The 72,089-nt window shown below is 33.4% G+C and overlaps 1 long non-coding RNA gene across 1 annotated transcript; it reads right to left on the bottom strand.

The window, feature by feature from the left end:
* Positions 1–45,384: 45,384 nt before the first annotated feature.
* Positions 45,385–49,682, bottom strand: LOC139487053 (uncharacterized). The gene is made up of 5 exons (XR_011655726.1): positions 49,502–49,682; positions 48,217–48,274; positions 46,932–47,110; positions 46,071–46,086; positions 45,385–45,482 (listed from the first exon to the last, which is right to left on the bottom strand). It is a non-coding gene; the product is annotated as an uncharacterized lncRNA (long non-coding RNA).
* Positions 49,683–72,089: the final 22,407 nt, after the last annotated feature.

The following is a 72,089-nucleotide window of genomic DNA, read 5'->3' as shown; positions in this document are numbered from 1 at the left end:
CAAAAACAATTTGCGAAAGCAAATGTGCAAATCTAACATTGTTGGGCTGGTGAATATATATAATAAATTCATGTAGTTTTTAAAGACTACAGTAATGTACTTGATTCCTCTAACGACATTAAAGAAAGGACGAATCACAATAAGCAAAGTTTTATGTAAGACATGTAAACATTCGAATACAAAGTATCAGCATAGATTATTATCAAATATATATTATCACCCTCACTTCAGCGCGTGATTTTGATCAGTATTCTGTATAAGTAGATTCTGCATAGTTTGTACGCATTACTAATATCTTTGTTTTTATTTTTACCCATTTTACCGAAGTCCGATATCATATCCAGAAATGCTTGTATATGCAGTGGGAACTTTCCTGATTCTCCATATTTCACTTTCAAAATTTCCTTGCAAATTTGACGATGAATTTTTTCAACTGTATCAATGTTTTCAAAGAAATATTTATCTGATACATTAAGATATACAACATGATCAATCAATTTAAACTGTAAATACAAATTTCTTATATCTGTATACACTGCAAAACATTTTTTCTGAAATTGTGACCAATGATTATTTAACCGTGTTAACAGAGGGTCTGTAAAGTTACCTACAATATGAAGAGTAAAATAAATAGGTTAAATTCAAACTCTATTTTTAACATTTCTCTCTCTAAAAATTACCACTTTATTTTTACCAACTTAAATATTCGCTTTATATTTCCACATGGTACAATAAATACCGCATGCAACAAACCATAAATCTGTACAAAGATATAGATATAAGAAGATGTGGTATACGTGTCAATGAGACAACTCTCCATCCAGGTACCAATTTATAAAAGTTAACCATTTTAGGTCAAGGTACGGCCTTTAACACGGAACCTTGGCTCACACAGAACAGCAAGCCATAAAGCCCCCCCCCCCCCCCCCCCCCCCCCAAAAAAAAAAATGCTAGTGTAAAACAATTCAAATAATAATTGATATGTATTTTATATTCTTTTCATTTTGTGTTTAGATGGTCGTTGTTTCATTGCCAATTATACCATATTCTTTAAGTTTTAGTAAATAGTCAATATATCAAAAGAATAAGAATTTCATTAGTTTGGTCATCTTACTCGAAGCTACAAGGGATGAACCGACAAATTGCATTAAAAATGTATGACCAACATGACCGTATAAACCGCCATCACCGTTACATGTGAAAATGATAGTCATTTTAAAACAATCTCATAACATGATAAGCGGGGCCTTTTTTGAATATTGTGATGACCTTCAATGACTGTTAGCTTGTTCAAAGCAATTATAACAACTTATTTTAAAAATATGTATCTAAAACTAACATATTTTAAATCAGTACAAATCCAACATCCTATGGATTTAGTGTACTATGTCTTTAATAGTCAGAGAAAAGCATGACCTTGATTACAAAATTGATATCAAGAAAAGATAATTACCAACGACCGAATTACAATGTTAAATTTGTAACCTTCCAGAAAAATATTATGTAAAGGATCGATAAGTTGTACCTTCCTTTTTTTCTACTGCCGTTTTATTAAAAAGGATGACTTTAGTATTATATGAAAATAAGAAGATGTGGCACATGTTTATTCGATGATTGCCAAATCTGAGACAACTCTCCACAAGATACCAAATGACTCAGAAACAAATACAGTTTACCGTACGGCCTTCAACAGTGAGCAAAGCCCTTAAAGCATAGTCAGCCATAAAAAGCCCTGAAAAGATGGTCCACTACCTTTCAGGTAACAAATGTATTACTAAGAGAATTATACAAAACATAGCAAATACCATATCGAGTCAACTTTTTCAGCAAATGAACAGGGATAAAACAAGTACTGACGCCACCTTGTCATGTAAATAAAAACATGAATTTTATAAAATCGGCATATTCCTTTTAGTTTCTTTGTTTTTGTAGTGATTAAAATAATAACACAATTTTGACTGCTGTACCCCTATTTTTGTCATTTTTACCTATTATGTCTGTTCATTTTGTTCACACATCGTTGTCAATATAATGGAATATGATGCAACTGTCATACAAGTGAGATGTTTAGCTAGCTATAAAACCTTGTTTAATCCATTATTTTACTACATAAGAAAATGCCTGTACCAAGTCAGGAATATGACAGTTGTTATTCATTTGTTTGATGTGTTTGAGCTTTTTATTTTGACGTTTGATTAGGTACTTTCTGTTTTGAATTTTCGCCGGAGTTCAGAATGTTTGTGATTTTTATTTTTGCAACGTCAAATGGTTTGTAGAAATAACTTGTTGACTGCTTCAAAAATATATGGATACATGTATACATATTCCGTACTCTCTGGACTTATGGACGATTGCAAATATGTTTAATGTAAGATCCCATAGTTCAAAGTTGTACATAAGTAATTTCATAAGGTTCATACCTGTTCGAAAGTAATTGAGAACCATTAGTCCCAAGTACACATCCGACTGGGAAAATAACATACTTAAACAAATGTACAGCCTGTAACGAAACATAAAATGTGATCCAGTGCATTTAAGGCAGAGTTCAATAGTGTAAAATATTATAAAAAAAGAAGTTTTCTTTGTATAAAGTTTATATATTTGAGTGGAGTGACCAAGCCAACAATTTTTCAACATTAATGGACCACCCTACCTGCAGGCTAAATTACGACTTTTTGGAAAGAGAAATGTTTATTCTTTAATTTTTGCCTGGTCGTGGAATTGAAATATGATGCAATATTTTTTAAAATAAGGTCAAAGGTTAGTAATTGAGTTTTTCACTATTGTCAATTTATTTCACAAGAGGTAATAAAAGTCTCCAAAAATATCAGAATTGTTACTAAACAAGAAATTCATAATGAAATAAACTTTTGCCTTACAAAAGCTCACATGTACCCCTTAGAAAGAGTGGTTGAATGAGGTATTTGAACAAACGAAGGGCATGACAACTTTCGAAAACCTGAAATCAGTCATCGTTTTCATCGTCGTCTTCTTCGGATATTGCTCGTTGAGTTAAAAAAATTCTACTACCTTCCACATGAACAAATATTAGTATACGCGGAATGCTGTTGGTTACATAAACAGTTATTATTGCAAGCTGTTTTCCCTTGTCCATATACCTACAAACAAGGTCTTGAAGGAAATCTACTGACATAGGTCCCTCAAAGAAAACCGGTAGCAAACCGTTTTTACACTCTTACCAACCAGAGTCTTTGGAAAGTATGATCACTGGTTTAGCAATATGAGAGTTTATCCAAACTTGCGTTTGAAGCATTGCAAGTGGGATGTGTTGTACACACGTGTTTTTACATGGAGGAATTTTCAAAAGACTGGCATCCTTTGTGGCGGCAAACGCAACCCTTAGCTTGTTTAGATCATCATGAAGATACATGAACTGTCCCTTCGGATCATACAATGAGGCGATAAATGCACTTCCAATGTTAACGGCGATTTCTAATCTCCCGTTTGAAAACTTATCGGATTTGGCAGAACTTTTTGCAATTTTTGTCCTTAAAATTCTTCAACTTTATACTTGTTTGACTTTCTAACTATTTTGATCTGAGCGTCACTGATGAGTCTTATATAGACGAAGCTCGCGTTTGGCGTATCAAGTTATAAGCCTGTTACCTTTGATAAATATTATCATAACTTGGAAGATTGAAAGAAGAGCAAATTCCCTCTTCAAGGAGATGAATTATATCACATTTACAACATTTCCACATAGTACCATCATCATGGAACAGAGCTAAAGGTATGGGACCAATAGGATATGCCACTATCCTGACCACAGTCTCATTCTCACGAACATTAACAAGAACTAAAGCACGAAGAACTATTTTTACTGGATTTATATGTGCCTTTAAAAAGTCACCTGATTTACACTTAATTAATTTTGAGGTCTTGGTTGTATCATCGAAAGAACTGAGAGGAGATCTCGACATACGACTGTAGAAGACATGGGTTTAAAACTCATTAGAGCAGCCTTCCACAAAAGATTAAAGCATCTGGTTACAACGTTCAAGAGATTGAAAAAGAGAATCATAAACATTTATTGAGGCTTTGATTTCTGTAGAAATACAAGTATTTATGAATGGCTAAGGATGATCGGCAACGTTAAATGGATCAGTCATATTTGAATGCATATACCCTATATTGTTTCCTTCGTGTTCAATTGCTGCATCTGTGGCTTATCCCGATCTTGATCTCATTTCAGAACTAAAAAGCGCAAGGATGTGTCTTGTAAGCATCCATCGAAGTACAGCGTTTTTTCCCTTATCAGTCCTATATATATATAGATGCCTGTACAACCTTTATAATCTTTAATAATAGTGTTCTCTGTACCCATATCACTCCAGATACTGTTTAAGGCTCCATGTTTATGTCTGATGGAAATCTCACCTGACATAAAGACAGATTTTACCGTTTCAGACAGATTCAACATATCCAATATGTAGGCTAGTGTCCATCTAGCATAGTTCGTCCGATTGGTAATGATAAAGCATCGCAACATTGCAGCTACCATTTTCAAATGTAAAAGCCACTACTCATTCCGTTCAGCCCTTATGTTCTGTAACAATATCTCAACTGCACGAACAAAACATGTCCCAAAATGCGAAGGTTGGTGATAGTTTACAAGAGTGTATCCTGAATTCTTCAAACAATAGCAACTTATGTTCTTTAAAATTAGAAAAAAAAACCTGTGCAATACCTTCAGTGCTTTTGGGTGTTTTAGGAAATGAACTGTGACATACATTTGGTTCAATATCAACTAACGATTTTAGTCTTAACACCAATTGAAGAATGCTTTTAAATTAAAGAAAAGAGCCATTAGACCTAGTCTCATATACCAAAGTTCATTCTCGAAAACGTCTGGAATAGAACATTTTACATTTGGGCAACAGCATACAATTAATTGTCAAATGTTTGCACAGCATATTGTTGACCAGCACGTTTTGACATACATGTATCTAAACATTGTTAGTTGTAAATACTATTGCCATGTCGAGGCTTGGCATCTATAACCGGAGCCAAGGCTACAGACGAAATATCAGATTTAGCCTTTGGTAAGATCTGGTCCAAAATGGAGCAATTTGTTCAGTGCTTTCTGCAGAAAAAGGAAGGGATTCTAAGTTTTCTCTGGAAAATAAGTCGCAGAAATACCAAAGACAGGACAGATACATCTCGGTTTTCGATGAAACAAGACATACTCTTCCCATAAACCTTAGAATAACGAGGAGGTCTATACCGTTCTGTTAGCTTGTCGAAAGGTAAACATGCCATAAGATTGGTATTCGAATCATTCAACGTCAAAGATCTTTATAGTTCTGGTTAAATCTTTATGGAACTCATGTGGGCGTTTGATGATTCGTTTGGATACTGAAATACAACTCTAGCCATGGAGTAAAATGAATTTTTACCATCGATTGTTTCAGCATTTAAGTCAATATTTTCTGCTCCCTCCTGTATAATACGAACACCTTTTCTGAATACAGTAATACCATTAGGTACATAGGACATGTTTTGGATTCTGTCTATTTCCACATTTGCTAAACTAGTCCGATATCTACGTACTTCAGAATAGGATGCACAAAAATCATGAGAGTTTGGATTTTCAATAAAAAAAATTGAGAGCCAAACTCATGGTGAAATTGAAATGCCAAAACAAGATGGAACGGGGTTAACAGGTTTATGTTTAAAGCAAGTATGCATTCTGTTATTGCCAGGACTTTTCGGAGTTTGTAGACAGGAAGATTAGAAACATTACTACAATCTTTCAATGAACATCAGGAAAACGAGGAGGTCCATATCATATTCATTGAACTATAATGCAAAGTTGAAAATTCTCATTAAAATTAATTTATAAGAAATAATGACTTGAAATGGCTTCCAAACTTTACAATAGGAAGTTTAAAACATTTTAATTCGGAAAATCGTGAAATTATCAATGTAATCTAAATTTACAAATGTTGTAACAACTTCTTTAAAATAAAACAGACTGTGTTTTCGCTAAACTGAGTGAAAATGGAAAAAATTAGAAAAAAAAGGAATTTTAATTTTACATTATGAATAAACGATTAAACTCTGTATAAAATGCAAAATAATGTGTCAAAAGAAAGAAAAAAAGTAACAAAATTCATTTTTTTTTCCATCTCGAAATTTGAAAAAAAATCGGAATGTCTTTTTTCTTTCCATTTTATAAAAAACTGCACCGCATGAAATGTTTACGACCGGGCAAAAAAGTTAGCTTAATGTATTGGCTTTGCAAAAAAAAAATGTTTGTAGCCTGCAGGTATGCCGGTCCATTACAGTCTTAAAATAAGCTTCTTTTTGTTGATCTGTCACTCCATTATTAGTGTTGCTCATAAGATAATAGACGGAACAATTCAAAGTTGATTAAAACAATGTCATATGCTAAAATACTAATCCCAATAAGGAGTCAATTGATGGATCATTTTTGTAGATCTTGTTGTGCTGTTTGGTTTTGCATTTTTAATGTATAGTATATTTATTATATATTATAGAGTTTTTTAAAAGATAATAGACAAACTTGGAAAAATTAAAAATAATTTATAAGTTATCAAATTTCTCTGTACTTCACTATTCATTATTCAACGTTTAGTAATGAGTAATGAAATAGTATACATTTCAGTATTCAGGTTGAAAGTGGATAATGAGCTTTATATGATTATTTAAATCTGTCATGTACTTCTTAATTAGCCTTCCTGATTGATCAAATTTCCTCGACCAAGCGTAACCGAAGTCTTGATCGAGTCCTTTAACGACTTCTATCCGACCACTTCTAGACAGTCAACGACTCCAACCAGACCATTTTCGACTACTTAACATCGTCCTCACGATTTCAATCCGACATCTAAAGATAGGTTCACACTACCGATCAGATCAACTCAATAATCCTGATTGATCAAATTTCCACGACCAAGCGTAACCAATTCTCTTAAACGGGTCTGTTAATGATTTCTACACGACCGCTATTAGACCGTGCACGTCTCAAACTCGACAATTTATGACTCCTAATGTGGCGTTCACACAGTGTTGATTATGGCTCCCGTTTGAGATCAGACAGCACTAGGACACGTTAAGTGAAAAAGTCGGATATCCTGAATGATCTGGAATGTCTTATCATTGTCTGAACACAACGAATACATTCGTAACAGATTCCTTCGGATCTTGAGTGGTCTGTAGCGGACGGCAAAACACACCTAAAAATTCGGGAAAACTCAGCCGATTTTGTCTAGTCGGATCGAAATCGTGCCAGTGCTGTATTTTAAAGCCGATTGAGTCCAGATTGCATCAAGATCTTACCGAATGCGAACCGTCTTTGCCGAAACCGCTCCGGAACAGTTTCGCTATTAATACGAATTAGGCAATGATACCAATTCATTCTCAACAATTACCATACACAATACGATTGAGTGCAGACCAAGCCATTTGCAATGCGGTACAACATACTTTAATGGGATTGCATTACGATAGAACCTGATATCCAGAAATTGGCGACAGTTTTCAAACTGATATATTCCGTCTGCATCAGTTCATTGTCTGGTCACTGTGTGATCTCTGTCGGATCACATTCGGTTGATTCGGGAATCATGCAAAGGATACAATGCAAAGCATCAATAATCAGCTGTTTCCATCCTAATTTGTTCCGACAATACCGCTTTCAATCCGATTATTATCCTATTTGTATCTTTCACATTTATAAAAAACGATCAAATTTGTCTGGTCAGCGTCCCAATTCTACCGAATGCGATTCGATAGAGTTCAGACAGTGACAAAAGACAAATGAACCCCCCCCCCCCCCCCAAAAAAAAAAAAAAAAAAAAAACAGAATGAAAAATTATAGGAAATAGAAGATTTAATTTATTGTTTTAATGAGCTATTAATGGTACTTCATGTAATCTGTTCACACAAGCATCATACAATACCTGGTCTGATATTTTCCAACCATATCGGCACCAGTTGGCAAAATGTTCACAATTATTCCACAATATATTGTATCCGACAGGACCTATCTGGCTGCGTGCTCTTTGTACGATTTTATAGCCAGGAAACCTGTTAAACCATCTAAAATAAATTTATTCGTATTCTTAACATATCGTTTTCCTATATTAAATATCAATACTATAGTGTTATTAACTGGCTGTTTCTGTAGTTGCACTGGAATAGATTCAAGGATTGCTGTATTAGCCTCGAGACCCTTAGGAGACCAGTGCCAATACAGAAATAGCCAGTTCATAATACTTTTATTAAAAAATCCAACTTTTTCAATACAGAATGTTATGAATGCTGTATTACATACATCAAATGTGACTATAGGGCCAATATTTCCAATACGGACTGGCAATGATGTGAATATAGGGTATATCATATATTTCCAATACGGACTGGCAATGAATCCTGAATTACATGCACAATGTATGTTGACATGTGATTCGGGATTCATTGCCAGTCTGTATTAGAAATATTAGACTGGACCGAAAAGCAATATAGATCACATGATTTATATAACCAGGACGACGTCACCAGTATAACACATGCCGGAATGTAAGGGCCATTATGTCCCTTTTGTGAATTTCTCCTCAAGTCAGATTCCTTTTTTTTTTATTAATAATTATTCTACCCTACTGGAGGCTTGAACATTTATGACCTTACAAAATATAAGTTGTTATGGTGTCAGACCACCAATTACTCCCCCCAGTTTAGAACGTATGTTAAAGTAGCCCTACTCTGACACAAGATAGTGCTTTTGATGTCATTGTTTACTTAAACTAACCAACAAATGTGCAGAAATGAAACTTTTCGTGAAAGAAAAATATATTTAAACCAGTTTGAGCAAAAAATGACTTGTCTCTAAGTTCGTATTAAAAATTGACGAACAATGCGCTCTATAGTATACTAGTTTAATATTTCCAGAAAAATCCTGAGTTAGCGTTGGAGTACCTCTTTTTGAAGGTCATTTGTTTCTTGGAAGGCTTTAAAGGCATGTTAAAACTTGGTATGCAGAAAGCTGATACATGTAAAATTCGTGATATACCTGGTTTCTATGAAGTTAAACTTAATGCGGGGTTCACACATTGCCAATTATAGCTCCTATTTGAGATCAGACAGCGATAAGACACGAAAAGAGAAAAAGTCGGATTACTGTCCTAAAATTATCTGGAATGTCCTATCATTGTCTGAACACAGTCGTTTAAGTTCGTAACAGATTCCTACGGATCGGGAATGGTCCTAATAGTTCGGCGAAGTGCCCCGACATTTTGGTGCGTCCCGTAACATTCGGGAAAACTCAGCCGAATTTGTCTAGTCGGAATACAAGCGTGACTATATTGTGACAGATTTAGCTGCATCGGATCAAAATCCTTACATTGTTCTGTGTTTTTCTGGGCGGTGTCCTGTGGAACGGGATTGATCTGGAGAAATTTTTATTTGCTGTTTTTCTGTTGATTGAGTCCAGATTGCATCCAGATCTTGTCGATTGCGAACCGTCTTTCCCGAAACTGTTTCGGACCAGTTCCGTTATCAATACGAAATTCGTCAATGATACCCACATCAGAGTCCCGACAATTACAGAATACAATACGACTGCGACCAGACAAAGACGTTTGCAATGCGATAGAGCGGACTGTGAAAGGATTACGTTCCGACAGTACCTGATCATCCCGAGTATGCCGACAGTTTTCGAACGGATAACTTCCGTCAGCGTCGGTTCACTGTCTTGTCACTGTCTGGTCTCTGTGACATACTCGGACGATTTTTACCATGCGAAAGAAGCGGATTGAGAACGGTTTTATCGGGACAAATTTGCTTGGAAACGGTTGAATATCGTCTCTTCCTGAACAATATCTGATTGTTGTCGTGATTAAAAATTGTTTTTTTTTTTAAATTTTAATTAAAGTTTGAATTTCCATAGACGATTCACAGGATCTTAATCAGACTTTTGACAAATTTTAATCGGGAATGGTCCTGTCAAGGACGGCAGTCAAAATTTTGAATGTAAAAGCTTAAGGTAAAATATTTTGAAAGCTGTGAAAATTGCAAAAACAGATACGGATATTTAATTGGTGGTCTAACACCTAGTCTACGGAAGTTGTTTACATGTGTATTGTATGCAGTTCAAAGTTAAAACAAGGAACTAATGATTGTTATTCAGAAATAACGATTATTGAGTCAGTGTTCTGGTTAACGATATATTTACGTAAAATAAGATGTAACATTTAGGACACAAAAAAATGAGCTGCGAAGTTGGAAGTTAATATTTGTATAAAGATAATAATAAAAAAAAAAACAAAAAAACAACGTAAACCAATACCTCAAAAACAAGTCCTTTCCATTGTTTTTCTTAGCCATAATGTAATCTTCAATACTAGAAAGCGGTTCTTCAATAACGACTGCCTTTTCGAAAGGAGCGCCGCATACATAAAACAAGTGACTTGCATTTGAATCAGAATTAGATGGCCCCGCAATCCCAGTTAAATGAATCACATTTCCATTTCCTGTAGAAAAGAGATACATTTGTTTTGTAAAGATAGTAGTCGTGGTTAAATAGTTTTTACTTACAAATTTATGTATATAGGATCATGTTTTAAAAATACCTTTTGATCTGATGACTATGTCTTTTCTTTAGAGGTATGTGCTTACTAAATGAGTATTTGGGTTGTTCTTGCTAAAATGGTGTGTTGCTGTTCATTGAACATAAATCTGGACTGTAATTACATGATAATTTCAGTATCCCTAAATTTAAATTCTGTATAAAGGAATTATTAAACTCCAAAATCGAAAATGAACTGACAATGCAACGACAATAAATACAAATATCTATGAAACAAATATTAAAGTATAAAAATACGCAAAATGAACAGTATCTGTTGTATCCTAATTCAAGTTCGATGGGAATGTTGTCATCAATATTGTTATCAAATTTAGATCATATAATGAGACGACAATATCTGATGGCGGACATATATGAGTTACCCCGGCCCTCACACAATAACCAAACACGTCGATAAGACGAGAAGCACAGTTGCTTCCAATTGAATGTCGATTGATATATAGAAATAAAGATTTGGTGTGATTGCCAAAAAGAAACACTTCACTAAAAACGAAATGAAACAGACATTAATTCTTTAGTTCATTTGCAAACATGTCTTTTAAACAAAACACATAATGCAGTCAATAAAAAAAATCAAGCATTATAATTTGATATATCCCCTAACGTTTAGCAAACTGTCTCGAAAGCTTTGGTTTGAGAAGTCTTGATTGAGGTAAATGTAGCAAGGTGTTACGAACGTTTTTATTTCATTAACAAGCAATATGTCGATACGGCTTATGGTGGAATGTAGCCCCTTCGCTTGGTTAACATAAGCCAACTTAAGTTCTTTGACACTGACATGATTTGTAACAATCACTTTTTGAAAATTGAGATAATATCAAGAAACTAATGTTTTACCTTCGTTAACCGAGGTTGAGAGTATTGACAGGTGTCTATTCTGTTTAGGTCCTTTTTGTTATATAACGGGCAACATTATATCTTGATAACCAGAAAATCAATAATTTTATTTATTAGTTTAGATTTAGAGAAATATTTCTCTAAATCTAAACTAATAAATAAAATTGAGAATGGAAATGGGGAATGTGCCAAAGAGACAACAACCCGACCATAGAGCAGACAACAGCAGAAGGTCACTTAAACGTGGCTTTCGACTTATAAGTCACGATTCCCATTAAAAACAAATGGACATTGAATTCTATCATGACAGTCCTTTTGACTCCTTAAAAAGAATAACTCCGCTTATTCTATTACGATACGGCCCAACTGATACATGTATGTATGCATATTTTGTGTTATGTGTATTAGGTGAAAAAAAAGTATACGCTTAATTGATGAAGAATTGAAATACAATCGTTTCACATCGTCCGTTTAAAGGGTCACTAGCTACGAGATGTATAAAAGTATCAAAAGTATGATTTTTTTTGGTTCAATCATTAATGAAAGTGAAATAATGAAATACTAATTTGCTTTAATCAGCTAAATTGGTACAATTTTGTCAAATTAAGCTAATAAACATTGATAATGACTTATTCATTTGCAAGTGAATAATTCGACCTCATTAAATCCGAATTCATGTGAACTAAATTTTTCTCCGTAGAAAGAGATAGAATAACGCATGCATTGTCCGTGTACGGGTATTTAAAGGAAAAGAATCTAAACATTGAAAGTGAAGCTAGGTAAATAATTAGATTAACTGATTTGATCCACACAAAATCATTCTTATAACGGTAAAAACGACGATAAACATACATTTTTAATCTACAATACAACATTTAACGTACCTATAAAAAATACACTTGCAAGAGTTGCTTAATCTATTTATATCTATATATGTTTATGTTTACATCGCTTATATGGTCATAGAAGGTCAATTCGATAGTAAATCAGATGGCGTCTTGGCTAAAATTCACACGAAACGAAGCTACATCTTATTGAAACCATGTCCTGTGAATTGTTTATTTTATACGTTTGATAGTTTTGAATTTTTTTTTTACATTGTTATGAATTAAATATAAGAATTAGAGTCTAATCGGTGAACATGAATTTGGCAGCTATTGCCCTTTAAAGGTATTTCCATAATTGTACTAAACATGTAGTACAGACGTGAGGATTAGCAACGTGACTGTCATTTTCCCCTTTTAAAGATGACTCTCCTTTGGTTAAGTTGAAAGTTCAATCTTGTTCATATTTGTTCTCTTCTATGGCGTCTTACTGACGATAACCTATTAATTTCAAGACCTTATACATTTTATAATTATTGCGAAAACTCGTACAACGTTTTTCGAACGGATAAAAAAATAGAATAACAAATATTATTGGTGCAAAAGTCTGACAGAAATCATTAATTATGAGGTTTCTAATATACTGTTAATATTTTTCAGTGCGCTGAAGTACGTCCATTATTCATAGTTCATTATTCATTATTCAATAATGAATAATGAAATAGTTCACTATTCACTATTCAATATTAAAAAATGAATAATGAATAATGAAATAGTTTATGTTTCATTATTCAAATTGAAGCGGTGAATAGTGAAATAAATATAAAAAAAAATTGACTGTTGACACTAAAGCTATATTTTGATTCGCAATGACCATAAGAGGGTTTACGGAGGACCTAAATGCCACAACATGCGTAAAACTGAGGAAATATAAAAAAGAAGATGTGGTATGATTGTCAATGAAACAACTATCCACAAAAGACCAAAATGACACAGACCAACTATATGTCACCGTACGGCCTTCAACAATGAGCAAAGCCCATACCACATAGTCAGCTATAAAAGGCCCCAATAAGACAATGTAAAACAATTCAAACAAGAAACCTAACGGCCTTATTTATGTAAAAAAAATGAACGAAAAACAAATATGTAACACATAAACAAAATAAACAAACTACAACCACTAAGTTACAGGCTCCTGACTTGGGACAGACACATACATAAATAATGTGGCGGGGTTAAACATGTTAGCCAATTTTGAATAATGAAATGGATATTTTGAATAATGGCATGGACTGGCAGGACCCTTCAGCCTCTAATTACAGATATATATTATACATCGATCGAAAGCTTATTTAGGGAAGAACAAAAGGTATATAGTCAATATGTTCCGCGACGCATATTAGAGGAATAACGAAGGACTTAGATATCGAAATACGCCTGAACATTGAGAAATAGCCAATTTTGAATAATGAAATGGATATTTTGAATAATGGAATAGACTGTCAGGACCTTTCAGCCCCTAATTTCAGATATATATTTTACCTCGATCGAAAGTTTATTAAGAGAGGAACAAAAGGTATACAGTCAATATGTTCCGTAACGGATATTACAGGAGAAACGAAGGACTTAAATATCGAATTAATATTACGCGTGAACATTGAGAAATAGCCAATTTTGAATAATGAAATGGATATTTTGATTAATGGAATGGACTGCTGCGACCCTTTAATCCCTCATTATAGATAAACCTTATACCTCATTCGAAAGCTGATTACAAGAGGAACAAAATTTATATAGTCAACATGTTCTGCAACGAATATTAGAAGACCTAAAGGCCAAAATACGCGTGAAAATTAAGAAATAGCCAATTTTGAATAATGAAATGGATATTTTGAATAATGGAATGGACTGCTGCGACCCTTTAGCCCTAATTATAGATAAACCTTATACCTCTTCGAAAGCTGACTACAAGAGGAACAAAATGGATATAGTCAACATGTTCTGCAACGAATATTAGAAGACTTAAATGCCAAAATACGCGTGAAAATAAAGAAATAGTCAATTTTGAATAATGAAATGGATGTTTTGAATAATGGAATGGACTGCGGCGACCATTTAGCCCCTAATTATAGATAAACCTTTAACCTCATTCGAAAGCTGGTTACAAGAGGAACAAAATGTATATAGTCAATATGTTCCGCAACGAATATTAGAAGACCTAAATGCCAAAATACGCGTGAAAATAAAAAAATAACCAATTTTGAATAATGAAATGGATATTTTGAATAATGAAATGGACTGCGACGACCCTTTAGCCCCTAATTATAGATAAACCTAATACCTCATTCGAAAGCCGATTACAAGACGAACAAAATGTATATAGTCAATATGTTCCGAAACGAATATTAGAAGACCTAAAGGCCAAAATACGCGTGAAAATTAAGAAATAGCCAATTTTGAATAATGAAATAGATATTTTGAATAATGGAATGGACTGCGGCGACCCTTTAGCCCCTAATAATAGATAAACTTTATACCTCATTCGAAAGCTGATTACAAGAGGAACAAAATGTATATAGTCAATATGTTCCGCAACGAGTATTAGAAGACTTAAATGCCAAAAGACGCGTGAAAATTAAGAAATAGCCAATTTTGAATAATGAAATGGATATTTTGAATAATGGAATGGACTGCTGCGACACTTTAGCCCCTAATTATAGATAAACCTAATACCTCATTCGAAAGCCGATTACAAGACGAACAAAATGTATATAGTCAATATGTTCCGAAACGAATATTAGAAGACCTAAAGGCCAAAATACGCGTGAAAATTAAGAAATAGCCAATTTTGAATAATGAAATAGATATTTTGAATAATGGAATTGACTGCGGCGACCCTTTAGCCCCTAATAATAGATAAACTTTATACCTCATTCGAAAGCTGATTACAAGAGGAACAAAATGTATATTGTCAATATGTTCTGCAACGAATATTAGAAGACCTAAATGCCAAAATACGCGTGAAAATTAAGAAATAGCCAATTTTGAATAATGAAATGGATATTTCGAATAATGGAATGGACTGCTGCGACCCTTTAGCCCCCTAATAATAGATAAACCGTATACATCATTCGAAAGCTGATTACAAGAGGAACAAAATGTATATTGTCAATATGTTCCGCAACGAATATTAGAAGACCTAAAGGCCAAAATACGCGTGAAAATTAAGAAATAGCCAATTTTGAATAATGAAATAGATATTTTGAATAATGGAATGGACTGCGGCGACCGCTTAGCCCCTAATAATAGATAAACCTTATACCTCATTCGAAAGCTGATTACAAGAGGAACAAAATAAATATTGTCAATATGTTCCGCAATGAATATTAGAAGACCTAAATGCCAAAATACGCGTGAAAATTAAGAAATAGCCAATTTTGAATAATATAATGGATATTTTGAATAATGGAATGGACTGCTGCGAACCTTTAGCCCCTAATTGTAGATAAACCTTCTACCTCATTCAAAAGCTGATTACAAGAGGAACAAAATGTATATAGTCAATATGTTCCGCAACGAATATTAGTAGACCTAAATGCCAAAATACGCGTGAAAATAAAGAAATAGCCAATTTTGAATAATGAAATGGATATTTTGAATAATGGAATGGACTGCTGCGACCCTTTAGCCCCTAATTATAGATAAACCTTTAACCTCATTCGAAAGCTGATTACAAGAGGAACAAAATGTATATTGAAAATATGTTCCGCAACGAATATTAGAAGACCTAAATGCCAAAATACGCGTGAAAATTAGGAAATAGCCATACCTGTTGGTGACCCTCTGCTGTTGTTTTTTATTTGGGCGGGTTGTTGTCTCTTTGACACATTCCCCATTTCCATTCTCAATTTTATTGAATAATGAGTGAATAATGGAATGGACTGCGGCGACCCTTTAGCCCCTAATTATAGATAAACCTTATACCTCATTCGAAAGCTGATTACAAGAGAAACAAAATGTATATAGTCAATATGTTCTGAAACGAATATTAGAAGACCTAAATGCCAAAATATGCGTGAAAATTAAGAAATAGACAATTTTGAATAATGAAATGGATATTTTGAATAATGGAATGGACTGCGGTGACCCTTTAGCCCCTAATTATAGATAAACTTTATACCTCATTCGAAGGCTGATTACAAGAGTGACAAAATGTATATAGTCAATATGTTCCTCAACGAATATTAGAAGACCTAAATGCCAAAATACTCGTGAAAATTAAGAAATAGCCAATTTTAAATAATGAAATGGATATTTTGAATAATGGAATGAACTGCGGCGACCGTTAAGCCCATAATTATAGATAAACCTTATACCTCATTCGAAAGCTGATTACAAGAGGAACAAAATGTATATTGTCAATATGTTCCGCAACGATTATTAGTAGACCTAAATGCCAAAATACGGGAGAAAATTAAGAAATAGCCAATTTTGAATAATGAAATGGATATTTTGAATAATGGAATGGACTGCGGCGACCCTTTAGCCCGTAGTTATAGATAAATCTTATACCTCATTCGAAAGCTGATTACAAGAGGAACACACAGTATATTGTCAATGTGTTCCGCAACGAATATTAGAAGACGTAAATGCCAAAATACGCGTGAAAATTAAGAAATAGCCAATTTTGAATAATATAATGGATATTTTGAATAATGGAATGGACTGCTGCGACCCTTTAGCCCCTAATTATAGATAAACCTTATGCCTCATTCGAAAGCCTATTACGAGAGGAACAAAATGTATATAGTCAACAAGTTTTGCAACGCATATTAGAGAAGTAACGAACGACCTAAATATCGAAATACGCTTGAACATTAAGAAATAGCATATTTTGAATAATGGAATGGACTACTACAGCCCTTCAGTCCCTAATAAAGGCAAATTTTATACACCAAATTAAAGCTTATATTGATAGAGGAATAAACTGAGTATAAACGATATGTGCTGCAATGACCATTAGAGGGGTTACGGAGGACCTAAATGCCAAAATATGCATGAAAATCAAGAAATAGCCAATTTTGAATACTAGTAATGCAATGGATATTTAGAATAATCGAATGGACTGCTGCGACCCTTTAGCCCCTTATTATAGATAAACCTTATACCTCATTCGAAAGCTTATTTCGAGAGGAACAAAATGTTTATAGTTAACAAGTTTCGGAACGCATATTAGAGAAGTAACGAACGACCTAAATATCGACACCTTACTACCACCACGACACCGGAGTATCGACACTTTTTTCTTCGAGCAAGGAAGCGATGTACTAGACCCCCAAGAACTTGACCCCAGCCGCAAGAACCTCATGGTGAACCTCATGATGTTCGACGATGTTGAAAACAGAACACGTGTGAAGACAACGACGATTGTTTCTACCTGTGCCAGAACTACTTAACACTGCCCAGCCAGTCGATCCGGGAGAATACCTACTTCTCCTGCCTCATCCAGCAGAACGCTAAGAATATCGACCACATCCGACGCAATCACTGCAACGATCTCACCAAGAAACAGTTTGAAGCTCTGTGTAAGCATTGCTGGTCCAAGGCAAATGGGAAATATCGATGCAAATTAAATGAGTTCTTTGCGGTATAAGATAAAGAATGGATCAGCTCGAATATTTCTATAAGTATGATGAATATCTGGACACAGAGGAACCCAGCCCTGCAAGTTCGAATGGCCCTGCAAATGCAATTGTGAGTGGATTCCAGTCGATATGAGGAGCATATGTTGAAAATGCAGTTGCGTGATCCCTCACCCGATCTAAAGCGGTCGAGGTGATTTCAACGCATGGACCTCCACCATTATGGTAAGGAGGAGCAATTTTCTCAATCTCAATGCCCTGCCAAGACGATTTGAGGCCACCAGTACACAAACCCATGACACGTGAATCTATCGAAGAAAGGGGATCCGTATCAGCTGTGTAATACCTTCATGTGCAACTCATAAATTAGGGCGTTCACACAAACGCTTAGGGGCGTGCAACAGCATTCGATCTATCAGATAAATGACGTAAGTTGCAAGACACCAAACGGAAGATTCAAGCCAGTTATATGCAGCATCGTCTCGACAAGACTGAACTAAGCCGGGACCTTTAAAAGGTGTTCAAGCCTGTGGTTGAGGCTCAGCGAGAGGCAGCTTCACAGATCACCGAAAATATGGCAGACCTTCCTGCAACAGTGCTAGCCAGCCATCCCTTCACCACCGCCAGAGTTTGCCGACCCACTACTCATTGCACCACCTACAGACACCGTCCTCGGAGCTCGAGCACAGCAGCGTTTGCAGCTCAGTATCACTTTTTCCGCCGACCACGCCTTTGGATTGCGATCTGCAAACGTTGGTATCTTCATCGGAAGCTCACTAGTTGACTTTTGACGGCGATAATGTTTTTATGGATAGAGTGAAGTACAAAGGAACCCTTGGCTTCTGGGAAGTCATGGTGAAAAGAAACCATAATCGTTCGAGGTCGACGACCCTTACGACTATGCAGAGATTCTTAAAAGTTCCGGTACTATGTATAAAGGCAATTCCATCCTTTCAAGAACCCCGAAGGCGAATAAGAATTACAAGTGGAAGGGAATCGTGTCCCACATCTACCAAAAGTATAAGTTTGGCATTGAGCTCCAAACGCTGCTTTTTTTCAACTTCAAGCAGCTTCTCGATCGCTTGGAACTATGTGCTGCAGCTTACCGAGCAGGAAATAATGGTGTGAGCAACGAAATTGTATCGATTTTCCATGCTATGAAAAAGGGTAGACATATCAGCATCGAAGAATATATGGCGCTTCATCATAGCATCCTATAAGTAAATGTTGCAAATCAAGAAAGGTTACGCCTGAAAGTACGCATACGGTGGTAGAGGACTGTTTGAAACAATCGCCAGTTTGGCTGGATACATGTTTACTTCATCTGCCACCAAAACCACAGGAAATAAGGCCGTGAGTGCAAACACCAATGCAGCCATGAAAGGTGTTGCAAAAGGGGCACCAAAGCCGTCGACTATGTGGTTGATAAAGTTACCCGCCCCCTAAACCGCAGAATGTTCACTCAACAGTCCAGTGTTCAACGCAGAAAACAGCAGCAAACCAAGTTGAACAACCTGATCTCCGGTTCTGGCATTGGTACCATCCACTTCGTGCAGCGCTTTAAATAAATACATAATGTCCAACATCCTTATAACCACCGAAGGGTTGGCCCTCGACGAAAGTCTCCAAGAATATCAGGTTCACGAATACAAACCTCAAGCTGGTGCCAACCTGAATAATCCAGGTGAGATCCGAATCAACATCGAAACCCAAGACTTGTTCCTCCATCCGGCTTAAAATTATCTCTTGGTAGAGGGGTGACTGTACAATAACGACGGTAGTGCATCTGCTTATGCAGATCTAGTGTCTCTCATTCTTAATGGGATCATGTATCTCTTCAAGACCATCAGTTACAATTAATGCAAGCTCTCAAGCTAGCTGATCGAACATCCCAGTCGTTGCCGTCATCGTAATGGGAATGTTGATTTATCCCAACAATTTCTCCAAATTCCAAGGATTCAACTAGCTGTGGTACAAAGAACCAACTACCGAAGCCGAGGCCGAAAACAGAGGGTTTTCAGCAGGTCATGGGTATATTAATTATTATCACCAAGCCCGCCAACAAAGGATCGTTTTCATTCACCATACCTCCGAGACACATTTTCGGCTTTGCAGACGATTACAACAAGATTGTGTATGGATCAAGCACGAATTGTCACTCGTACGCGACTCGGACGACAATGCCATGCTGCTACAGCCGTCAACGACGTGGCAAAAATCAACCTGTGGACGTGGCGAATATCAACCTGAGTAAGATCTCTTGGTTTGTTCCTCACGTCCTTCCTTCCGTCCGATGAAAAAAAACTGCGGTTGCACAAGACCATCCAGAGCAAGAGTAATATCGATTGTGGTTTCCGAATACGACAGTGTGATTCTACAAGTGTTACCCCAAACTTACAGTTCCACTGGCGTTTGTCTGCCAAGAGCGGTCGGGAGAAACCGAGATACATCATCGTAGTACGATCAGACTCAAAATGCAATCGTGTTCGACCACTGCCAGTTGCGAACTATCTACGTCACTCTCATGGCAGAACGCTACCCGGCGGAAGACTTCAATGCGAGTTTCACACAAACAAAAATAGCCAGAGTGTACAAGAAAGTCGCACAAAAAACTACTTCAACATTAACCTCTTCGATTCGTCGAACTGTACCCACTTCTTGTCATTGATGTGAGTCACCAGTACGAGCGGTTGAAAGAGTCAAGCGTTGACATTCAGATCCTGATCGAGTTCGATAGCCAAATCCTTACCCGATTCAACCCCACTGCAACTCAAGGAATCCAAGACCTACGAGATGGCATTGGTGAACCTGGAAACCAATAACTCCATCCCTAACATTCATATGCATACAGGTAACAATTCCTTCTGCTACTCTCCCGGCGATGGTACCAACTGGTTTTCCATCGCACTGAGCACATGTTACTATGACATTAAAGACATCAACAATGAAATCCAGCGGAAGCTACGGCTCAACAAACACAAAATGAAGATCATCATCGATGCCAACTGGGCGACGCTAAGAGCAACGCTGACTCTCGCCAGACTCTATCAACGTTGTCAATAGCATCAACACCGTCTTGGAATTCAAGTGGCAGATTTACACGTTCGGTTTGATCACAAACGGCTATACAAGAAGGGGAGCACATCAGAATCAACAGCATTTATGTGAATAGTGATATTAGTGCGGCGGCTACACGTATATTTCAGACGATTTGTACACATCCTGCTACAAGCATGACATGTGGCATAGACCTTCCACAACTATTACTCTTTCATTTCAGAAACGGACACATCTGCAAAAAATGTCTCACTTCCGGTAAAATCCAAATGGCGGTTATCATACTTAAATCAGCCCTATATCGAAGGCTAATATGTGAAAAGGTGTTATTATCATGCTACTAGCATAATATTAAGTACCAACCTTTGTTATCTATTACCTTTAGCTATATGATAGAGATTAATTGTCTTCAAAAACCCTACTTCCGGTATAGTCCAACATGGCGCACAAACTACTAGAATAAGCTTATTTTTGGGGAGGGTAAATGGAATGTGTTTTAATGTATTGCTACTATCATTACATTGTGCAGCAAACCTTTCTTTTGTGCTTCTCGTGGATACAATGTATAAGAAATATCTCTTTAAAAACATTACTTCCGGTAATATCCAAAATGGCGGACATAGAAATATCTATTTTCTATTTTAATATTCACTTTTTTCAAAATAAAAAGAAAATGCTTTTGTTGTGGGTTTTGTTGCTTGTCATTAAACTTTGTTTTCTAGTTGTCCTCAAAACCACTTAATTATTCTGATCTAAATTTTAAAATAACACTTGCGGTAAAAAAAACATATGATGTAGATTTAGGAAATGAGTCCTCAATCCACATCTTTGATTTAGAGTTTTAGATAGATTGATTAAAACAAAATAAAATTACTAAAACACTTAAAAAAAAATCAAATTACTACTATTTTGGCTAAAAAAAACATAGTCATTCATTGTCACCACCACATGAAAACAAAGCAGTGCAGGGGAGACCCGATTTTCCACATTAACAACGACCGCGACATCCTCTGTATCTGTATAAAATTAAAGAAAGGAAATGGGGAATGTGTCAAAGAGACAACAACCCGACCGAAAAAAAACAACAACAGAAGGTCACCAACAAGTCTCCAATGTAGCGAGAAATTCCCGCACCCGGAGGCGTCCTTCAGCTGGCCCCTAAACAAATATATACTAGTACTAGTTCAGTGATAATGAACGCCATACTAATTTCCAAATTGTACACAAGAAACTAAAATTAAAATAATACAAGCCTAACAAAGGCCAGAGGCTCCTGCCTTGGGACAGGCGCAAAAATGCGGCGGGGTTAAACATGTTTGTGAGATCCCAACCCTCCACCTATACCTCGAGCCAATGTAGAAAAGTAAACGCATAACAATACGCACATTTAAATTCAGTTCAAGAGAAATTCGAGTCTGATATCAGAAGATGTAACCAAAGAACAAAATGACAATAATACATAAATAACAACAGACTACTAGCAGTTAACTGACATGCCAGCTCCAATCTTCAATTAAACTGACTGAAAGATTATGATTTCATAATATGAACATCAGGCAAAATCCTTCCCGTTAGGGGTTTAGTATCATACCATCATAACATATATGAGAAGAACATAACCCGTGTCATGCCAACAACTGTTTTTTGATAAATGTGTTTAGTTCCGATGCAAAGACCCTATAAGTGAATCAATATCAACGCCAAAATATGCATCTTTAATGACCTGACAACAGTATCGTAACTATTTCCCTTCTTAATAAGTCTATTGAAGGGTTTTGTTAGTTTCTGAGGTGAAAACTGACACCTTTGTGCTTTATAAAGAATATTTCGAAAAAAATGAATACATTGTCGATACCAATTCTGGATTTAATATAACGGTTTGAGAGAGCGCGCAGATATATTGACGAGCATTAAGAGCAGATCTGACGCTCTCTACGCTTGATGCGCGCACTTAGTCTACAGTGTTGTGTAGCTGATTCGACGCGATCACTGTCTTTTCAAAGAGTGAGTTTGAGTATTGTGGTGTTTTGCTTAGTGGAATGTCAAAACACTTAGAGTGATTCTAACTTGTTTTCCACCATATTTGTTGCGTGGTTTTCTTCGAACTTCTTGGCAGTTATGTTTCTCTTAGGACGTGCTTTTGTTTTTAGAAATTCGTCTGGTTCAATAACGGGAATCAGCCCCTGAACCACTTTGTACATAAACTTCAACTTCTAGCTTGTTCGTCTTGCAATTTTAAAGAGGTCTTGTAGTTCCAGTTTGGCAATCATATTGGAGACACAACCGTCCTCTCTTGACTTATAATAGATGGTGATGAATCTTGGCGCTTGATGTTGTATTCTTTCTAGCTTATTTGTGTTTGTTACCGTGTATGGGTGTCATACTATGTTCCATATTCCATCGTTGATCTGACGAGCGAAATGTTAGCTGTTTTTCTTTTTGTTTTTTGCAATCTTGTTGGCAGTATTACAAGTTTCTTCTTTGAAAGCCTAACGTTGAATTGAATTTCCTTTCTTTGCCACGTTTAATATGTGGGTGGTCCATTTGAGGTCTTCCGAATTATTTAGGCCTAGGTACGGGTCATGCTTGACTTGTTGAGGTATGTGTCCACTTAAACTGTAGATTGTATGGCTTTTGTTTCTGATGCGTAGGATGTAGAATCTTTTGCATTGAACCGCATTCCCCAGTACATCCACAATGTACAAGCTTCTGCCAAAATGATGAGGCCTTAGAAAGAGTTATTAATAAGTGATCCTCTTTGTCCCTTCGCCATCCATTAGCGCCTGAACTGGGTAGCATAAGAGCCAATTCCAAGCTCGTCCCCCTAAATACCTGCCTTAGTATATTGTACGTTTTACATGCTGGAAAAGTCTAGACCAAGTTGAGGGAATACCCTCAATTAGTCTTCCCTTTTGCGCAAATAGTTAGTTTCTTGAATCGTTAACCATGTTAATCTCATCTGATATGTTTGTGTGATCTTACAGTTAAACATCGGTGATTTATGCTGATCAATCATCATTCTTTATGTTAAATTCACATCTTCAAATTGCCATCAATGTCGCCCACATTTTGTTCCTTTTCAAGCAATCAGAAAACTATATCACAACCGGTAAAGACATGGATCACAATAAGTGTTTGTAATCACTCATTGCCAGGTGCATTTGAAAGGTCATTGATATATATTTATCAAAAGCTTTTTGCCCTCCAAACCACAACCCATAGTTCGTCTATCCCTGTCACGGAATATCGAAACAGTAATGACAGCATCATCAGCAACGACTATTCGAATCATGACTCGTGCAAGTTCGTGTTTCATCACATCAGACACATGCAACATGATTCAATCGCAGCCTCTTAATGTGAACATGGTGATAAACTTGAAATACATCACGAGGTAGATAAAATATTATATCAGGAGCATTTTTTTATAAGAAGCAAGAGCTACATTTAGGGGAAGGGGAATACACAGACGAACCAAGAGTCCTAACAAAATCCTCAAAATTGGCAAAGTGTTCTGATAAATGTCGACAATAAGAAAGAACTTTTAAGTTTTTATTCGCAACAGATTGCTCAAACGATTTTGAGGAAAAGGTAGTTGTAGCAACACTTACTCAGGATGTTTTGTGTTATCTACCACATTATGATGTTTCAAGCTTAGCACCATGTTCACACGAAGAGGCTGACACTTGAATCAAGATGCATGTGTCTGATGCAGTGAAACACAGACTTTAACTGAGTCATGGCTCCAACAGTCAATACTGATGTTGCTGTCATTGCTGTTTCGCTATTCAGTGAAGTATGGGGCAGACGAACTTTGGCTTGAATTTGGAAGTGAGAAAAGCTTCAGATAAATATCTATCCATGACCTTTCAAATACACTAGGCATTGAGAGATTACAGTTTGCTGGAGAAGGAACTGCGTTTGGGACATGGATGATTTTTGAAGATGTGACTCTCTCATTTAAAATGATGACTTATACCCAACATCTCCAGATATGGATTTAACAATGTCGTTGATAGAACGATCCGTGGTTTTGTTGTAAGATCGAACAAACTTATTAGATGGTGTTAACGAAGCAAGAAAACATTTGTTTTTGGAATAGGAAATACTTATGGAGGCTATTCCCACGACTTGGTCTAGTCTTTTTCACCAAGTATAAAACGTACATTATACCATGGCGGGTGCGAATGAGTAACAAACTTTGTATTTGTTTCTATGCTAACTAGTCAAGACGCTTATGAATGGCGAAAGGGAAAATATGATCCATGGGAACCCTTTTGGACAACTCTTTGTGAGGTCTCTTCATCTGATCAGGAGCTTGTACATTATAGATGTAAAAAAAAATACCACGATCTTTGTAAATTTGGAAAATAAGTTCTCCGATTGTGAATAAATATGTATTTGCGGCCATAAAATAGTCATTTTTAAGATGTTTAAGAACTTTAGTGATTTTATTCTGTTTTAATCAATCTATCCAAAACTCTTCATCGAAGATATGGATAGAGTACTCATCTTTGTCATTTACGCCATATTGGGGTTTTTTCCCGGAAGTGTTAACGTTTTATTTAAACATATAATGCTGAATAAAATTAGTGGTTTTGAGGATGACTTAAAGCCAAAAATTTAGTGACCAGCTAAAAAAACATTTTCTTTACATTTGGAAAAAAAGTTAAATATTAAAATGAAATACTATCAATATTTCTATGTCCGCCATATTGGATATATCCGGAAGTAGGGTTTTAAAGAAATATGTCCTATACATTGTATCCATGACAAGCAGCAAAGAAAAGTTCCTGCACAATATATTGATAGTAGCAATAGTTTAAAATACATTTAAATTACCATCCCTAAAAGTAAGCTTATTTTAGTACAATGTCCACCATGTTGGATTTTACGGGAAGTAGGGTTTTGAAGACGTCTAATCTATATCATATATCCAAAGGAGTACACAACAAAGGTTTGTACCACATTTCATGATAGTAGCATGTTCATAACGTCTTTTCACATACTAGCCTTCGGTATTGGGCTAATTAAAGTATGATGTCCGCCATTTTGGATTTTACCGGAAGTGAGACATTTTTTTCAAATACCTCACTATCTGAAAGAAAAGAAAAATAGTTTAGGAAGGTCTGTGCCAAATTTCATGCTTGTAGCAGGATGTGCCCAATTTTTAACAAAGCCGCCGTACTATATCAACCATGGAAGTTATGTGAATGGTATTACAGCAGTCTTCCATCTACAGCTTTTTTTTCCCGCAGGCGGTCCTGGTATGAAAATCATTCAAACCCCCAAGAACCTAGTATACTTGTCAGTGATCTTGCGAACCAGCAATCGCATGCAAACATACCTCAACGACTAAGACGGTAGGCAAATCGATCGAGAGGTATGAATAAATGACTTATCACGAACATGGTTTGAACTTGACAAAAGGTCAACATAATAAACTACAACGGGCTGCCAAGTCTTCATTCGTTTGTCCCACGCAAAGCTGGCTCACCTCTCTAAAGGTTCAAAAGACTACCAAGCCTCTCCCAAAAAGGTACTGGTGGAATTAATCGGAAGCTGAGTACCACCCAAATGAAGGTAAAAGCAACAAGTAGGTGGATATCTACCCATGTTGGCAGGGCTGGCAATGAGGGCACTCCCCATGATAGCAAAAGACCATTCTACCAGCCTTAGGTGTTGGAGCCTTGAGCGGTTTGGATGGTGAAGCCGTCAACAAGGCCTTAAGGTCTGGATTGTACCTGGAGCGTGGTGGCTGCGTTTTCGCAGTGAATCCCAGTGTCAACGGTCTCTACCTCAAATCCTCTAACCCCCGGATAACCTATGGGTATGGACTCTACTTGAAGCGTGGTCAGCAATTCCACGACGGAGCTGGTCTGATCTTATATTTGGATGCTAATAGCCTCTTCAAAAACATTCCCCTCCTCGGTATGCTCCTATAAAATAAATGAACGATTTAGATTCTGGGTACCGGCGACTATAGTCGAATGTGTGTAGAATCAACTCGATACAGAAATTGAAGGTATCAAACTACCTTTAACGCCTATGTACGTCTGGACAAAGCTGTATCTGTAACACTGGGCGCTTGTTCTGTGGGTAGTTTGGTGTTAACCAGCAGTACCCTGGATTCAGCTTTGACCGGCACAGGTGTTATAGCCACCCTTCCTCTGGGATTTCTATCTTGCTTGAATGCTACCACCGTAATGGATCTCACACTAATTTCTAGGCATGTAACCAAAAAGAAAAAGAAGCACCACGATACTTTGCGATTGGCCCAGTCCAAAAATTCCTTGGTTGAACAATGTGTCAGCTTTGCTTTAGTTGATGATGAACAGATCGATGATGCCAAGTTTGCCTCAAAAACTACTACGACCATAAAGATCAAATGCAGCAGCCCATGTCCAGTTTCAGCGAGGATCTGTCAAAATGTTCCATTTAGGTTTTTCCCACCATCCCCAATTCAATGGTTTAAATAAACTCATCATAGATACCAGGACTTAATTTAGTATATACGCCAGACGCGCGTTTCGTCTACAAAAGACTCATCAGTGACGCTCGAATCCAAAAAGTTAAAAAAAGGCCAAATAAGTACGAAGTTGAAGAGCATTTAGGACAAAAATTCCTAAAAGTTTTGCCAAATACCCGATTTTCAGGCCTAAACAACATATTCTCACACTTTTAATCATACCATTTTTATCAAAAATATAAAAGTCGTGGTAATCATAGTTTTTACCCTGTGCGCCTGTTTTTTTTTTCATCTCATAGCTCACGATTTGCACAGCTCCATCGGTCTCTCTCTTTGTCCAGACGGTGGTCAGCTGCTTGATTAGTCTTTCACATCCCGAGTGCGGATATTTTTCTCTTTACAGCACAAGGTTAACACTTTTGAGAACCAACACTTCATGTCAACATTTTAAATGTCTTTGACAGTCCAGGGTGAGTCCTGACCTACTTCTCGCCATTTGAGGGTTTCCTCGTCAGTATTTTCCGAAATGTCTACCTCTTGCGCCATTAACTCTCTGATCAGACATATTTGTAATATTACAATCCATTGTGTTTATTCTATCTGTGGATTTGTATTGGTGTATTTTCTTTTTTCCACAAAATTACATTTTCCCACGACCCCAACCCCGACTTTTTCCCTTCAAACCCAACCAACAACGTTTTGCCCTCTTAACCTCGTCAACGAGCGTGCAGGATTTTCGGATTTTTAGGTGCGGTCCCAGCAGAAATTACCCTCAAAATGTTCACTCGTATTTCGATTTTTAGTCCCTTGTTACTGCGCGGAATAAAATGACTATATACCATTTGTTCCTCTTTTTATAAGCTTCCGAATGAGGTAAAAGGTAGGTCTGTAATTAAGGGCTGAAGGGTCCCAGCAGTCCATTCAATTATTCAAAATATCCATTTCATTATTCAAAATTGACTGTTTCTTATTTTTCACGCGGATTTTGACATTTACGTCCCCCGTAACCCCTCTAATGGTCATTGTGGCACATATTGTTTATACTCAGTTTATTCCTCTATCAATAAGCTTAAATTTGGCTATTTCTTAATTTTCACGCGTATTTTGGCAATTAGGTCTTCTAATATTCGTTGCGGAACATATTGACGATATACATTTTGTTCCTCTTGTAATCAGCTTTCAAATGAGGTATAAGGTTTATCTATAATTAGGGTCTTATGGGTCGCCGCAGTCCATTCCATTATTCAAAATATCCATTTCATTATTCAAAATTGGCTATTTCTTATTTTTCACGCGAATTTTGAAATTTACGTCCCCCGTAACCCCTCTAATGGTCATTGCGGCACATATTGTTTATACTCAGTTTATTCCTCTATCAATAAGCTTAAATTTGGAATATATAATTTGCCTTTATTAGGAACTGAAGGGTTGTAGTATTCCATTCCATTATTCAAAATAAGCTATTTCTTAATGTTCAAGCGTATTTCGATATTAAGGTCGTTCGTTACTTCTCTAATATGCGTTGCGGAACATATTGACTTTATACATTTCGTTCCTTTTGTAATAAGATTTCGAATGAGGTATAATGCTTATCTATAATTAAGGGCTAAAGGGTCGCAGCAGTCCATTCCATTATTCAAAATATCCATTTCATTATGCAAAATTGGCTATTTCTTAATTTTCATGCGTATTTTGGCATTTAGGTACTCCGTAACCCCTCTAATGGTCATTTCGGCACATATTGTTTATACTCAGTTTATTCCTCTTTTAATAAGCGTTAATTTGAAATACAAAATTTGCCTTTATTAGGGACTAAATGGTTGAAGTAGTCCATTCCATTATTCAAAATACGTAAGCTATTTCTTAATGTTCAAGCGTATTTCGATATTCAGGTCGTTCGTTACTTCTCTAATTTGCGTTGCTGAACTTGTTGACTATAAACATTTTGTTCCTCTCGAAATAAGCTTTCGAATGAGGTACAAGGTTTACCTGTAATTAGGGGCTAAAGGGTCGCAGCAGTTCATTCCATTATTCAAAATAACCATTTCATTATTCTAATTTGGCTATTTCATAATTTTCACGCGTATTTTGGCAATTTGGTCTCTAATATTCGTTGCGGAACATATTGACGATATACATTTTGTTCCTCTTGTAATCAGCTTTCGAATGAGGTATAAAGTTTATCTATTATTAGGGGCTAAAGGGTCGCCGCAGTCCATTCCATTATTCAAAATATCTATTTCATTATTCAAAATTGGCTATTTCTTAATTTTCACGCGTATTTTGGCCTTTAGGTCTTCTAATATTCATTGCGGAACATATTGACAATATACATTTTGTTCGTCTTGTAATCGGCTTTCGAATGAGGTATAAGGTTTATCTATAATTAGGGACTAAAGGGTCGCCGCAGTCCATTCCATTATTCAAAATATCTATTTCATTATTCAAAATTGGCTGTTTCTTAATTTTCACGCGTATTTTGGCAATTAGGTCTTCTAATATTCGTTGCGGAACATATTGTCAATATACATTTTGTTCCTCTTGTAATCAGCTTTCGAATGAGGTTAAAGGTTTATCTATAATTAGGGGCTAAAGGGTCGCAGCAGTCCATTCTATTATTCAAAATATCCATTTCATTATTCAAAATTGGCTATTTTTTTATTTTCACGCGTATTTTGGCATTTAGGTCTACTAATATTCGTTGCGGAACATATTGACTATATACATTTTGTTCCTCTTGTAATCAGCTTTCGAATGAGGTATAAGGTTTATCTATAATTAGCGGCTAAAGGGTAGCAGCAGTCCATTCCATTATTCAAAATATCTATTTCATTATTCAAAATTGGCTATTTCTTAATTTTCACGCGTATTTTGGCATTTAGATCTTCTAATATTCGTTGCGGAACATATTGACAATATACATTTTGTTCCTCTTGTAATCAGCTTTCGAATGAGGTTGAAGGTTTATCTATTATTAGGGGCTAAGCGGTCGCCGCAGTCCATTCCATTATTCAAAATATCCATTTCATTATTCAAAATTGGCTATTTCTTAATTTTCACGCGTATTTTGGCATTTAGGTCTTGTAATATTCGTTGCGGACCATATTGACAATATACATTTTGTTCCTCTTGTAATCAGCTTTCGAATGAGGTATAAAGTTTATCTATTTTTAGGGGCTAAAGGGTCGCCGCAGTCCATTTCATTATTCAAAATATCTATTTCATTATTCAAAATTGGCTATTTCTTAATTTTCACGCGTATTTTGGCCTTTAGGTCTTCTAATATTCGTTTCGGAGCATATTGACAATATACATTTTGTTCGTCTTGTAATCGGCTTTCGAATGAGGTATAAGGTTTATCTATAATTAGGGGCTAAAGGGTCGCAGCATTCCATTCCATTATTCAAAATATCCATTTCATTATTCAAAATTGGTTATTTTTTTATTTTCACGCGTATTTTGGCATTTAGGTCTTCTAATACATATTGACTATATACATTTTGTTCCTCTTGTAATCAGCTTTCGAATGAGGTTAAAGGTTTATCTATAATTAGGGGCTAAAGGGTCGCCGCAGTCCATTCCATTATTCAAAATATCCATTTCATTATTCAAAATTGACTATTTCTTTATTTTCACGCGTATTTTGGCATTTAAGTCTTCTAATATTCGTTGCAGAACATGTTGACTATATACATTTTGTTCCTCTTGTAATCAGATTTCGAATGAGGTATAAGGTTTATCTATAATTAGCGGCTAAAGGGTCGCAGCAGTCCATTCCATTATTCAAAATATCCATTTCATTATTCAAAATTGGCTATTTCTTAATTTTCACGCGTATTTTGGCCTTTAGGACTTCTAATATTCGTTGCAGAACATGTTGACTATATACATTTTGTTCCTCTTGTAATCAGCTTTCGAATGAGGTATAAGGTTTATCTATAATTAGGGATTAAAGGGTCGCAGCAGTCCATTCCATTATTCAAAATATCCATTTCATTATTCAAAATTGGCTATTTCTCAATGTTCACGCGTAATATTAATTCGATATTTAAGTCCTTCGTTTCTCCTGTAATATCCGTTGCGGAACATATTGACTGTATACCTTTTGTTCCTCTCTTAATAAGCTTTCGATCGAGGTAAAATATATATCTGAAATTAGGGGCTGAAAGGTCCTGACAGTCTATTCCATTATTCAAAATATCCATTTCATTATTCAAAATTGGCTATTTCTCAATGTTCAGGCGTATTTCGATATTTAAGTCCTTTGTTATTCCTCTAATATGCGTTGCGGAACATATTGACTATATACCTTTTGTTCTTCTCTTAATAAGCTTTCGATCGATGTATAATATATATCTGTAATTAGAGGCTGAAGGGTCCTGCCAGTCCATGCCATTATTCAAAATATCCATTTCATTATTCATAATTGGCTAACATGTTTAACCCCGCCACATTATTTATGTATGTGTCTGTCCCAAGTCAAGAGCTTGTAACTTAGTGGTTGTAGTTTGTTTATGTTGTTTATGTGTTACATATTTGTTTTTCGTTCATTTTTTTTTTACATAAATAAGGCCGTTAGGTTTCTTGTTTGAATTGTTTTACATTGTCCTATTGGGGCCTTTTATAGCTGACTATGTGGTATGGGCTTTGCTCATTGTTGAAGGCCGTACGGTGACCTATAGTTGGTCTGTGTCATTTTGGTCTTTTGTGGATAGTTGTTTCATTGGCAATCATACCACATCTTTTTTTATATTTCCTCATTTTTACGCATGTTGTGGCATTTAGGTCCTCCGTAAAACCTCTTATGGTCATTGCGAATCAAAATATAGCTTTAGTGTCAACAGTCAATTTTTTTTATATTTATTTCACTATTCACCGCTTCAATTTGAATAATGAAACATAAACTATTTCATTATTCATTATTCATTTTTTAATATTGAATAGTGAATAGTGAACTATTTCATTATTCGTTATTGAATAATGAATAATGAACTATGAATAATGGACGTACTTCAGCGCGGTATATTTTTCTTCGTTATGTAGACGAAACGCGCGTCTGGCGTATATACAAAATTTTGTCCTGGTATCTATGATGAGTTTATTTACAACCACTTGGTCGATGCCACTGCTGGTGGAGATTAATTTCCTCGAGGGTATCACAAGCCTAGTAGTTAGCACTGTTTGTGCTGACATGAATTTTTTCCCTGCCTAAGAAGAGACTTAGACTAACTGAAGGGGTACTGATAATTATAAATAATTGAACAAATTGATAAATAAATAAGTATTATGACCTGTATTTTCCCTAAAATATTATTGATTGAATTCTTTCAAAATGTACCTTAGGAGACTTAGACTAACGGAAGGGGTACTGATACTTGTAAATAATTGAACAAATTAATAAATAATAAAGTATTATGACCTGTATACCTGAGTTCACCTGTCAAAAAAATGCGCGCAAATGTAAGCAAAAGCTGCGCGCAAACGTAATGATTTTTGCGCGCAAATGTAATGGTAATGCGCGCAAACGTAATGCACCTAATTTATCAATGAAATGGTTATATTTATAAATTAACTGTTTACCAAATGTTGAATTTTTTGAAATGCTAAGGCTTTTCTACCTCAGGCATAGATTACCTTAGCTATATTTGGCAAAATTTTTAGGAATTTTTGTCCTCAATGCTCTTCAACTTCGTACTTTATTTGGCCGTTTTAATTTTTTTTGATTTGAGCGTCACTGAGTCTTTTGTTGACGAAACGCGCGTCTGGTGTATATACAAAATTTAGTCCTGGTACCTCTGATGAGGTTATTTACTGATCTTTTACTAATATTGTACCTATTCAATGGTGAAAAAAAGAAAAATCTAATAGAGAACTTTGAAACAGGCATCTATAAATAATACACGTGGTGTAATTGTTGGTTCACAATCTAATATGAACTTTGTACCAGTAATAGACATTTGAAAAAAAACTCCATCTCCAAAGAAAATTCAAATCGAAAAGACCTGTACCAAAAGGCAAACACTTATCAAACGAATGAAAAACATCTACTAGTATCATATTCCTGTTGTGAAAGAGGCATTTCTTTAGATGGAAAATGGTGGATTGAGCTTGGTTTTAAATTTATACTGTGCTAAACCTCTTCCTTGTATTGCATTCGCATATAATTTCATTATATTAACATCAATGCTTGAGTAAAACAAACAAGCATAATATATAATTGTAAAATAAGGGGTTCATTAGTCAATATAGTTTTAATCTTTTAAAATCACCCCCCTTGTTTTAACTATTTCAACAAAGAAAAACGAAAATGCATTTTGGCACTCGATAGATAAAGTATATATTAAGCAAAATTAAAACAATAATACATAGATTGACCATAGCATCATTATACTATGGCGGGATGTATGAATACCGAATATATCAAATGCATTCAGCCTTTTTTACAAGTGTTTCATTAGCCGTGTACAAAAAAATATATATTTTACTTGAATTTATTCTTGATGTTTCCTATAAAGGCTTAAGTAAGTTTACTCAGAAAAAAAGAATACTATATATCGTTTTATTATACATGTATTTTAAAAGGACTGAAAATTACAATTTAAAATCATCGTTACTTACCCGAGTAAACTGCCCAGTGAGAATAGAATCCTCTACTAATCTCTATCAAATCCCCTTCCTCAAAACTGATTTGATTTATCATGACAAGTTACACTCAGGTCAAGTTCATTATTCACGCTTTAAGCTTTTCTCTTTGTTCAGTTGAAGCTCTTTCTCTAGAATTAAATTTTTGATGAAATACTTATTCATTAGAAGACTTCTGTTCAAACGGAAATAACTCATTTTTTTCAAGACAAAATGACATTTTGAATGTTTTTTCTTTTCTTTGGTATTTAGTGATTCAATTTTGTTCCAGTCTGATAACTGTGTGCAGAGTTGTTGTCTTTGGACATAGAAAATTCACTGAGATAGTCAGAATTCAACAAGTTTTTACGTTTTGCTGGAATATTTTGTCTCGATATTTTTATGTAGTTTACATTATGACAAATTATAGGTCAAATTTTTGTTCCATTACAATGAATTTGTAACGGGTTGGGAACTATGTATTGCCATGTATTACTCGCATAATGCTTGTTTTTATCAAAAAATATTCAACTCTGATGCTGCAAAATTGTTTAATATTTAGTTAAAATAGATATTGATGACTTTATTATGTGAAACTTTTTTTTAGATTTATCATACTTTTACTCTTTTTTGCTAATCATTCATGACTAAAAACTTGTATTTAGACCATTTTGCACGTTTTTCTTTACGGTAGACCACAATAATATTACATGTATATGAACAGTAAAATCTTACCATTTTAATGACAATATAAAAAAGATGATGTGGTATGATTGCCAATGAGACAACTGTCTACAATTAAGAGACCAAAATGACAAAGACATTAACAACTATAGGTTACTGTACGGCCTTCAACAATGAGAAAAGCCCATACCGCATAGTCAGCTATAAAAGGCCCCGATAAGACAATGTAAAACAATTCAAATGAGAAAACTAACGGCCTTAAGTATATAAAAAATGAACGAAAAACAAATATGTTACACATAAACAAACGACTTCCACTGAATTACAGGCTCCTGACTTGGGACAGGCACGTACATAAATAATGTGGCGGGGTTAAACATGTAAGCGGGATCCAAACCCTCCCCCTAACCAGGGACAGTGGAATAACAGTAAATCACAAGAACAAACTATAAAAATCAGTTGAAAATGGCTTAACTCCGATGGACAAAAATACAAGTGGACGTGGTAGGGTGATTGTATGTCTGCTCAACAGTATAACCATTTATCTGTGTATAGTTGTAATTATATAACCGCAAAAATTGAAAAAAAATGGTCCTATATTGGTATGACGTTGTCGTTGTCATAGTCGTCGTCATCCAAAGACATTTAATTTCGCACTATAACTTTAGTATAAGTAAATAGAAATCTATGAAATTTAAATACAAGGTTTATGACCATAAAAGAAAAGTTGGGATTGATTTTGGGAGTTTTGGTCCCAGCAGTTTAGGAATTAGGGCCAAAAAGGGTCCAAAATTAAACTGTTTGCTTTCATAAAAAAATGAATTATTGGGGTTCTTTGATATGCCAAATCTAACAGTGACTTTAGATTCTTAATTTTTGGTCCTGTTTTCAAATTGGTTTACATCAAGGTCCAAAGGGTCCAAAATTAAACTTAGTTTGATTTTAACAAAAATTTAATTCTTGGGGTTCTTTGATATGCTGAATCTAAAAATGTACTAAGATTTTTTATTATGGGCCCAGTTTTCAAGTTGGTCCAAATCGGGGTCCAAAATTAAATTTTGTTTGATTTCAACAAAATTGAATATATGGGGTTCTTCAATATGCTGAATCTAACCATGTATTTAGTTTTTTAATATTTGGGAACGGTTATCAAATTGGTCCAAATTGAGGTCTTAAGGGTCTGAAATTGAAAATTATTTGATTTCAGCAAAAAATTGAATTCTTGGGGTTCTATGATATGCTGAATATAACCATGCATTTAGATTTTGGATATTGGACCATAATAGGTAAATGTTAAATTAAATTTTTTTAAGTTTAAGTTCTTAGACCACACTCATTGTGTTATGTCAACTATTTAATCCCAAACCAAATGCAGAGCTTTATCAAGCTTAAATGTTCTGTCCATACTTGCCCCAAATGTTCAGGGTTCAATCTCTGCGGTCGTATAAAGCTGCGCCCTGCGGAGTATCTGGTTATTACATGTGGTTATGAAATAAATTTTATTGCAATTTGAATTATTTGTGTTTGTCTCAGCTGGTAGTAATAGGCCAACTATAATTTACATGTCTTATTCCAAAGCCTCAAATTGCTAGAGATTACATTCTAGGAGGAAACTTAACATTACTGTTATGTCCACTGTTCTCCCAAAATTGACATAGGGATAACTAACTGGTTCATGTCAGCGTCACAAAATTTCAGTTGCAGTTTTATCAGGAACTTCTAGGAGTAGTCTCTTTATATTTGGCATAAAGCTGTATCATACTATAGAAAATATAGCGCGTTTCTAGGTAAGAGGCACAATTCTATGAAATTCACAAAACTATTAAATCTTCCTCTTTTCTGGAAATAAATTACATGAATGTACAAGGCTTTCAAATTTATGATTCATTATCAAATACAACATGTTTTAAAAATTTAAGACTGAACTCAATTGTGGCCACTTTGAAAAAGCGTCTAAAAACTAGACTATTATAAAATGCTAAATTTGTGAAGAACTCATTGTGATATTACCTGATGAGTGTGCATAGTATTGTAAATAAAACAGCCCATTTTTAAGTTACTAAAGTTATTTTCTTTTGAATAGGTTAATATTTTAAACATATTGTAAAAATACTCAGTTTAGGGGCAAAAAATGCAAAAAAGCGGTCTCCCCAGGTTTACTCCTTTAGTATATTTTCTAATTTAAACTTAGTTGAACTTGGTTTATTCGATTAATATAACCCGTTAACATTAGTTCAGTCATTTTTTTTCTTATATTTTGACTATCACATACTTTTGAAAAGTTTCTATTGAAACAGATAAAAAAATTAAAAAATCGGCAAAATGGCCATCACGCCTATCTTTAATTATTATTTTATCGTAATAAAGTATCATTTGCCGAGCACCATTTTCTAGAATTTTGTAGATGAATATATAAGCTTCATGAAAAATAACATTTTATTGAAAATAAAACATGATCTTACAAGATTCAAGCCTTTAAAAATATACAAATTTTGCTGAATCGGCACTTTTTCAAAACCATGCAATTTCAATCTGTCAGTAGAGGTATTGAGAAATCTCACAACTTTTTGAATTGTCACAATTTCCTTTCATTTCAAGTTGTTTGTTAAGATATATGTTATCATTAAGCTAATTTTTTTCTATAAAACAAAAAAAAATCAGGTCAAAATACCCTAAAATAGGCTTAAAATGGCCATTTGTCAGTACAGAAATGGATAATTTTCGAATGTTCGGCATACACAAATAATGGCTGAATATTTTTTCAAAATATTTTGCACAAATAGTTATTACACATAAGGTATCTAAAATACAAAATATCAGCCTGATTGGAATATTTTGGATTTGGACCATTTTGCATGGTTTTATCACAGACTGGCTCATATATAGTATTATATTTGTTTGGGGTTTTTGATTACTGTACGTCATGCTGCTGATCAGTTAATTATTGAAGAAAGGTGTGGCAAGTTTTTTTTTAGTTAATTCAATTTAATGAAGTGAGAACAAGAACTATCGATTACCAAGAAGAACAATGTTCATGTACTTGTCTGAGGATAGCATAATTGTCTACATTGATATACTCCTTACCTTCTAGGCTACTGACCACATGACAACTCATTTAGTATATTTGTTCCCTCATAAGAGTGTTTCTGAAATGGTTGCTGGGCGAACGAAAGAAAGGGAAAAAAATAATGAGCTGAAAAACGGAGCAGGTGATGCAATATAGCACCTGGTTCTAGAGGAGGCATAACAATAATACATACATGCTGTTTGAAAAATGAAAGACAAGCTAAAATTAAGAATAATACCTCAGTCTGTTGTTCTCTCTTAACGAAAGCGAAAGTAAAATAGTTAAAATTTCCGAATTTGATAACGTTTCTTTCTTTATAGGTTATCTTATCGATCTCATGTCAAGTCAATCATAAAACAAGTTTTTAATCATGCTACGGTTATTGATAAAACGTTTATAATTATTTAATTGTTGAAAAAACAGTCATGATGAGGAATTATTCTACATTTTGTTTATTTAACCTTGTTTTACATGTTAAAAACATAAATTAAAATAATCAATAAAGTTTCATATTTATTTCAAAACATAAAAAGAAAGACATGCATCAACCGTTTTTCAAAATAACAACAGCCGTTGGGATATTCTTAGGACATATATGCGCTTGCTCTTTAGTCTACAGTCAGGATTAATTTAATAATGTTAATAGAACATATTTCACAACTGATTAGCTGCTGATCAAATATGAAAGTTTCAAAAAGGAGTAGGTTCAGTAAGACCCCTTTTTGGCCCCAAAATAAAGCAGTTTTACAAAATTGTGAAAATGTAATCTTTTGGCTAATTACGGGAAAGTAGAATGCTTCTGCTACATAAATATGGGCTCTTTTTGACAATACAATGCACATATATTCGGTACTAGCATCATTAAGTCATGCTTAATTACTGAAATCTTCACAATTTTAGCATTTTACTTACATTTTAGACGGTTTCCGTTTTAAATGAAAGTAGCCGCATTCGTGTTCATTCATAATATTATAATGTAAGTTGTATTGACGATAAAACATAACATATATAAAGTTTTAGGATGAACACGGATGCGGCCACTTTCATTTTTGACAAAAAAAATAATCTGAAAAGTGACGTTTTTGGCATATTTGATAGATTTTTCATATTAAAGCTTGAATCGGAGCGCTTTTAATGACTTAATCAGTTAAAATCTTTCACAAGAACTAATTGAATCAATTGAAATAGACACTTAAGTGTTTAAAAAGTGTCCGAAATCTTTCGTTAGATAAACCTGAAATTTGAGGCCAAAATCGGCCCTTACCGGACCTACTCCTTTGTATTAAAGATAAGTGTGCCGGAACTATAATGGTTTTCTTTTAAGTATTGAGAAACTAAAAACACCGTTAAGAAAGAAGACCAATGTTTTTTTACTTGCCTTAGAATCGTAAAAAGTCTCACCATTGTAAAATTCAATACCACAAGGCAATATAAAATTGAGAATGAAAATTGGGAATGTGTCAAAGAGACAACAACCCGACCATAGAAAAAACAACAGCAGAAGGTCACCAACAGGTCTTCAATGTAGCGAGAAATTCCCGCACCCGGAGGCGTCCTTCAGCTGGCCCCTAAACAAATATATACTAGTTCAGTGATAATGAACGCCATATTAAACTCCAAATTGTACACAAGAAACTAAAATTAAAAATAATACAAGACTAACAAAGGCCAGAGGCTCCTGACTTGGGACAGGTGCAAAAATGCAATCATACCACATAAACTACATACGACGTCATTCAGTTCAGCAATTCAATAAGAAAAGTTTACTTTAGATAGTATTGGACGAACAGAGGAATAGACAAACGAAATAATGGATGGATAAATGAGAAAGTGAATGCGATATAGCACCCTGGTTTTTGAATGGGTACAGAAATGAATAAAAAGATACTTAAACAAATATAACAAGACATAATTATGGCAAGTAACCTCAGTCTCTTGGTCTTTCTTAACGATTGCGAAAGCAGCTTGTTCATATTAAGACGTGCTTCTATTGGCGATCTCACAGACGTATGGCACATTATGTTTGTATTCATTATTTTGAAGAAGTTATTGTTTATGAATGCGTATATTTGAGTTAAGTCAACCATAAACTTTGAATTATAAATGTCTTATTTGTATTGTTTGCATACTTTATTTTGATTAAGTACTGAGGTATTTTTTTTACCGTGTTTACATTTTGTGTTTTACTACTTTGGGAAAGTTTTAATTGTGAATAAAAAAAGTAAATATATCCCAACATGTACATGCACCCAGCTCATGCCTACATGCACCCAGTTCATGCCAACCGAAATGAAACAACCGTCGTCTGATTTTTCTATCTCTTAAAATTGATGTTTATTTTCAGATATTTTGGAACTTTGAATTACAAAATCTACAATGATAATAGATAACGTTGACAAATTCAATATTCAATAGGCAGACATCAAATAAGGTTTAAGGTTAATGTAATATTAAAGTTAACGTATTTATTGTAGAGATAAAATGCAATCGATTTTTAGAAAATGTAGCTATCAAGATTACTTGGCAACACGTGTATTTGTTTTTTACAAATCACCAGTGTTAAGCTGTTGACCATATATAAATTAAACTTAGTCAAAATAAACAAATGATAAAGAGCTCCTCAGAGAAGTGTTTACGCAGTCGATCCAAAATGACATTTATATAAATGTTGGAAGATTACCCAATATCTGTTCTTATTAAATTGTTGAAAGAGATATCCAAAAAGTGTAAAAATTGTTCGAAATAGTTAAGATGTTTTCACCCAAGTAATAGTTAATATAAGTTGTAGTTATTAAATCTTTCGGCATGTTGGATATGCAAAACTTTTTCAATTTCGTTATGTATTTGACCTTTTAACTCTTTTAATTACAAAAATAAGCGAAAGATCCGTCTGGTTTAAAAAAGTATATAAACCTGGAAGCTTTTTTTCATAACCATCTACAGCAGCTGCTGATCTAATATACATACAATGTATTGAGAAACTCGAAATTTCACTAATTAAGAAAAATTTAATATAAAAAAAGATGTGTTATGATTGCCATAGAGACAACTCTCCACAAGAGACCAACATGACACAGAAATTAACAACTATAGATTTATACGGCCTTCAACGATGAGCAACGCCCATACCGCATTGTCAGCTTTAAAAGGCCCAGACATTACAATGTAAAACGATTTAAACGAGAAAACTAACAGCCTCATGAATATAAAAAAAAAATGAACGGGAAACAAATATGTAAAACATAAACAAAGACAACCACTGTTTGCTATTGTCTGAGGCTAACAAAAGTATCCACATAATATATCGCAATACCTCAGGCAGATGACAACATACGATATTATTCAGTTTCAGAAGATCCCTTATAAAAGTGTGAAAGAAATTGTAATGGAACAGACAAAATAATGACTGGACAAATAAAGGAAAATATGAATGCAATAAAGCACCCGATTTTGAACTGTGGCATACAAATAAATAAATAGATAGTTGAAAAAATTAAATAAGGCACTTTACCTCAGTTTCTTCTTCTTTCTACACGAAAGTGAAAGCAGAAAAGTTTAAATTTCCGAATTTGATAACGTCTTTTTCCTTATAGATTACTTATTGATATCATATCTACTCAATAATAAAGCAAGGTTTTATCTTAAAATAACCTACGATTAGTTTTCAAACGTTCAAAACCTTTTAATTATTGATACCAGGGGCAAAAATGAGAACAACCATCGTCAGATTTTTGTATCTCCAGAAATAGATATTTGAGGATATCTGTAATCCTTAAGTTGTTACTCACAAGGATGCTATTAAACCAAGGGTTCCAATTTGTGGAGTTGAAATCATCCCTTCGTTAATTGTACGGACGCCATCACGAGTTGGTTGATCGTAATGGAATAACCGTTTCACAAATGATATCGGATATGTTCCTTACGTCGTAACTTCAATTCCCTTTTTTCCTTTCATGAATGTGACCTACCAAATTAGACTATTTTCAGGATTTGATATAAGTAACACGACGGATAACACATGTGGAGCAGGATCTGCTTACCCTTCCGGAGCACCTGAGATCACCCCTTGTTTTTTTATGGGGTTCGTGTTGCGTATTCTGTAGTTGTCTATGTTGTATGTGGTATTGTTGTCTGTTTGTGTTTTTCTTTTATTGCCCTGGCTTTGTCAGTTTAGGTCCAGAAATTTTCAGACCATTCAGGAAACCCGTTTTTGTGTTGCTACCCCTGAATTGAAAATTTTAAGAAAACTTTGCAGCTTTTGATAAAGGGTAAACAGCAATAATGTACAGCAAAGTAAGACCTAAAAATAAGTCAACATGAACAACATGGTCAATTAATTGACCCCTTAAGGAGTTATTGTCCTTATAGTAAATTCTTTTACAATTTTCATCAATTTTGTATATTTTTACAAAATATTTCCCACTGAAACCACTGAGTCAAGTTCATTATAGATAAAGATAATTGTAAGTAGCAAGAATTTTCAGTACGTAAGATCTACAAACACATCACCATAACACAATGTTTTCATGAATCCATCTGTGTCCTTTGTTTAATGTGCACATAGACCAAGGTGGGCAACACAGACTCTTTAGAGCCTGTAGTTATTATCCTTTACAAATGATTTGTATATCTTTAAAAATCTGTCATCATTTGTGGATGTTTTGTAACCTTAAACCGCAAAATTAACATTGATATTAGATAACATTAGTTAAGCATATATAATTGTTTTATTATTTAGTGAACAAGTATTGAATAATGTTAGCAAGTGAATATCATTTTTACATAGTCTATATAGGAATTTAAAAAAAAAAAAAAACAATTGAGTTGTAACTTTAAATGACGTACGGAGCAATTAGCCTCTCTCGATGATTTGCTTTTAATTTATCAGAAACCTGCGACAAATGTTTTATAATCTTTAGGAACATTTAACTCATACATGCTGAAATTGAATTTATGATTCATTATCATACCAAATTTAGGAAATAAATCTATTTTTTTTGCAATTAGGATATATACTCCGTATACAGACGCTGCTGGAATGTTCCTAAAAATAAATGGAAATTTCATAATTTGGAATCATCTCTTTTCACCGACCCTTATTGTTAATTGATAGATGGAAGTCGTGAAAAAAACACAATTACTGTATCTGTTGTATTCTTTATCTCTAGTTCGATGGGATAGTGCGTTCAACATAGTCACCAAATTATGAATTATTCAATGAGAGAACATCATCTTTATTACGGGAAAAAATGATTGATATAAAAATGACGATAGATTGTTTAAAACAATTACACCAAACGTAACAAATACGTTGACAATCAAGTGACTGATGAAAAATAATGTTTATCCAATTCTTGAACCAATAAATTTATATTTCAAAAACTAAGTCTTCTGTTGCACGATTTTATAATTTTTCACGCAAATATAGCGTATAATCGTCATTTTTTTTCTCTCTGTCTGTTAAGTTTTAACCAATATGGCAGCTTATTAAATGCCGTGTTTTGAAGCCGAATTTTACCGATTCTCACCTTAAAGTAAACAATCAATAAAAAGCATGGGTATTGAGCACGTGTTCAACATGTACCATTAGATAATTGTTTATTTTAAAGACAGATTAAATGCGTACTGCAATCACCGGAATTTTACGAGGAGGGTCAGGCTAAGGTCACTATGCATACGGAAAAAATGTCGACGAACTGCTTCCTGGAAGCAAGCAATTAAAAAGAGTAAACTCCTTCTAAATGTGGACAAATAAAAGAATTTTCTTCAGAAAAAAAAGTATATGTAGATAAGTTAAATAATGAAAACTATCCATTTAGTTATATAAAGCATATGTATATTTTTTTTAGTTTGAGGTTTCATATGACTTTAATCAAATTCGTACAAACTACTGAAAATATATTCGATTCAGTTGAGTCTTTTGTAGACAAAATGCTCGTCTGACGTACAAAGTTCCAATTCTTGTATCTATGATGAGTTTTTCAATAGACCAGATTTTGGCAAGGTACATTCGCGTTATCCAGCCTTTATTATACTCTCTCATTTTTATTCTCATTTGAATTGTAACCTCTCTTAAAAAGTCAACTGCTTCTGGTTCTCAAGCTAACCCTCATGTTTAGGTTTGACTGGAAAAGGGAAAGCAGCGCACAGACGAGATCCAAACTATTTGTTTCCTTTTATGTTGATACATTCAAGGAGACAGATTTTATGAATATTGAACTTTCATTGTATTAGAATATTAATAACTCAGGTCTCAGTTTACAAATTTAAGACATTCTATCTTCCAGCTAGCTACTTTTAATTAAAAAAAAAACAATTTAATTGAGTTGAACGGACTTTTAATTGGGTCATGTTTTTCTATAGCAATATCAATATTTTTTTTTACATTTTGCTAGTTGTAAATCAATATCCGTCACATTTATTTTCAGAATGAGCGTCTGTGTTTGTTGACATCATAAAAGTGCGTTCAACGATTAAAAAGGCTGTTTTTGCAGTTTGAATATTTAACAAATAGCTTCTTTTTTTTTATGAAAATATGAAAGATCTTACTTGTTACTTCAGTTCAGGGGGCTCCCGGGTCTAAATCAACTTGTTTTTCTTATATAGGATTTTGCTATTTTTTTCTATGATTAAACTTCATCTTATACCTAATAGAAATATAAAATAAAAATATGGGGTCACCGTTCATTTAAGCTCACAATCTGCCTCCGAAAGAAGCATACAGTTTTAGTAATGTCCTTTTTTTCTGTTGAACTAATCAGGAGAATAGGAGCGATATTGGTAATATCGAAATAAAAAAAAACACTTAATTACAGAAATCGCCTAAACTTTACAATTATTTAGTTTATTTTAAGCTTGTTTGAAAACAATAATAATAAATATAGGTCACCAATGAGTTAAAAAATTACATTTTTGCACCAAAGGGAGATAATTTGGAGCTTTTGCACTGATATAAACATTCTTAAAGTCACCTGTGGCCAAACCAAATCGATTTGTCTGGGTGATTTTTGTACCATATTATAAAGTAATAACTAATAGACAAAAATATAAGTGTAATAAATAAAATTTGTAATGAAAAAAAACAAATGTTTAAGTTTTTGCTGAATTTTTGTACTCGCGAGCCTCCTTAAATATAGACACTGGCTTATCTGTTATTTGTATCTTCATAAATGTCGAAAAAACAAGCATTTGCTAAATTTCCTTCGATTTTTTTTATTTCTCAGTTAATTAACAGGACTAATTATAGATGGATGCAGTTCTTACTAATATTAATCAAAAACATACCATGACATGTTAACAAGTGATATGCATAAAGAGAAATTGGTTATGTATAAAATAAAAGTAAAACACAAGTGAACACGTATTAGAGATCATAGGTAAATTAAATAGAAAACAGTATTATATGTCCAATAACAATAAAAGACATGATCATATGTCATAAATAACTACAAAAAAAAGTAAAATCACAAAAATACTGAACTTAGAGGAAGATCAATAGGGAAAGTCCATAATCACATGGCAAAATCAAATAACAAAACGCATCAAAAAGTATATCTACATATTGCATTAAATAACATTCTCTGTGCACCGACATTCTGATAACGTCCACTTCAAAAATATGCTTTTGTCTAGACAGGGGTATGCACACCTGGAAAACAATACAGGGTACGTGTAGAAATCGGTTGATATTTAATAGAACACACTATCATAATTAACTTTTGGTATTATAAAGTGACAAAAGGATACCATTACACAGGATATAGTTAGTCTATATTCATATAGACCCTTTGATAAATAAGAATGGATAACTAAACATTCTTTAAGTTATTAAATGTAGCTTTCCTCTGTTTCACGCGTAATTTTGTTCACAGTAATGGAACATGTTATGAACGCTATCGTCTGTTCATCGATGCAGGAATACCAATTATGATAATCACAACTTGCATAACATTAAATTAGTTATCAAAGGTACCAGGCCTTATATTTGATACGCAAGACTTACATTTCGTCTACATAATACTTATTAGGAACGTTTAGAATAAAAAGTTAAAAAGCCAAATAATTAAAAAGTTACCGAGCATTGAGCAAAAATTCCAGCTAAGGTAATATAACTTGAGCGACTGTACAACCAAACTATAAGAACTCACGTAAAAAATGAACAAAGTGTAAAGGATATCTCTCTCTTTTTAAAACTTTACTCATACAAACGAGACGTTCATATAAGAACAATACGTACCTAAATGTTTCACAGCCTGAAATACAAGAAAGGGGTTTTAATGGTTTTCAAGAAATATATTCATTTCTAAATGGCTGCCACATATTATAATGCATTTCACGTATTTTCCAGTTTTGGTAGAAAAAAGGTTGACCAGTTCTATGTTTTCTGTTTTGTGTTTCGTATACCATGTATACTGCTTTTCAATTTATTGCCATTTTTGTTTGCCTAACCATTTTAAGTTTGTTCTCGAGTGAGATTCAGTATCCATTACGTATTCTTTGTCTTACTGTATTTTTTTTTCCAAAAACTGAATTCAATAATAGTTATCAAATGTACTAAGAATATAATTTGATACACCAGACGCGTGTTTCGTCCACAGAAGACTCACCAGTGACGCTCAGATCAAACATCCCAAATACTATTTCTTCAAGAGATTTTTCTAACGACTAAACGAATGTTACATCTTAAAATAAGTACATGTATATATTATAACAAAAAAGGACAGGAAACGTAAGATTAAATTCTATCCTGTTCCAACAATCGCTTACGTTAATACCACTAACTTATTCACCCTTACATTTGTTTTCTGACTAATCGATTAGGAGCGTGATGCTCACGGAAATAGGTTTGCATAAATTTAAGTTGTACATTTATTCAACTGTTCATTATTAAATGGTTCTGTAACACACGTAACAGTAATTGTTGTGTTTTGTATTCGTTTCTTTCCTAAATTGAAACATTTTTTTAGAATAAATTCGTTACCATGTTTATGATAAATACATCAAGAAAATTTTACTCAAATGTTTTGAATTGAGTGTTTTTCAAAGACTATATCTACATGCAAACACATTATCACAACAAGTCCAAAATTAATTTTACCTTGACATATTCCGATGGGAATAATCCTTTCTTGCCATTTATCTCTCCGAGGAGCCACCCACTTGACTTTTCTCCAACCACGATAAACTTATCTTCCTTTTGAAAACTTATTTGTAAGGAACTTTTTGCTTTATATGATTTTGTCGCTATGACACAATATGTTGACTGCTTTGTACTAGCTGTTTAAAAAGAAACAATATTGTAGGTTAATACCTTATATAAAGTCTTTGAAGCAACATCTGACATAATTATCATGTATGCATTTATGCAAAACAAGAATGTGTCCCTAGTACACGACTGACCCATCCACATTATCATATTCTATGTTCAGTGGACCGTGAAAATGGGGTAAAAACTCTTAATTTTGCATTACAATTAATAAGATCATATTATAAGGAACATACATACTAAGTTTCAAATTGATTGGACTTCAACTCCATCAAAAACTACCTCGACCAAAAACTTTAACCTGAAGCGGGACAGACCGACGAACGAACGAAGGAACGACCAGACGCATGGACGCACAAACCAGAACACATATATAATCATTAATGGGGTATGAAAATAATCTAGTTTATTTTAAAGAAAACGAATGGTTTTGGGTCGATAATGGTCGTATCAAGAAGGCACTAATAAACCTTCAACAACATGGGCGTGGGAACAACACTTTCAAGTGTTTAGTTTCTTCTTATTGTACCTGATAACTAGAAAGACTGATGAAACATGTGAAAAAAAACAAACAATATTTCTACCAGTTGGTATGCGCATACCCTTCATAGCTTTCTAATGAACATTAAAATACATTCTGCGTAAATATTGTATGAATAAAAATCACTATTGTATGCTACATAGCGAAAAAATCTTTAATGCATGTGATACAATTGAGAAAGGAAATGGGAAATGTGTCAAAGCGACAACAACCCGACCATAGAGTAGACAACCGAAGGCCACCAATGGGTCTTCAGTGTAGCGAGAAATTCCCGCATCCGGAGGCGTCCTTCAGTGATAATGTACGTCATACTAAACTCCGAATTATACACTTGAAATTAAAAATTAAAAATCATACAAGACTAACAAAGGCCAGAGGCTCCTGACTTGGGACAGGCGCAAAATTGCGGCGGGGTTAAACATGTTTATGAGATCTCAACCTTCCCCCTTTACCTCTAGCCAATGTAGAAAAGTAAACGTGAATTATTGTAATATTTTCAACAGAAAATAAATTGCTTATGTTGCCATCAACTAACTACAAATGTTTTTTTAGTAACTAATTCCTATGAATACTTACCCTTTGTGTCCCGTTTTTTGGTCTTGCGTATTGGTTTTGATGAAACTATCTGACATTTCTAAAAGGATAATCAATTCAAAATTATTACCAAAATTTTTTAATGTAATTGTGTGCTGTACAATATCATCCATAACACGATAGAAATGCGTTAACTTATAAATATATAATGACACTCAAAACTAATTAAAGGACAGAATAATAATTAAACGTTATAAGAAAATGAATAAAATGTGGTTCATAAGACACAAGTTTAGACTATCATGTTAATAGTTGATTTTAAAAACAACTTGTAGTAGCTTATAATAAGAATAATTAAGAATCTAATTTGTTCATACCTGATGTATATAGCAATGTAACAGGATCTAGGTCACTCGTTACCTGAGCAAAACTTTTTTAAAAAGAAGCAATAATTTGTTTGATGATACTGTTTCAATGTGTGTTTCTTTACATGAAATTTTTAAACAGGTTTTCAAGATATGTCAATAACATATTTATTTTGTCATTTTCTAGATACATGTGTCAAAACATGTCACGTACGAAACACTTATTTAAAAAGCTCTGATGCAAGCAGTACCCATCGATTCATCCAGGCTTGCCCCATGAGATGATCATGCAATTACCTCATTTGTTGTTTTTTATGCCCCACCTACGATAGTAGAGGGGCATTATGTTTTCTGGTCTGTGCCTCCGTCCGTCTGTGCGTCCGTGCGTCCGTGCGTCCGTTCGTCCGTTCGCTTCAGGTTAAAGTTTTTGGTCAAGGTAGTTTTTGAAGAAGTTGAAGTCCAATCAACTTGAAACTTAGTACACATGTTCCCCATGATATGATCTTTCTAATTTTAATTTGATCCCAATTTCATGGTCCACTGAACATAGAAAATGATAGTGCGAAGTTCAGGTTAAAGTTTTTGGTCAAGGTAGTTTTTGATGAAGTTAAAGTTACATCAACTTGAAACTTAGTACACATGTTCCCTATGATATGATCTTTCGAATTATGATTCCAAATTATAATTTTTACCCCAGTTTCACGGTCCACTGAACATAGAAAATGATAGTGCGAGTGGGGCATCCGTGTACTATGGACACATTCTTGTTTACCTTGATTTGTTTATGTTGGCAATGGATTTATAGGATTAAAACACGAAAGACTCCATACGACATAATTTCGCGGTCTTAAATCATTTCTAGAACAGTTTTCTCAATAGTAACACTATCCTTTCATTTGTATAAGTTTGCAGATTTAGCATTCCTATTAAAACAAGATATACATGTATCAGGTTTGTGTTACCTTGACAAATTCAGCTGGAAAAAGTCCGGTATTACCATTTACTTCTCCAACAAGCCAACGTTCAGATTCCTGACCAACGACGTTGAATTTATCTTCTTTTCGGAAACTTATTTCGTCGTTGGATTGTCCTTTATATGGTCGCAGAGCGATAACACTGTACGTCAAATCCTTTTTAACAAATTCATTATCTGTAATAATTATATACATAAGATACAGATATAACTTTATTTCGTTAGAGTAGCTTGGTTTATAATCGAAGTTAAAGTTGCGCATTTTAAAGGTATTATATTTTTTTTAACGTTATGTTAATGTTGATTTGGGAGTTTTCACAGGAAGCAAACTAGTCCTCATTCCCGTTGAGATCAACCACACAGACTGAATTTATACTTCCAATACTTACAATGCGTAGGAACCTCCTTATAGAATAAGCTCGGTTCACTTTGTCAATTTGCATGCATTTGATTAGGTTTTTTGGCGCAATTCCTTGGTAATCTACATAAAGGATGCACGTGTTTTCCATCGATATTCGGTTAAGTGTTCGACTAATGATTGATACTACTTTGGTTATTTACTTTTTCATGTATATATGCTTATATTTATATGCCAAAAGCGCACTTCCTGGTTGAGAATTTTGAAAATTCTACGTTTCATTTAATATACTTAATTGAATGTGAATTAAGTATTCCGTTTCTTGCAACGCTACGTTTATATAATGTAATTCATAGCATGAATAACCTGGACATGTATATTGTTAATTGACAAATCGCTCTTGCCAAATACTGACACCTTTCCCAGTAATGTTTTTTTTTATTCCTTAACCTTTACTACGGATATGTATTTTGTGTGTATGTTTTATGTTTTTTAATCTGCAGTTCGTTCTAATTTCGGAATTCCATGAATATGCTTCATATTTTGTGATAAGTAAGAAACTTACCAGGTAACTGTATTTTCTAAAAACAAGAAGAAACAATATTATTGTAAGACCACTAAATAGAAAGACACATTATGTAATACAATTTGGCGAAATAACAATTCATTTTTGGAATCTACATGTAGATATTATATATAATTATCGTCATGGAAATATGATAAAAAACCAACATATTGAATACAAAATTACGACATTCGATTTGTTTATGTCTTAGAATATCAACTGTACATAAACATTTTAGAAATCAAGTCTTTCAAAATAATCAACATTGAGGTGTTTTTTTTTATAGAACATATTTAATTTTGAACAGACAAAAAAAGTTTTGAACAAAACCTATTTATTATCAGAAATATACATTATACAGTTTTATGCATCATACAAAACAATTATATTTTATCGACAGTGCTATAGTTTGAAGTGTACTCAAATCAACCTATCATAGTCAAAACGTTACACATAAGTATTGTATATATTTCTACTTAGTGTTCAATGAGTATGTAATTGCTGACGTTTTCGGGTTCTCAATGCTGTACTTTATTTGGTCTTTTTAACATTTTTTTATTCGAGCGTCACTGATAAGTCGCTGTAGACGAAACGCGAGTCTGGCGTACAAACGAAATTTCAATCCTGGTATTTATGATGAGTTTATCTAAAATGTATATTATTATAAGTTGCAGATGATAATGTTCAGTAATTTTGACTTTATTCCGTTTGTTATTGTTTATTTAGAAACCAAATTATTCTAAAAGATCATATTTTGAAACTTTGAGCTGAATAATTATTTTGTATTTTGAAAAAAAAGCCAGATAAATGACATTGAGTTGTGTAGCGTTGTAGCTAAGACGAATGATTTTAGGTATCTTTGATTCTAAATTAATTTTTGAGTTTACTATTTCTTGTCTAACTTATTCAATTTTTTTTCAAGGTTTATGATTTCTAGTGAGAGTTGATAATGCCGTTTTGTGCCAACCTGTTACATGTACCTGTTACCTGAATTAAACAAACTGTACCTTAACATACTCTACAGGAAAAAATCCTTTCTTTCCATCAATTTCCCCAATCAGCCACCGCTTAGTTTCCTGGCCGACGACATCAAATTTCATTTCTTTTGGGAAATTTAATTCGTCGCTGGTTTTGGCTCTGTACGGCCTCTGGGAGATAACGCTGTAACGTGATCCTTGAGATAGACCAATCTTTCCTATATGATGAAAAGTTAGATTTGATACTCGAAACGATTATCAAAGCACAATGTAAAAACATTGAATGTTTGTTAGAATTGTCTAACATTGATGCGTGTCTCTTTTGAAGGAACAAAAAGTCAGATCTAGCCGAACAAGTACGTTATTCTTTTACTTCTCTTGTTAACTCATAATTCAAAACATTATGTTTTTCATGCATTTTAGCGAAGATTTACGACAAAAGAAGTATACGTTTCTGTTCATGACTTATTTCATTGATACACATAAACGTGTCGCATTCGCATGTAGCAGCCCGTTTAAACGTTCTTGAATAATTATTCCAATAAAAAACGTTTGATTTTCTCTGTTTTGTGGGTTATTCAAACATTAAAAAAAAACGTGTCGAAGGGTCATTTTGCAGTAATATCTGACTTGAACAAATGTATATTCGGATGTTGTTACAAAATAAACACGCCACTGAAAGATGCGAGGGAACGTTTTGTATTGTTAGACTTTGAGACGGTATGATACATACCGAGGGTCCTTCTTTTTGTTTTTCTTTGCACATTTCTTTTAGAAACTGGTTCATCATCACTCGAACTCCCTGAAATAGAAGATAACGCGTGTAACTTTTTTCACAGTGTTACACAATTGTAACCCATATGTTTGATCAAAGTGAATTAAAATGCTAAAAGTGTAGCGAATCGATGAAGTGTTTATGAAACAACATGTCACAAATGACACATTTGCAATTTTGCTTTAACAATACAAATAAACTCATGATAGATAACAAGATTGAAATTTGATATATGCCCCAGACGCACCATTCGTCCACCAAAGACTTACTAGTGACGCTGTAATCACAAAATGTTAAAAAGGCCAAATAAACTACGAAGTTGAAAAGCATAGTGGACTAACACTTGTTAAAAGTTTTGCCAAAATACAATTAAGGTTATCTATTCCTGAGGAAGACAAGCCATTGTATTTTTAAATTGCAAACAATAATGTTGAAATGGCGTTGGTGTCATAAACTATGTATTATTTGTCTAAATATTTAGTTTTAGTTTTAGTCGGGTTCATGTTACTGAGTCTTTAGAGTTATATGTTCGTTTCATCAAGTCTTGTTTGTATTTTCGTTGTTTTAGTATTTAATCATGACTTGCTAGATTTCTTTTACTTTCTTTGGCATATGTTGCTTTTTTAAAACAAATTTCCAACTTATTTTCATCACACTCACTCACTATCTCACATTTTAAGAAGCGGTCACTACCACCGTTTCAAATGCCAAGCCTTACAACTGCATAGAGCATTCTAATAGAGAATGAAATAGGTCGTAGATATAAAATTGAGAATGGAAATGGGGAGTGTGTCAAAGAGACAACAACCCGAGCATAGAAAAAAACAACAACAGAAGGTCACCAACAGGTCTTCAATTAAGCGAGAAAATCCCGCACCCGGAGGCGTCATGCAGCTGGCCCCTAAACAAATATATACTAGTTCAGTGATAATTAACGCCATACTAATTTCCAAATTGTATGAATTCAGACATGATTATCAAAAGTTCAATTTAACATGATTAACATATATAACCCTTCATGACATTTTTTTTGTTTTGGAACAGGTGGAAACTATTGAAATACATCTTACCTACGTTACATTCTTCATAATGGTCACTTGTTTCACCTGGTTCATTGTAGTATGTTACATCACCCATGTTTTCGTAGAAACAATAACCTACAGATGAATCATCATTGTCGTCATCGTCATCATCATTATCATCATCTTCACTTCTTGATTCTGTTGGAGAAAAAAATATAATATCTCAACTACATGTCAAAATTAAAGATATGTTGTTCTACCCTTTTCAACTGTCTCTATACAATTTTGAAAATGTTCAGAGTTTTCTTCTACCTTTTATATGTGTGATCCTCGTAACTATAAATCACAAAATACTTTATTATGATAAATGAAAAAGTGTTGTAGCATACCAGGTAGATGTTACATTATTCTTACGTTTGCATATGAAATAATAAAAAAAAAATACAGTTACTTAAATGCAAACTAGCTGGAATGTCTTTCACATTAATTTTGATAAATGTGACTGTTTTAAAAGAAACATTAACAGTCATATTACAAAAAAAAAAAATCAAAGTAGATTTGTATGAATATATAGTACTAATGGAATAATGTTATACATCATTTTCCCCTTCCTTTTTGAAAGTGATTATATATCTTGCTAGCCAAGGTTACGATCCATTCACCTTCTCTCAAACCTCGGCAGATTAAGCCGACAGTTGTGATAACAATATTGCATCATCTATCGTTTGATCAATGTCACACTAATTACTAATACATTTTTTCTTGACTACTGGAAGCACTCGAACTCTCTCCAGTAGGGAGGTAAAACGAAGGTAGCGTCTAGAGTCTATAAACTTGTCAAGGCAGGAAAGAAATGAAAATATACGTTGACTTTTCAGTATTTGTACAAGAAACAAACACAGGAACCTCTATTAGTTTATTAAGAACATTTTTAAAATGTTCCTTACTATCTTTACTATTCCGGTATGTTTTTGGGGTAAAGACTTGTCAGTTTATTTTCACTCTATGAGTTTGAGGTGTAATACCACCAAATCATGGTACGTCACATCCGGTTGTATACGAAAATAGGTCGAGATAAATATTCCCTTTAATTTGAAGTTGTAGGTAATTAATCCTACATTACTGTTTCATAAACATATGTCTTTGGTATTTCAAAGGACTATTATTTTTTTTATTTGGGGTTTCTATAGACTATTTTGTAAACTTGAGGATACATGATTCCTAAACCTTGTACACAGGTTAGACATGGAGAGAAATCTGATTGGTTAACTTCAAGTGATGGTTATTTTATTGTATGCAATGACATGTTATGTTAAATTTTTTTTTATAGTAGTGGACATGATAAATTTTTACTCATGCCAAGTTTTGTTTTTGAAACAAAGATAACTTCTGCACATTTTTGTTTAAAAGAGCAAAGTTAACAAAGACTAATAGGTGAAAATAAATGATGATATTACACCTTGACTGTCTTTCGTCCCTATTTCTAGTTGTACAGCCAGCACGTGGATATTGTTTACATACATTTTCTACGTTTACACGTGATCATGTTATATGCGCTTTTTGACTGGATGCAGAAAGTTACGACTGCAACCAATGAAAATCATTACCTCTTTGATTCTAAATTCTCACTGTATCCGCTAAGGATGGATACATGTATAAGGGGAGTCTGTTGTAACCCTTAGGTAGCAAAAGTGTTGATAATCTTGCCATGGTTTTAACTAGACCAACTTACCAGATTCAATCGGATGATTTTCGAAATCTAAAAATATATAAAATATTATTCAGACGTTTTGAATGCCTTACATCTTAGTAGAACATTGGATAATAATAATTTAGTTCAGTGAGATAGATAACTTTATCCGATCACTTTGATTATATACAACTTTCACTTAATTTGACAGCTAAAGAGACACGTTTGCAAATTTGTGATTTGTATAGACGGGTATACAAGTCAAACTAAGTGACCAAACAGGATACAAATATATACATGACCAGCTTAATGCATCCAAAATTACTTGTCTAATATAGAACGTTCGAATTTTAAAAGATCCTATATATTATCAGTGACGCTCGTATAAAAAGGGTGATGATGTGTATGTTTTTGGTGAACCGTCATTAGCACTAAAACAATAGTTATAACTGTTTATAAACGTGTCTCTAAAACAATAATGTGTAACAGGTGTTATACTTTTAGTTTAATACATATGCTAATCAGTTTTAATCATTCGTTTTGTCTTAAACACACTTCATTATTAAGATTTACTTTTGTTTTCATACAAACATATTATCGTGTATATAATACTTAATAAGTTAATCAGACTTTGTGCGTATTAATGTCTTACAAGTTATACATGTCAATGTTTAGTTACCTAAGTAGTTATTCTGTGCTCTGTGCTCCTTCTCAGGTCGCGGAGGTAACATAGGTGGTCGTTCGAAGGGGGCAGCACTTTTCTTCATCACATCTGTAATTAAAGAAAACTTAATTAACTTCGAATTAATAGATAGTCTTGAAATTTCTTTCACAATAAAGGAAATTTCAATTGTTGAAGACTGCAGCTACCGGTATTTATGTTCCAATCTGCAATGTCTTTTATTCTGGTAAACTATAGAATATTGCAGGAAAATCTCTCTCTCTCTCTCTCTCTCTCTCTCTCTCTCTCTCTCTCTCTCTCTCTCTCTCTCTCTCTCTCTCTCTTTCTTTTTTTATACCTTCATAGATAGTACCATTGCTTGATCGATTTATCATCTGTACATTTGACTGTTGTAATGATTGTCCGTTTTGTGTTGATAGATCGTCGTGACTTTTGCTTGGATGAATATTCATCTGTGAATATGCCTGCTGTAAAGGCGGTGTTGAAAGGTCGTCGTACCGTAAAAGACCTTAAATGTAAAAAGAAACGTGGAGCAAATCTTTCAATCTCTTTATTGAATTGATACATTAACGAACAAGTAGAGGAAATTATTTATTTTCTAAAAATATAACCTTACAGCATGTACAATGTTAGTTTTTAATGTCTTTTACAGTCTAAAATAACGCTTTTGTTGTTATTGGTGTTTTTGCACTGCCCTTGTAAATTCTGATACTGATAAACGCAATCCAATTGAAATTTGCAATACTTATAATGAATTGATAAAAAAGTGAATCGGAATGAAGAACACAGGAAATAAAACATTCTTTGGATAAACATTTATAAAGGACTGCTTTTGGTCTAGACAAAGGATACAGCAATGATAAAAACATAGGGTCACATCTTTTCAGAATTTTGCAGAAATTATAACACAATCAACGTACAGTATGATGATAAGTACAGATAGTTACTAATAATAAGTGGAATCAAATAATTGCAACAAAAACTGACAAAAAGGATCCATGTAATCAGACCGAAAAAGTAAATGTAAAATTAGAGGAAGATGTATATATATTTACATTTGACAAAATAACCCTCAATTTGATAATAGCTTTGGACAACACATTCATATTTAAAGTAATTCCATCCATTGTAACATAATAGCTTGTGTCTGTATGTGTTAAACTTTAATATTGTGTTTCTGTTGTGTTATAGTTCTCTTATATTTGGTGCGTTTCCCTCATTTTCAGTTTGCAACCCGGGTTTGTTTTATCTATATCGATTCATGAATTTCAAACAGCGGTATACTACTGTTGCCTTTATTATTCAACATAGTTATGTAATGTTATTTCCCAGACCCAGCCTTTAGTATTGATCTTTATGTGTCAGACCAGCAATTACTCTCTCAAATTTAGATCGTATGTGAAAAAGGCTTACCCGGACCACAAATAGTGCATTTGATGTCATGGTTTACTTTAACTAACCAACAAAATGGTAGAAATGAAACTTTTGGTGAAAGAGAAATACCCCTTATTCGGAAGATCTATTCATTCTTATATGATTTTAAATGTATGTGGAAAATTGGCATGTAGAAAGCTGATTCATGTACAATTCAGAATATACCTGGTTTCTGTTAAGTTAGAATTAAGGTAAAATATTCAGAAGACTGTGAAAATTGCCAAATTTGGTTGAACAGATAGGGACTTTTAATTACAGTCGGAAACCAGGTTGAAATAGAACAAAAGAATCGAAGCTCTCTATTAGAGAAGGCGATAAATGTTTTCTGTATTGTTTACTATAGTGACAAATTTTTAAAAAGTTAAAAGAAACAAACAAAACGGCAGTTTTCTTCTCAATTACGAGGTGTTTTATTTCAAAAACACCATTTGCATAAGTTTTCAATTTATCTAGTACATAGTTAAGCAGAACAATTAGATATCAAGTCGACGACATGGGTATCTTTCAAGTTGGATGACAAAAATGCATAACCTCCGATTTTTTTGAAAAAATTACCACCGACGGAAAAGATATCAATCTATTAGTTCAGTAATTTTCGTGTCTGCCCTTCCATTATGTGACTGAAGAAAAAATTCCAAAAAATAGGTAACAATTGTATCGAAAAGAGAAAATCGAGTGCACCTTTTTATGTTAGGGCGTGTTTGAGTTGAGTATTTTGTCTTCATATCGTTCAAAGTAAGAATATTTCATACATCGTCTCGCTTCAGATTCTATCATTTTTATATATTAAAGCTACAGGTTGACTTTATAACACAAAAAAATAACAGTTCTAAAAGATGAAATATATGGGTCAAGTGAAATACCTATCTAATGAGTCACAAAAACAGGGAAGGTGTGTTCGAATAGCTATTTTTTTACTGAAAGTACTTGACGACAGTCTTACAAGTTGGATGATGAAAATGCATATCTTCGAAAAATTCTAATTTTTTGTGTGTGATAACTAGGGTTTATAGTCTTCAACCACTAAAAAAATCTAGTCTGCCCTTCCACGAAATATTTAATTAGATTTTTTTTAATGTTTATGATTTTTCGAAAATTCCACCTAACAACCGATCAGACAATAGTTTTAAGTTGAATCAATGCAGACAATATCATTAACTGATGCTCATTAGCTAGTTGATACATTTGTCTTTTAAAATATAACTGACATATAAGGATCGTATTGGTGCAATGTGGATAAATTTATCGGTTTCCAAGAGCAAAATTGGTAGCGCGTCATCGCTACAATGGCTTCCATTTTTACGATTGTGAAAATGAACTGGCGTAATGGGGAGATAATTTTGACGAAGTAGGATCCTGACTGATTAGTGGTCGGCCACCTTTAAATTTTGGAAATAATTCGTTAATATTAAGTACAATGTAAGTAAGTCTATATACCAGACAAAAAATGCTTATCTTTGTTCAATGGACGCAAATTCATTTTCTCGGCGATGCTTTTTCAGTATGTTGTTTTAACTAGACAATTGAAACACATACATTGTGATGAATTAGTTACAAGTTTATTTGCAGGTTCATGTCATGTTAAATACATTCTTAAAATGATTGTTTGCTTAACATTTTTTATTGTTTCAAGTAAGGGAAACTTTGAACAATACCTCCTTGGTAACGCCTTGACGCCTCATAAATGTCGGGCTCACTTGTCTTTCCTTGTGGCCAAACCGCATAGGATTGTCTGATTCTGGAAGGTAAACACACACATTGAATTTTTCTAATTAAAAAGATATTTAGAAGCGTCTTCAACTACATGTGTTATTTGTACTGGGAATCTCAATCATGGAGAGAAGTAATGGATCAGACGAACAACTGTTCTTCAGTTCAAGGAGAACAAGAGCAATATTGACACATTGTGATGTACATATATAAGTAGATAATTGCATTGAAGACCTGTTGGTGTCCTTTTGCTGTTGTCTGCTCTGTGGTCGGGTTGCTGTCTCTTTGACATATTCTCCATATCCATTCTCAATTTTTATTTATGAAATAATATCTTTTCTTCTTATGTTTTGAAAAATAGGTCTTTTACTTGACAGTCAATGTGCCCGCTATTAGGAAGGAAACTAAAAATCTGAACGAAACATACTTTGTGGTTTTACATAACTTGATTTAAGTAAGTTAGAAGTGGGTTATATTTAGATCGTCGTTTATGTTCCCGTACCAGGTAAATCAATAATTACTTAAAGTTTGAAAGGTTAATATTTAGTTTCAGTTAAGTTCAATTTATTCAAGCTTTATAAGTTATCGCAAAATCTTGTCAACTCTGAAAATTGTTGATGTTGAAAGCTTTATAAATAAAGATCGGTGTACTTACTGCACATTGTTAGCAAATATAATCCCTTCGTCAAGTTTGATTGCCCAATCCTAATGAAGGAAATACGATGAATCTTTATTTTTCGTGAAAATTTATCATTCGGAAATTCTCAGATGATGATACAGATTATATAATTTTTTTGAAATATATGATGTACAGTTTATTATGATGGATGTTTGATGCATGAAAGTAAATTCATCAAAATAGGATGAATCATCATGTTTGTTTCTTGGGCTTCTCTTAAGGAACCGTTTGTATATTTTGATAAAACATTTCGCGATAGTGTTTTGCTTTTAATGAGCTTTATGGAACATGTTTGTTGAGTTCTAGAGTTTTCATTACGTTATAGCTGAATTATTCATTCTCATTGTAGAGATCACAATTAAGAGTCTTTTGATCTGAGAGAAAACCAACATATTGGCCGAGCAAATAGCTACAAGGAACTGTTTAAGTGATTAATTATTGTGATATATATTTTCGTTTGTTGTCAGCTGTAAGGTTATTTGATTATAGGTCTTGATACAGTATATATTACACTTCTCATTAGTTAAATTTGTATGTAAACCTCAATTGTACGTATTGTGTTTTGAGTTTTTGATTTTTTAAAATGATGCCAAATAGATTTCTTTGATCTATGACAGACATTTTAAAAAGCAGACTTTGACATTTTCATGCCTGCCTATAGAAACTGTCAAAATATGTATCATTTTCCATTTTTACTTGAATAGCGATCAGTTCTCATTATAGTGCCGCTTTTGTTTGATTAAATGTCAAAACTCAAGTAAAAGTAAACGAAGATTATATTCTAACAAAATTGCAGCATGTGTATAATTTTTAACTATAAATCTAGAAAATTAATGTAAAAAAGAGTATATTTGAAAGAGAGTATCCTTTTGTTTAAGACCATGTTTATGTTTTGTGTATTTGCGGATTCGCAGAACTTCGAAACTGAATCTGTGAATAATAGATACAAGAATTAAGATGAATGCAAATAAAGGTTGTGTTAAAAATGTTTTATATAATGTTTGATTTTTAGCCAGCAACACACTGTGTCTTCGATGTGTTTTCTATTGTAAAGCACGTTTTCAAAACACTACAGTTGATAAATAACTATCATCATTACTATAATGTTTTTCATTTCTTCTATGCTTTTGTATATGAAAAAAAGAAGATGTGGTATGATTGGCAATGAGACAACTATCCAAAAAGAGATCACATTACACAACTATAAATCCCTTAATTTCTTTTCAAGGGATTAATGGTTTGATGATCGTAAAACTACTTTAATTTTAAGTTTGATCATTACTAGAAATGTGTCTACTCATCCAAACTACTAAACATAACTGCATTTACAATAATAATATCCGATTGAATACTAAGAAACCTTAAACTTTGAAAGTGCAGAACTCGCAAAAAAATATGAGTATAACAATGACTCTTTTAATGTATCAACCAGTGCTTACTGAGATTAAAATAGTTGCTATCGTGTAATTTTGTTTTTGTCAAATCGAATAAACAACATTAAACAAAATTCTGTTTATAAAATGTTGCGTCTGTTTTTAATGGTTTCTCTTATTAGCACATGTATACGTACGTGTAACTCCTTCTCCGAAGATGTTGCAAAACATTTCGACTTAACATCATCTGCATGAACTAGTTTCATGACCCATATTACTTCACTATCTTTAAGTAGTGGTATTTCAACACTAAAAATAAGAGATATAATGACGGAAAAAAACTTCATTTTGTTTTACGGACGTGCAAATTACCAAGTCAACCAATCATAACAATACACATTAGTAGTAAATCATTATTATTAAATTGATGCATTCTTTTCGTTGCTATAGGACAAACGTGATAACAATTCACTTGTACAAGAAAAGTATAACGATTCTTCAGTACTTTCAATTTTATGTTTCTTTTGAAAAATTATGTGGTAAAAAATTCTTCTATTATGTCAATGTTGAGTTGTAAATATTATTTTTTATCTTTTTAGTTTTATATCTTAGCAAAAAGTAACTTTGTTTTTAGTGCCACTTTAATAAAGTAGTCTTCTGGAAGAACTTTCGTTACTTATATTCCTAAAATGTAATCCTTGATTTGTTCTTAAACATGTTTAAAGATAATATGAACTGGTTTACGGTGCATTATAGTTTTCAAAGGTACCAGGTTTATGATTTGATACGTCAGACGCGCGTTTCGTCTACATCAGTGACGCTCAGATAAAAATATTGATTAAGCCAAACAAGTACAAAGTAATTACTTTAGTTTTAGCCAATTTCCTGTCACAGTCCTATCACTACAAAAAAATAGTTTGACAACTGTTTGTTTTAACTTTGAGGTTATAGCATTACATTTTTGAGGAAACAAATATTTGAACATAATCAAGAAGACTTTTTTGACATGCACAAACCGTCGTATTTGTTAAGTAAGATTATGCTTTGTCCTTCCAAGATAGATTGTTAGATTTTATTAAGGATTGCTATAAGTCCAAAAACTCCAAACAAAATCGTAAAAAAACCCAATGTAAAACACTAATAGATTGTTCCAATATGAATAAATGTTAAATTGCAATGAGATTTCATAAGTGTATTTAATACACTTTTTACTGTTGCAAGTCCTAACAAGGTTCGATTCGTCATTATAAGATTGACTTACGTAATGAAACCAACATGAAAAATTATCGATATACAATGTCCACCTTTTATATCCATACAAGGAAAAAGAAATTTCTCTATCATGATTCGGTGCGTTCTCATTCTTGAATATATACACATGACCTTTGTATACCACCACAAACTTCTTTGCCCCTTAATGAAAACAAATCGTTTACAATTTATGTATAAATTTATTATTAAATGCACATAAAATATGTCAAGATATACATGTATGCTGTATTAATACAATCATTTTAGTAATTCAAGAATGCAGGATAACCATGTGTTCTGGTACTGAAATTAGACTAACAAACACATTGTATTAAGTGAGGTCATATCTTTTCAGTTTTAAAATCACAACAAGCCTTTGCATCGGAATTAAATACATTTATTTTGAAACCAGTTGTTGGCATGACACGGGATATGTTCTTCTCATATATTTTAGAATGGTAAAATACTTATCCCCTAACTGGGGGATTGTGCCTGATATTCATATAATAAAGATATAAGATTCCAATTAGTTAAATTGAGGTCTGGAGCTGGCATCTGAGGAACTGCTAGTAGTCTGTTGTTAATTTGTGTAATGTTGTTATTTTGCTTAGTTTTTTTTTGTTACCTCTTCTGAGATGAGACTCGGATTTCTCTTAAACTGAGTTTTACTGTGCGTATTGTCGTGCGTTTGTTTTTGCTACATTGGCTAGATGTATAGGGGAGGAATGAGATCTAAAAAAGATATGACGGGTTAAAACCCGTCTGATTTTTGTTCCTATCCAAAATCAGGAGCCTCTGGCCTTTGTAAGTCTTGTATCATTTTTCATTTAAGTGTCTTGTGTAAAAATTTTACAGTTTAGTATGACGTCCATTATCACTGAACTAGTATACATATTTATTTAGGGGGGTAGTCGGGTTGTTGTCTCTTTTGCACGTCTTCCAATTCCATTCTCGATTTTATTTAATATTTTTTACATATTTTGGATTACCGTTTAATAATTAAATCAAATAAATGTTAAATCTTTTTTTAGGGGAGAATGTTAAATGACTTGCTGTGAAATTTAAATTTTCATTTACCAACTTTTTAATCATGTGATAAATTTTAGGAGTCAATTTATGTTTTAAAATCTTCATTTCAAATTGACTTACATTTATTCATAATGTTCGGTCTTCTTATCGGTCTTCTTAACCATCCGAAAAAATTCTCGCCTAGACCAATCAAGCTTTGACAATCTAACAAAAGAGTCATTTACATACTAGTATTACAAGGAAACATTGGGGGGAAATATACATTCAATGAAATAACCTCAATCATTTAACTAGAAACATAATGTGTTATATGAACAAGCAATTGTGTCTGTTTAATTTGTTTTTATTCCGTCCTCGTTTTCCAGATTCTGAAGTTAATGAGTTGGGCATACCAGACTTCGCTTATGAATTTGTAATAAATACTTTGAACCAAATCGTCTTTTTTAGATAGATTTATTCAGGCTTATCAGATTCCTTTTATTAGTTCATTTATCTAAACTATCAAGTTTTGCTGAATATAGTTTATCTGATAAAAAATAAAAAATGTACCAATTTTGCTGCAACAGACCAATATCTATTCATATTGTCTTCTACTCTCTATATTGCGAATATATTGTGATGCTAGTATCATCAGTCAGGGGCATTACTTAAACATGTAACTTTTAAAATTATCTATGTAAGTAATGATTGAAAACGAGGCTATTTTAAAAATTACTGATATAAGTAACTTTTCTAAATATTATTTTTATAGATGACCAATTATACAACTTTTACTAGTTTTATCAAATTTTTACAGTCATCTGATTATTGTACCCATGAAATATGAAATATAATCATTCTGAAACACTAATTGCTTTTCTGACGCACTTATCTTTGATATCGACGCTTCTTGGTCAAAGGTTGATCTCTGGGGACTATTAAAATATCGTTTTCCTTCAAAATCTTGAAGGTAGACAGATATAAATAGATAGAAACTTATGAACTAACTAAGACTTGAAGTTATTTATAATTTGTAACCCAAAACATGTTCCTTAAATAAGTGCTATTACCAATTCTTTCAAAGATGTACAAAATAACTTATTCAAGTAACATTTTTGTCATTATTTTTAAAGGTACCCTTTATGTGTATTCTCCTCTCAAATCTTACAAATTCTTAAATCTATGATATAAAATGATATATAAATTCATGAAAACTACATTTATCCTTGCTTCTATTGAAATTAAAAATAACTCTATTGAGTAATTTTGTATTTTTTTAAAACAAATTTTACCTATATAAGTAACTAAAAAAATTTACTTTTTTAAGTAACGCCCCTGACTGATCATTTTTATCTGTTTACTTTATAATACAATTAGATGTACTTTACATAAGTTTTTTAATCAAATAGAATACATATCTCAACACCTGTTTTTCGTATTTAAGAATTAATTCTTACCTATATTACTTAAAGGTCTATGACGTCTTGTTTGATTCATTGTGCATTCAGATGTTGAAATATTATTTGAAGGTAAATGCAGTAAATAATAGATTAAGGCTGAAATAAGGTGATTTTTTTTCCTGATGAAATAACTGTGAGTTATTTAATAACTGAAATGTAATAAAAGACCAAATCATCATAAAAGAGTAAAATTCTTAACAATGGTAAAAGTAGTACTATCATTTTATATTATGATAAAACAAGAATATGTCCATAGTTCACGAATGCCTCATCCGCACTATCATTATCTATGTTTAGTGGACCGTGAAATTGGGATGAAAACTTTAATTTGGCATTAAAAATAAGAAAGATCAAATCATAGGGAACAAGTGTACTGATTATCGAGTTGATTGGACTTCCACTTTATAAAAAATTACCTCGATCAAAAACTTTCACTAAAACTTTAACTTGAAGCGGGACAGACGGCCGGCCAAACGGACGAACGAACGGACGAAAGGACATACTAGAAAATATAAAAAGCACAAACTGATGATTAATAAATAAACTTAACATGAGGTAGTCTGGCGTATTAAAATCTAAACCTCGTATATTTTGATTAGCTATTATTCGGGTGTTTCTCTATCCTATATGTTCTCCCATTTACTTGTATTGTAGTCCTGTCATGTAATGTTGTCATTTAAATGTTATATTGACATTACAATAAAGCGGGAGGTTAGGCATGCAACAAAACCATGTTCAACCCAAAAATGTTTTTCTTAAAATGTCCTGTACCAAGTTAGATAATTAGCCTTTGTTATATTATAGTTCGTTCCTGTGTGTGTTAGATTTTTAGTTTGTGTTTCTGTTGAGTCGTAGTTCTCCTCTTGTATTTGACGGGTTTCCCTCAGCTTTAGTTTGTAACCCGGATTTGTTTTTTTCTCAATCGAATTATGTATTTTCAACAGCGGTACACCACTGTTGCCTTTATTTATAAATCATCAATGTATTTAAGTTATACTATTATATCGCAAAATATTTTTAAATAACAAATCCTTTTTTCTTAAATATTTATGACAAACTTTTCTCGTTATGAATTTTAACCGATTAAATCGTGAAATGTTCCTCAATAAAAATAAGTTCCCCTCATGTTTCCCATATACAATGACTGTGATTTATTTTTAACTATATGTTTACTTTCTTTTTACATTGCAATTAAAATTGACTTACCCTTAAATATTTTACAGAAGTATAAGAAGAAAGTTTCGTCGAACAAATAGACACCAATTACTACCTTAGAACAAAAACATATAATTATGAAAATATGAATTAAATATAAAAAGTCGACATCTGATAATTACCAACAGATTTCACTTCTGAAAATGTATCATGATTTTTTTAATTTAAACACATTAAGAAAGGAAATAGGGAATGTGTCAAACAGACAACAACCCGACCATAGAGCAGACAACAGCCGAAGGCCACCAATGGGTCTTCAATGCAGCAACTCCGGCACCCAGGGAAGTATTTCAGCTGACCCCTAAACAAATGTGTATACTAGTTTAGTGATAATTGACGTCATACTAAAATCCGAATTATACACAAAAAACTAAAATTAAAAATTAATTTATGCTTTAACAATTATCCGTGAATTATTTTTGTTTAAATTATTTAAATGTACTCACTTGTAGATATAAGTATGACCAGGTACTCTTTTCTATCTAACAAGCTTATTTGTTACTCGATAAGAGACACACTTTTTGAAGTAGGTATCCTGTTCACCGCCTAAAAGAAATACCCCCAAATATCTACTAGTTACATTTCTGTTGTGTTTTTGGCAATAGTTAAAATCTGTTCATCTGCGACTTTTATATGAATTTCAATGTCACATGGTTTTCAACTATTTCGAAAAAAATAATAAACTTTCGTTTTGTGTCATCCAATATATAGTGTTTGTTATACTTTATCAAATAAAGATCTATCTGATTACACAAGTGATAAAGTGCATTGCAGTAGTTTACCTATGTTTTCAACTGTTACACACGTACAAAGAAATAAAATGCTATTAAATACATAATACTGATAATGTGAAGAAAAAAAATATTTAAAATATTCGCTTTGAATTATGTACACATTTTTAAACAGGAATCGGAACCGAAATTTGCAGAAATCTTTTAGCCTCAATGAATCGGTTACCTGATGAGAACCGATCATAAGACTAGGTACTACTGAAGAAGTAGAATATATTAATTGCAATCACGGATATTCCGAAAACTGTTTCAATATAAAAAGATTAAAAAAAAAAAACTGCTACATGTAAACATATAAAGTGTTTAAAAAAAGCAAGAAAACAAAGAGTCCACGTGCTTGTTTTCAAGATAAAAGCCGTTAAAAAATTGGCGTTAAATGATTCTCTCTATTTTTTCGAACATTTGGCGGTATTGTTTTTTTTTCTTTCAAAAACTATTAAAAAATAACAGGATTAAAAAAAGATTTTCAATAATGGTCTTTTAAACTATATATAATTAAATCATGAGAAAAACTAGGTTTTCCTAGGCCAAAACTAGCACTACATGGACAAACAAGAGGATTCCGAATATCTTGAAAAAAGTCAAAAATACGAGGAGAAAATCAAGTTGCACTTAATAGAAATAAACCAAAAGAGAATTATATGTTTTAAATGTCAGATATACTATATTGTAGTGACGTTCATGTTTGTCTTTTATAAAATTTAAAAAATGATTAAAACATTCGTTAAACAAGTCATCGTTTTCAATTTTGAATTGAATGTTACTAATCAGGTATACTGCATTATGCTGTTCTGTTATTAAGTAAGGTGAATATAGGAATTTAATATTCTATACCTTTTGAAAAACACAGAATTTTGTTTTTGCTGTGTTTTTATTTGATATAATAACATATTTTATAGCACGTGTTTGTGGGACGTCTTATTTGTCGAGAGTGAAGAAGACTTGATCAGTACTGTATATTTTGGTTAACATACTTGTTTTTTGTGCAAGTGACATAAGGGGGATTGCGAACTCAAACAAACAAAAAAGTTTTTTAAAACATGTACCTTAGTTTGCTTGATATTATTCATTTTTCATAATAAAACTATTAATAATCATCGTTTTTTTTGAAGATTATACGTATTGTCCGAATCATAATAGCACACGTACTAAGTTGTTCTGTTTCTATTACCTTGGCACATTTTCGTGTGATCACATTAAAAAAAAACCATTTCATCACTAGTGCATAACAGATCTTTAAGAAATGAGTCAGATCATTATCAAGGGATTTTCATTTAAAAATAAAGATAAAATTCCTGTGAAGATGTTTACCTCTCAATCATATATATAAGTAAGTGTTCACGGTAATAAAGATATTTTACAATGATTTGATCTAGATTTTGACAAAAAGTAAATATTGATATGTAGTTTATAAACATGCACCAACTTCACATTTCCAAATGTTTCTTTTAAATAAAAGGACACTTATCACACGAAAACAACAATAGGTTTTCTCATTTTAGCCAAGTGTTTTTTTATTTTATCTTATTGTTTGTATTGTAAACCCAAACATAAATGCTAAATGCAATTCAATTATTGTAAAATGAAAAAGTGCACACGCTGAAATGTCTTGCCTTCTTTACAAATCATTGATATTATGTTGATAGTCCTAAATATAAAGCTTTATTACAACTGTCACATTAACTTAACATTAACCAAGAAAACTGAACATTGAACAATGAACCATGAAAATGACGTCAAGGGCAGATGAACCATGCCAGCTAGACATGTACAACTTACAATTCTTCCATATTACATTTGTTGACCTATTGCTTATAGTTCAAGAAAAACAGACTAAACACAAAAATTTAACACTGAGCAATGAACCGTGAAAATGAGGGCAAGGTCAGAGGACACCTGCCAGTTAAACATGTACACCTTACGGTTCTTCCATACACCAAATACACTAGACATATTGCTTATAGTATCTGAAATATGGACTTGACCACCAAAACCTAAACTTGTTCTCTGTTCCATGACATGAGGTCAAGTGAAATCTGTTTGACGGGCATAAGGACCTTGTAAGGTACGCACATACCAAACACAGTTATATTATTATTTATAATTTATAATAGGAGAGAATTTACATTATCAAAAATATTAACTTTTTTTCAAGTAGTCACTGAACCATGAAAATGAGGTCAAGGACATTAGACATGTGAATGACGGAAATTTCGTATCATCAGCCATCTAAATACAAGGTACGAAGCATCCAGATCTTCAACTTTCTAAACTATAAAGCTGTCAAGAAGTAATTTCTCGCTACATTGAAGACCTGTTGGTGACCTTCTGCTGTTGTGTTTTTTCTGTGGTCGGGTTGTTGTCTCTTTGACACAATCCCCATTTCCATTTTCAATTGTATCTTACGCCGCCGCCGCCGGATCCATATCTCTATGTCGAGCCTTCGTCGACAAAAGTTGCAGGCTCCACAAAAACTACGTGTTCATAGCCATGATCGCTGTAAAAGAGGGACGAAAGATACCAAAGGGACAGTCAAACTCATAAATCTAAAACAAACTGACAACGCCATGGCTAAAAATGAAGAAGACAAACAGAAAAACAATAGTACACATGACACAACATAGAAAACTAAAGAATAAACAACACGAACCCCACCAAAAACTAGGGGTGATCTCAGGTGCTCCGGAAGGGTAAGCAGATCCTGCTCCACATGTGGCACCCGTTGTGTTGCTTATGTGATTACAAATCCGGTAATTAGTCTAATTCGGTAGGTCACATTCATGAAAGGGAAGGGGATTGTAGTTACGACGTAATGAACATATCCGATATCATTTGTGAAACGGTTATTCCATAACGGTCAACCAACTCGTGATGGAGTCCGAATCCGTAAAGATGCCGTAGAAATTATATCTAGCACTTCAAATGCAAATATTTTTTATTTGCCTTGATGGTGCAATACACAGTCAATTGTAAAAGAAAAATATGGAGGTTCATTACCTTAACGTTTCACCCCCTCGAAATGTGTTAAATACTGACGATCCCATATCTCGTTCTTGTATGCAACATTTTCTAGCAGCTATCTCTGTCCTAATTTCAAATGCTTTATGAATACTAGTAACTGTTATGAATTAAGAATTAGTAATGCTAGAAAACCAAATAATAGTTATCCCTCAAACTTTAGCAAACATAGAAGAGTATACAGGCTTATATATAATGCACATCCAAATTAATATACAATTTAAATGCTAAGGGGCAATTGTTTTCATGACATTATAAATTGTCCACAAACTTTGAATGCAAGTCTTGAGAAACTTTGCAAAATCAACCAATACAGCATGATTATAACTTGATAGGTAAAACGAAGTATTTGCATGGGTTCTTGTTTTCTCTTTTCATAACGTGAATCAGTTTTCTGTTTTCGTAGATATTAGTATTGACCCCATATCTGCTACAAATTATAAAAAGAGAAACGAAAACACCTTTTGAAGGATTCAGAAACAAACATGTACTTCAATAAAAGAAACTGTAATTGGAACAATCATGGAAATCACAAAAATTCTGATTTCCGAGGAAAACTCAAAACGGAAAGTCCTTAATCAGAGGGCAAAATCATATAATAAAACACATCAAACGAATGGAACACAAATAGCTTATCCTTGTCTTGGTACGGACATTTTAAAATATAGAAAATGGTGGATTGAACCTAGTTTTAAAGCGCAAAACCTCTTACTTGTACGACAGTCGCATCGAATGTCATTATATAAACATCGATGCGTGAACAAAGTGTCACAAATAGGGGTACAATATTAAAACAAACCCAACTGAAAACTTCGTGTGATTTCAGGTGCTCCGTAAGGGTAAGTTTATCCTGTTCTGCTTGTGGCACATGTGTTGCTCATGTTATTACAAAGCCGGCAAACAGTCCAATACAGCACATGTAGGTCACATTCGTAGCTGCGATGTATCAAAGGAACATATCCGATATCACCTGTATAAGGGATATTCAATAACTCTCAACCAAGTCGTAATGGCGTCCGTAAAATTTACGAAGTGATGATTTCAACTTCACCCTTTGGAGCTATTAGTTTCAAAATGAATTGGGAATCTGAAATTATCTTCTTTGTCGTAAAGATTTGTTTTCAGCCGACCCACATTGTCAATTTCTAGATAAAAGTTCAAATCAAATGGCTTGATCAAAAGCTCAAACACATCAAACGAATGGATAACAACTGTCATATTCCTGATTTGATACAGGCATTTTCTTACATAGAAAATGGTGGAAAGAACCTGGTTTTATAGCTCTAAGCCTCTCTCTTGTATGACAGTCGTATCAAAATCAATTATATTTACAACGATGCATGAACAAAAAAGACATAATAGTTAACATTGTCAAAATATGGGTACAGCAGTCATCATTGTGTCAAAATCTTCCAAGTTGTGTCCTTATTTGTTAAATGCTGAGTATCTTGAAAATAAGACGTCATCCATGACAACCTTCTACAGAGAAAAGTTAGTGATTGCATAGAATAGAAATAAATTCATACTGATTGTTTGGAAATTAATAGATTTTAAGAAAACAACATTTGTTTTAATGGCACAAATTGCATACCACCGTGTAGCAGATTTGTTCTGGTATGGTTATGAATCAGAGTTTATTGCCAAACTGAGTAAAGGTTTGACTTCATTCAAATTACTTGATCAATTCAACTAAACAACACTCATTGTATCCTTGCTACTTGGAGGTGAATAGTTATAATTAATCAAAATTTACACAGAGAAAAGTACTTTAAAACTATAACCAACGTTCTTCTCCCAGATGTAAGAACTTCAGTAGATCGAGGAAAATTTATGAAAAAAATAGATGATTGTTTATGAGCCCATATTATCTTGATTATGTCGTTTGTTAAACTGTTACACAACTTTCCTAACTTAGACACATCGCTCGCATACATGAGTATAAACATTCATACGATTTTGTTTACAATTTGTACTTTAAGTACTCAAGTAACATGTTTTTGAAATTCTGTTTTTTTTTTATTATAAAGGTTTCCAATAAGTTGCCTTAATAGTTATGAAAGGTACCATGATTATAATTTAATACGCCAGATGCGCGTTTCGTCTACATAAGACTCATCAGTGACGCTCAGATAAAAAAAATTGTAAAGCCAAACAAGTGCAAAATAATTTGGTCACGTATTTCATATGAAAATTCCACTTATTGTATATTGTTTGCAGCTTGAATTCCAAATCAAAAGGCAAAATCAAAAGCTCAAACACATCAAACGAATGGATAACAACTGTCATATTCCTGACTTGATACAGATATTTTCTTATATAGAAAATGGTGGATAGAACCTGGTTTTATAGCTCTAAGCCTCTCACTTGTATGACAGTCGCATCACACTAAATCATATTTACAACGATGCATGAACAAAACCGACATAAAAGTTAACATTGTCAAAATATGGGTACAGCAGTCATCACTGTGTCAAAATCTTCAAAGTTTTGTCTTCATTTGTTAGAAATGCTGAGTATCTTGAGACTAAGACGTCATTCAAGGCAACCTCCTACATAGATAAGTTGGTGA

This window comes from Mytilus edulis, chromosome 8 (genome assembly GCF_963676685.1).
Source record: "Mytilus edulis chromosome 8, xbMytEdul2.2, whole genome shotgun sequence".
NCBI classification, from domain to species: Eukaryota; Metazoa; Mollusca; class Bivalvia; order Mytilida; family Mytilidae; genus Mytilus; species Mytilus edulis.
The sequence above is the reverse complement of the archived record's forward strand: the minus strand, read 5'-3'. Positions and strand labels throughout refer to the sequence as shown.